At 39.0% G+C, this 72,089-nt stretch overlaps 4 protein-coding genes and 1 pseudogene across 5 annotated transcripts in view; all 5 read right to left on the reverse strand.

Moving 5' to 3' along the window:
• Positions 1-2,798: 2,798 nt before the first annotated feature.
• Positions 2,799-5,851, reverse strand: LOC104439053 (annotated as a pseudogene).
• A 34,968-nt stretch (positions 5,852-40,819) lies between these two features.
• Positions 40,820-42,218, reverse strand: LOC104422148 (protein C2-DOMAIN ABA-RELATED 2). Its single transcript, XM_010034384.3, has 3 exons — positions 41,937-42,218; positions 41,379-41,474; positions 40,820-41,281 (listed from the first exon to the last, which is right to left on the reverse strand). Exons 1-3 carry the CDS (start codon positions 42,045-42,047, stop codon positions 40,985-40,987), a joined length of 504 nt encoding a protein of 167 aa, XP_010032686.2. The 5' UTR covers positions 42,048-42,218; the 3' UTR covers positions 40,820-40,984.
• Positions 42,219-46,666: 4,448 nt separating this feature from the next.
• Positions 46,667-47,536, reverse strand: LOC104422149 (protein C2-DOMAIN ABA-RELATED 4). The gene is made up of 2 exons (XM_010034385.3): positions 47,284-47,536; positions 46,667-47,169 (listed from the first exon to the last, which is right to left on the reverse strand). Exons 1-2 carry the CDS (start codon positions 47,392-47,394, stop codon positions 46,783-46,785), a joined length of 498 nt encoding a protein of 165 aa, XP_010032687.2. The 5' UTR covers positions 47,395-47,536; the 3' UTR covers positions 46,667-46,782.
• Positions 47,537-51,556: 4,020 nt separating this feature from the next.
• Positions 51,557-52,378, reverse strand: LOC104422150 (protein C2-DOMAIN ABA-RELATED 4). The gene is made up of 2 exons (XM_010034387.3): positions 52,125-52,378; positions 51,557-52,021 (listed from the first exon to the last, which is right to left on the reverse strand). Exons 1-2 carry the CDS (start codon positions 52,233-52,235, stop codon positions 51,635-51,637), a joined length of 498 nt encoding a protein of 165 aa, XP_010032689.2. The 5' UTR covers positions 52,236-52,378; the 3' UTR covers positions 51,557-51,634.
• An 18,809-nt stretch (positions 52,379-71,187) lies between these two features.
• The window catches only part of LOC104422152 (protein C2-DOMAIN ABA-RELATED 1), a 1,480-nt gene continuing 578 nt past the window's right edge, over positions 71,188-72,089 (reverse strand). For both annotated transcript variants that reach the window (XM_010034389.3, XM_010034388.3), the window contains 2 exons: positions 72,011-72,089; positions 71,188-71,682 (listed from right to left, as the gene is read on the reverse strand). The exon at positions 72,011-72,089 is cut by the window's right edge. In XM_010034389.3, coding sequence (XP_010032691.1) covers positions 71,293-71,682; positions 72,011-72,089 — 469 coding nt within the window. In that variant the 3' untranslated portion in view covers positions 71,188-71,292. The remainder of the gene's footprint in view (positions 71,683-72,010) is intronic.

The raw sequence follows: 72,089 nt of genomic DNA on the forward strand, positions 1-72,089 counted from the left end.
GTTTGTTGCAAATTGATGATGTACCGTTGCCTATGGATTTGGTGGAGTTAGATATACGAGATTTCGATGTTATTCTAGGGATGGATTGGTTATCAAAATATCATGCCACTGTCGATTGTTATTCAAAGAAAGTTATTTTTCGACCTCCAAATCAACCAAAATTCTCTTTTTTCGGAAGTTATGAAGGCACTTTTCCAAGGTTAATTTCAGCTATGTGAGCAAGAAAGCTTTTGAGAAATGGTTATTTATGGTTATTTGGCTTGTGTAAAAGATACAAGTAAGGAGTCGGTAAAGCTGAAAACCACGAAAAACGGGATGTACCTCCAGATCTACACGCGCCTTCGGGGAAAATTCGTGGGGACAGGTGGAAGCCCTCCAAGGCTCCAACGTTGAACGTTCACCGTAGACTTTTTGGCTTTTTAATTAGGGTTTTGTGTCGGCTTTTGCCTTGTCCCTTTCTTTTAGTTGGGAACAAAAAGCTTGGAGAAAATACTGATAAAACAAGCAACATGATGTTGACTTGGCTTGCCCCTCCCTTCACGCCACACGCTGTAGATTGGCTAACAACCGTGATTTCTATTTTGTGCTCTTGGTCTTCCCATGCCATCAATAAATCAGGATTAAATTATAATTTTAAATTTAGGATATGCGATTCAAAATTATAAAATATAATAAATCTATGATAAGATGAAATAAAGTTTATCAAGAATTTTACAAACCAATTCATTATTGAATGGTAGTATGGACGAAAAATGGGAACTATTCGTCAAGTTCGTTGAATTTTATTCATCTATAGAGTCACGAGTAAGTATTCAACACTTTTACTAATTGTTTATGGTGGTGTAAATTAGAAAATTAAGACAACAACACATAAGTAGGTCTAATCAAATATAGTTAATTTATCCATGATCACGTTATATGATATGGCAAGATTTTCTATTGCGCATACAATCAAGTAGTAATGACAACTTAATAGTGTCTAACGAAAGACTCTTTTCAAGCGTCTTCAACCATTTTCTTAGATTATCATCACCACTTGATTATTGAGATTTTTGCGTTGACATGATAGTCTAAATTACCGGAGTTTACATGCTTCAAAAACCTGGGGCTAACCATATATCCTATACGTAACACGTGTTTCTTGACTGTGTGGAAAGAGATGATCCCCAGTCCAACAAAAGGACAAAAAGAGTCGATCATGAAAGCAAAGACCTGTTTTAATCGAGTTAAGCCAAACATCCACGACATGACTTACTGTGTTTTGGTTATGTGTTTCTCCTCCCTCACTGCCCCATGGGGGCGGCATCATCAGTGTCATCCTTAGCTAGTAGGTTTTTACCGAGGATGACATCACTAAGGATGTCCAGAGGTATTTACGAATATCTAGAAATTGCTTTCTTATATTTAGGTTTTGCATTGAAATTGAGATTAGAGATTCCTAAGCATTTCTTCTCATGATTAAGTTTGGCTGTGAAATTTATCCCGATGCTGATGTTTTGAGAGGCATGAGGTTCTAATTCTTTCACGGATTAATATCATTGAAAATCTTAAACCAGTATCTCCATGAGACATTCACCTTAAATTTATTTCATTCCACAAAAAATCTTTAAGTGGGACCTCCATGATACATTTAATCCAAACTAATTTTGCCTAATAAAAATCCCGAATCGACTTTGTCGACCCAAATTTACATTTTGTTACACGTGGATTTCCCACATTGGTCTTGTCGATTTCCATGTCAAGACTGTCTTAATGTTGTTTGCCACATGAGATCCATCTTGCAATTGCAAATGACGTGTGTAGCATGTATGTATGCATATTAACAGGATATTGAATAAAATATTAGCCAATGGTAGATTTGAGTTAGGGTACTAATATGGATTCGTTTTTGTAAAGAAAAATTAGTTTAAGATAAATATGTTATCAGTTTCAATTTAGGAGTATTTGTGAAACATAATTTAGTTTGAAAATAAATGTGTCATAAGACATCAATTTGGAATTTTTAATGGTAATAACCCTTCCTTATTGCAAAATCCTTCCTTCCTTAACTCAAGTTGGCTCACTTTCGGAATTAATGCTGAGCAAGTCTGTCTAATAAAATCCTATGGACAAAGACATTCTTGGAGCGAAAAGGAATGTTTAGCAAAAAAAAAGAAGATAAAATTCAACAAAAATGTTAAAATTTAATAAAAGAGATGTGATTGGGTTGCAAAAATTGTTGCATATTATTAGACCTATCAAAGTAATAGATGGTTCAATGAAATATTGTCTTTATATCTCAGAGGCAATAATGGTGAGTCGGCAAGTCATTGTGACGAACTGTCTGCATTTTAGTTTAGTTGAGAGCATAATTCTGAAAAACTCAATTGTATCAAGAAAAGGGTCTTATTTCTTGGTTCCTTTTCTGTGAGCATCATATAATATCAATTATGAAAACTGTCTGAGTTAAGGAATTTATTTCCAAGCCATCAATGGATTTGCCAACTTTATTGAGATGCAAATGTAGCGAAAAATCAGACATTCAATGGCGATATTCATGAACAGCAACATCTTTCATTGCTGAAGTAGCTCTCTCCTTGGAAGTCTATCTATCTAGCTCAAATTGACATATCCATCTCTCATATTTTGTGCATTCTATAGGATACATTCAGAACCTAGTCTTAGGTATGGATGACTAATACATAGTTAGACAAATCGTTTGATGCTTGTCTCTCTGTAGGACAAGTTGGAAAAGTTTTGCAAAAGTTGGAAGACCAAAGCCCTACACTTGGCTTCTGCGACTGTTCTAGTGCTAACGTTCAGTAAGTGTTGCACTCAAGAACATGAAAATTGCTGCTTGGCATTTCCTCATGCTTGGAATTTTCGAGGAGTGGGACGACATCGAACTTGTGTTGGGATTTCTTCTCGACATTGTACAGCGGATCGCTACATTTGAGCAGCACTTGCAGTACCTCCTTCATTGTAGGCCTCGTGGAAGGCAGAGTAGCAGTGCAAAAGATCCCGAGCTTAAAAACATTGCTTATTTCATCTACGTTTGAGTCGTCCTTGATCTCCTCATCTAATGCGTCAGATATCGGGTTGCCATCTTGGATGTGACGCCATGCCCAATCAGCGAGGCACATGTCTTCGTCCCTGTCGTTAGCCTCCCTCCCAGTGGTTAGTTTCAAGAGAACCACCCCAAAGCTATAGACATCAATCTTCTCATTGACTCTTGTCGTATGAGCATACTCTGTTGTTCAACCAAAAAAGAGGCAAGACAAAACTAAATATTCCTGCTGGTAGGATATGTTGATAATGCTAGTACGAGTACCTAGAGGGGGGTGAATAGGTTTATGAAAATTTTCTTGCAGTTTGCGCAATACTTAAACAGATGAAGGATTAAAAAAAAATCGTAAGACTGAGTAAATGAAAGAGAGAATTAAACACGAGGTTTATAGTGGTTCGGCTTGATTCAAGCCTACGTCCACTCTTCTTTTTGCACCGACAGCCGATTGGCTGGATTTCACTATGAACAAAGAGATGTTACAATGTTGATCTTCCTTGATTTCTCGATGTAGATGATCTACTACACTCGCTCAAGGTATCACCAAGTACAACCACTCTCTCGTGTATACAATTTCGCCTCGAACTGTCTCGATCGACTAACAATCAAGGTTCTTCGACTCTGGAATTTATCTATCGATCACACACTTAGAACAACTAGAACGACTTTTTATACTCCTTTATGCCATCATAGCCGTTGGCACTTACCAAAGGAATTCCTCCAATCTACCCGTTGGACGGAATCAATTAAGAAAATCATCCGAGCTATTTAAGGAATCTCGATGATAGCCCATCAATCCTGTTCACCCATACAATCAGGATTTTGGTTTCAAGAATAGAACATTCCAAGAATGTTTCGTCGACCATCGATCTTCAATTGATCTTAGATAAGTATCAAAAGAATCCGAAATGATTATCCAACCAAGGGATCTATTCCGAGGATTGGATCAAATCCCCAACCATATACTTCGGCCGGATATCCTACGCCACTGATTAGAAAGACCTGTCGGTGAGAATAATCTTGAGTCTTGAGTCTTGAGTCTTGAGTCTTGAGATTACAAAGTCTTGAGACTTTAAACCAATGATATCAAGACTAGACTGATAGAAATGTTTTGTCAGCTTCAAAATCTTCTGGAAAGATTTCTCCAACATATGTAAAGTATGAAGAAGGCGAACTGGCATAGCTGAAATGAACCCATGTTAAGTAAATAGAAGAACCTGGTGCCAAATAGCCGAAAGAACCAGCAACAGCTGTCATGCTAGCAGCTTCTCCAGGCTTGGCCAACATCCTTGCAAGGCCGAAGTCAGCAATTTTTTGCGTTGAACTCTGAGTCTAAGAGAATGTTGCTCGATTTCACATCTCGGTGGATGATGGGTGATGAACAATCGTTATGCATATAGCAAAGTCCTTTAGCTGCTCCAAGCGCAATCTGCAACCTTTGGGCCAATCCAAGATCATATTGTTGGCGACACCTGGGATGGGCGACGATCCTTTCTTCTTGTGAAGCCAATGGTCCAAGCTGCTATTTTCCATGTACTCATACACTAGGAGTTTCGAGTTCTCGCAAGAAATACAGCATAACAATTTGACAATGTGCCGATGCTTGATGTTCCCAAGTATCTCCACTTCTGCTGCGAATTGCTTTTCCAGCTTCTCATTTAACTTTTGGTTATTCCAAATCCTTTTCACAGCGACGGCGTCACCAGAAGGATTCACAATAATGCGATATACTTTTCCTGATCCGCCACTTCCAATCACATTATGCTCCTTCAATCCTGACAGAATATTTGATTCCGTAAAATTCAAACTTTGGAATGAAGTCAGTTTTGGAGTCGAATCAAACCAATCCCTGTTCTTTCTGGAAGCTCTGATCGTGAATAGCACCACCAACAACACGCACATCGCTGCCGCAATGGCCAAGATCACGATCAAGGTGAGATTGGTCTTGCTCAACCTATGGGATTGGGCGTTGCAGAGATTGATCCTCATGAACGAATTGGATGCACAGAGCCCGGGGTTGTTCAGGAAACTGGTGTCATATGCGGCGTTCTCTAACTTGGCCGGGATTGGTCCCCTGAGGCGATTGGAGGATAAATTCAGACAGTTCAGATTCAGTTGGCCGATTTCAGGAGGAATCAAGCCGGACAGTTGGTTGTCAGACAGATCCAACTGCGTGAGTTCAGGTAGAAGACCGATTTCTGCTTGGAATCGGTCCTGAGATGTTATTGTGACTAAGATTCAGAGTGGTCAAGGATTTCCATGAAACGATGTCCGTGGGAAGAATCCCGGAGAGCTTCGTTCTGACCGAGCAAAAGCCTCGTCAGCCTAGGAAGCTCGGTCAATTCAGTCGGAACCGTGCCACTGAGGAGGTTATTACCGGCTCAAACACCGCCATGTTCCTCCACGAAGACACCGTGCTCGGAATCTTGCCGAAGAATTTGTTGTTGCTCATCTCGATCCGAGGAGGTTTGGGGACAGCTCTCGGGAAGCTTGCCAGTTAATCCATTACCACTTAAAATCAAAGCCGTCAAGTTCCGTGACATCCAGAGTCCTCCAGGCACATTGCCGGTGAATCCATTGTTGTGCAGCATCACATGGGACAAAGTACTGCAATTTCCAAGTGACTGGCAACTCCCTGTTGAGATTGTTGTCCATAGCGGCCAACCAGGAGAGCGTGCCGCCATGGCACAGTTGTTCTGGAAATGCACCGGTCAGTTGTTGTAGGCCACTTCGAATCTTCTGAGCGGGGAAAAAGTTGCCAAAGTCCGGGGGATCGTGCCGATAGATTGTTTTTGGACAGCCTGACATCAGACAAATTATGATAAGTTAAAATAGAAGCTCTATTGGCCAGGAGAATATCCATTTAGAGGGTCTATGCTTTGGTTCTTAGGAGGAACATTTGATTGAGCTAGGCTAGAAAAGTTATCTTTTCGATAAAGAGTTTGGGATTTGCAGTTTTAGTTAGAAACGAACAAAAGAGCTTAAGCATATGTATTATGAAGTTTGCAGGAAAGGAGACTGCTAATGAATAGACTGTAAAAAATTGACGCGATTGGTAAATTGTTTCCAAATGAAAAAATAGTGCTTTTATATGTTAAAGGTGATAATGCACTTAAAGTAAATGTGTTCCTAACTCTGCTTAATCGTCTCGCAATAGTGCCTTAACATGACCCAATTAGCTACCTAAGTTCACCATATAATAGAAATTGTTTCGCACTATCCATCGTAAGTAGATGTTCTTAATTCATGAACGCTCTTCCCTTCTTGCTTCATGTCCGTGGTATAGGTTAGATGGTTGTTTTAAAATCGCTGAACATTTCCTTTTCCCATTTTTGCAAATAAGGTGCACCAAAGAAATTAAAAGGGTCTGGATCTAATTAAATTAGGGCTCCATATACATCTTTAAAATCGTCGACAAATTACACTTAAAAAGATTCGATAGTTGAAGCTGCTCATGCTGATTTGCATTTTTGGCAATTTGCCATGATGATTTTATAAGCTCGAATGAACCACGCACCGACAATTTGACCGTATTGCTTCGAGAAAGATTAACAAGCACGCCGGTGGTTCACAAATTAAAACATTCGATTCTCGGCACGCACCGTCTACTTCGTGTGGGGCCACCAAGGAAAATAGTCCTAGAAAAATATTTGAGCCCCTTACCGACGTGTCAACCTGATATCTCTTGGTCGAGCGGGGCCACCAAGGAAAGTGCTTCTGAAAAAATATCTGAGCCCCTTTACAGCCTGGTACCCTTGGCGGGGTGAGGCCGCAATGAAAGTGCTCCTGGAAAATATTTGAGCTACTTTAATTTAAATGTTATTCTTTCATTAGAACGAAAAAGTAGATTGCGTCTGGTGTAACACCGAAGAGAAAATTATGATGCTTAAAATGTCGGGCCGTCATCGTCAATCGGACTGTCACTTGTACAGTGTTAGTGGGCTTGATAAGGCCAACGATTTCTATGGAGCAGGATCCTAAAAATCATGCGCCAGTGCATCCTGAAGGCCTGGTCCGTCCCATTAAGTCCTCATCTTGCCATCAGTTGGAGGCCCTATTGATGAGTTGTTGAACCATTTTTTGTCTTATTCGAGTGGATTTTTTTACCCTTTCGACTAACTTCATTGAATTCAATTTCATGTCTCGGCTTGAAGTTTCGCTACATATGCCCCTCCTCAGCATCCAGTCGCTCGACCTGCTTGCTCACATGCATCCCATATGAGCTGCATCGGCATGAACTCTTGTAATTTCTTCTCAAAAGATTGTGAGTCAAATGTCGTATGATTCATTGTCTGATGCAAGGAAGCAATTCGATTTGCTTCTTTCCTTCAAGGGATAAAGAAGTGCTCCAGTCATGAGTTCCATTTAGTTTGATGATGACTGAGACTTGGCTAGATCTACCTAGTTGTATCATCTCACGTTTTTCACTGCTCCCCCGCACATATTCTCAACTCGAAGTTTAATATTTAGAACCGATATCGGCTTTTTCCTAAGCCCACAGAGAGGAGTGGTGGCACACGGACTGACAAGAAGAGATAAAGGGTGCGTTTGGGAACCACTTTGGGGAAAGTTTTTAGGAAAATGCAAAACCTTTGACTTAAAGGTCTTTTCAAAATGCAAACCGTGTTTGATAAATTGTACTTTGAAAGCTCTCAGTAAAGTGCTTTTGGACAAAATAGTGTTTGGGGAATTACATTTGCAAAGGAGTTTTGTTGTAAAAAAAAATTATCAAAAGAAAAATTAAAAATAAATTGACCGGCAGGGCAAGCTGCCACCGGCGACTCCCCGCGACCCGATCTCGCCGGCGAGGTCACGCTGACTCCGGGGCGACTCCCTGATTCGGGTCGCGGAGGCAGGTTTGGTCGCCAGAGGTCGCGCGACTGCGCGTCGCCGGAGGTCGCGCGACCAGATCTGGCGCACAGGTCATGTGACCTTCGGGCGACCAGATTCGGCTGCGCGAGGTCGCGCGGAGGTCGTGACTGATCTCACGCCGGAGGTCGCACGACCGCCGGCGAGGTCGCTCAACCTCCGGCGACCGGATCTGGCCGCCGCGAGGTCGCCGACCCTCCGGCGACCGGATCTCGGTTGCACGAGATAGGTCACGAGCCAAGGTCGCGCGACCTCCGGCGACCGGGATTTGGGCCCCGCCGCGAGGACTCGCGACCTCTCGGCGAACTCCTCGCTGAAGTCGTCCGACCCCCGAGGCTCACGGCGTCCCGAGAAGATGAATAAAGAGCTGTCATGCAAGGGCACGCACCGGAAAACAAAAATTCGTGAGGACAATTTTGGAAAAAAAACAAATGAACAGCCGGACTCCCAAGATGAGAATGCTGAAAGCCCAAGGCGCCCCGAGGTCGCCTTGGCTTTCACCTTCTCAAGTACTTGCTTTCCCATTAAGGGACTTCAAAGCCGATTCCCAAACACCCATTTTTTGCCTCAAAGGGCTTTTTTGATGCCCAAAGCCCCTTCCAAAGTTACTCCCAAACGCACCCAAAGCCTCGGCTCGGGCCGGAGGTTCGACAGAGGAGATGGATCGATTCCTTGAACAAGGGACCAAAAGCGACCTTTTTCACCGCACGCAAATCATTCCGACCGAATAGAACCTGCAAAATTTTCCAAGGCTCGGTCGACGACGTAAAGTAGACTCAGACACGATCCTAAAATAGGCTAAAGAACAGCTCACAAGTCGCAACGTAGGAAGATGCTCGTTTTTTTTTTTTTTAATGCACTAATGGGGGATTATCCATCTCGCGGAGACGGAGTTTACGAAACCAAGCAAATCACCACCCGGATGCTTCGCTGTCTCGGCCCAATTGGGGCGGACTGGAGCGTGAAGAAAATGAAAAATCCTAAGATATGCCATGATCTATTAGCTCACATTTCACATGAACAGCTAGATCAAATGAGATTGACATGAGATCCATGTAGTCTAAAAAGTTCATTGAAATGGGTTATTATGAATAGAAAGTACCAAAAAAGTAAGAAAGGAAACAATTCGTCCAAATTTGCCCAGTTTGTACTTTTTTTGGGACCTAAAGGTCTAGGTCATGATTAACTCAATTTTGTCCTTTAATTGAATATTTTTATACAGTTTATGTACTAAATCGAACATATACTAAAAGGATAAAGACCACATTGAACAAATTAAAAGTCCAAAGGTGACATTGTACATTGAGTTAAAATTTAGGACTACATATAATAAATATAAGGAACACATTACATATTAGACCAAAATTCAAGAACTATTTATGTCATTATCCCTTGAAAATAATGAGCTTTCATCAAAGAATGATGGGGTCCTCACAAATTAAGCGAAGTCGAGGTTGGATGGCATGCCTAGGGAACCTTATCATAGCAAGCGTTATCTAGAAATGTCGAATTATTTACATAACTAATTTTAGACTAAATCAGCCTAATTAGGTGGACTCAAGTCGTGAGAAATTAGAAACCATTAGATACCCCTATCTACGCTAACCCACACTCCAAATGAGCAATTATATCATGAGATCCACAAAAACAAGTCCGGGACACATGGAATGTCAAAACTTGAAAGTATGGGATATTTATGCCAAAAGTTATGAAAATGACACTTAAATATCAAAATCATAGCAAAATGGATAAATTAAATGCTAACGGCGAGAAAATCCAGCCAAATGCCGACGCAGCGATTTTCTAGCAAGTCATGCAAAACGACATTGATTTGCACACTCACATGGCTAGACAAGTGCCAAATGACATCATTTTGTTGCTGACGTGAGTATATAATTAATATAAAAATTAATTAAATCTAATTTAAAACCAAAATTTTAAAAATAAAATAAAAAAAATATTTTTTTTTTAATAAAAAGAAGGAGGTTCGCCGGTGACTAAGGGTTGAGCCCTCACTGCCGGCTATCTTCCCACTATCACCATGAAGGTGGGGAGGGTCACCTGGGGTCGCCGAGCCCTGCTGGGGCCGGGCCGAACCCCAGCTGACGGCATGGGGAGGGCCTACAAGCCCTCTTCCAAATTTGGGGTGAGGGTCACAGGGCTAGGGCTCAACGACCTTGGCCAATCGGGCGGGAGGGTTTAGGAGCCCTCGCCCAAATTTGGGGCGAGGGTGGCGGCCTTCCTTAAATTCAGCGAGGGTCTCAACCGGGCCAAGGGTCATGGCCGTTAGCTAGTGAGCATCTGATGTCTAATAGTTGATGGTGGAGTCCAGAGGATGGGCGTCCGATTACCCTTGGCTTTGTCTATATAAAGGTTACTTCCGTAAGAAGTTAAAACAAGATTAGCGTTTTGAAAATCTCTTTTATATGCAATTCCTTAATGGCCTTATCAACACTTTCTCTTCTTCCTCGAACTCTAATATTAGTAAGGAGCTTAGGTTTGTACTGTTAGTTCAATACGATAAGTCGGTTCCACAAAAATAACCTTCATTCACCACTCTATGGATCTAGTGAATTAGAAAGTTTCCAAAACTTGAGAGCCTTATAAAATAGATTAATCATTTATGAAGATTAAGAGGTAGTTCCATTGAAAGGCTGAGAGAAGGGCCATGTGTTGTGAGATAGCATAAGCATCTCAGGAATCATTAGCTTATGTTGTAGCCCCATCATGGTATCAAAGACAGCTTCGTTTAGATCGGGCTAAGATTATAACTCTGTGAATTAAAATGTGTCTATACTAAGAGAAAGATCCATTTCATCATGACTGAATCTATGAAAAATACCACCCCTATATGTGTCAATGCCCTTGTTATTTAGACTCTCCAATTCCATTATGTAAATCGAATTCCTCTAAGATTGATTATTTTTTATCAGGTTTTCTACCTCAATGAAGATGAGAAGATTACCACTTCTCAACTTTCTCTTGAAATCCTTATTCCCCCTTTGACAAGCCTACTTCCTTCTCTCCCATCAAATCATCAAAAAAATGATCCACCACACTCCAAAGGAAGTTAAAAAAATTCAGGGAACCAATACCCCTTTTTTAATATTATCAAAAACCAATACCTCATTTCAATCTGTTAAATTATGTCTCAAATTTAAGCCTGTCAATTAAACATGGCCCATAACATGCACATAAATGAGGTCCAAGTTGGACTCTTGTGAAATCTTAGAGTTGGTTATTTTTTCCTGCCAACGTTAATTCTATCTGCTTTCGTAGAAGAAAGAAGTATAAGGGTTCTAACATTAATTTATTTAACTCTGACAAACTGGTCATGGGTTTCATTTAAGTTTGGGCGTAGAAGAGAGACTTGCTCTTCAGTCACAAATCATGCGAGAGACATGTTTCTATTGAAAATAAATGAGATGGTATATTTTTTTACGAGGTGGCAGTGGAGACGACAACTCCCGTCAGACGCCTTAGACATTTAGACCATGACATTTATTGAAGAGGGTCACCGGCAATGATGGAGACACCTTGCTTTGCTACTATGAAAGGAGTATAGCTCTCAGAAGACACGAAGAGGAAAGCCATTAACGATAAAAGGAAAAGTCCAAATCATTACTTTATTGGAGGGGTCTCTTGGTCCTTTTGTTATCTTCTGCTTTCTTCTATTTATCCAACCAGAAGGGACTCCCCTCTTTGGCGGATCGGGAGATTTGTGCAGAAAACACCGTGGACATAAGGTGTAATTTTTAAATTAAAAAAAAAAATACTCGAGTGTGAGAGATTATTATCATGTAATTCTTTGATCAATTAGTAAATTATTTATAGTTGGCTCTCTCTAGGATTGAATCATATAAATCTCTTGTATCTTTTATTATTTTTTTGATTAATTAGTGAATTAATCGGGAGATTTGTGCTGAAAACACCATGGACATAAAATTTTAAAATTAAAAAAAAAATACTTGAGCATATAAGAGATTGTTATCGTGTAATTCTTTGATTAATTAGTGAATTATTTGCAGTTTGCTCTCTTTATAAACTTAGATATCGATATTCCAATCGAATCATAGAAATCTCTCATATCTTTTATTATTCCTCTTTTTATATCTCTCTTGATTTCTGTCACTCATGATATTAAGATTCCGGCAGCTTCCACGTTAAAATATTTCAACAATTGGAATTCGAGCTAAGGTTTTCCAATTATGTTTGGAGAGAAAGTAGAAATTGAGAAATCTAACGAAAGGAATAACTTTGGGTTGTGGAGCACTAATATACGTGTGCTATTAATAACCCAAGGTTTAGCCAAGGCGTTGGATGGCAATGATAAGTTGTCGAAAGCAATGAAACATACCAATCAAAACGAGCAAATGGAGAGGGTGAAGATATAATCTTGTTGAACCTATAGGGTGAGGTGTTAATAGAGGTGGCTAAAGAGAAGCATGTTGCATATTTATGGGTAAAACTTCAAGCCCTCTATGTAACAAAGGGTTTGAATAATCGCCAATATTTGTTGAAGATGATTGTTCAGTTCCAATATGCTGAAGATACATCTATCAGAGTCCACTTAAATGAATTTAACAAACTGATGATGGATCTAAAGAATGTTAGTGAGATCCCAACCGATGAAATAGGCATGACATTGTTAGTGTATCCACCAAAGTTATGGGAGCATTTTACCAACTCACTATTATAAGGGCATACTACGATTACCGCAAAAGAAGTAAATTTTGTGTTGTTCTCTAAAGAGTGATAGAGAGAGTTGTGTGATGACAATCTAGAGTACGATGTAACGCAAGAGCCGATGATTTGAGGTAGAGATACACATTGGAGGCCTGGCAATAGAGGTAAAAGCATATCAAAGTCGCAACACAGAAAGTCCAAGGGCCGCGTGAAGTATTTTAAGTATTATAAGGATTATCTAAAGTTAAGAAATAAAGGTGGAGAGCAAGATTCCTCAAGTAGTGTGACAAATGTAGCCAAGGAGAGCATCAATGATGCCGAGGTTGTCCTTTGTGATTGGTTCGTCGGGAGATGAGCAGGTGCTAGATTTCGCATGTTCTCATCACATGACTCCTCATAGGAATTGGCTCCCTACTTACTATACTACAAACAGTGATAAGAGTTCTTATGGGGAATGACACAGCTTGCTTGGTTGTCTGAAGTTTGAATTTGAATGTATGAGCATAGAGTGCACACTAATAGACATGAGGCATGTACCAAAACTCAAGAAGATGAGTAGGTACTAGATTATGTGAGTTCCTATCACATGACTCCTCATAGGAACTAACTCACTACTTACAATACTACAAATGGTAGTTGAGTTCTTATGGGGAACAACACAGCTTGTTCGTTTGTGGGAATGGAGATAGTCTAAATTCGGATGTACAATGGCATAAAGCACACATTGATAGATGTGAGGCATGTAATGGAGTTCAAGAAGAACCTTATTTCTCTACGGATACTTGATGACATTGGTGCAAGTAAACCACTGGGGGTGGAGTGTTAAAGATTTCTTGAGATACCATAACAATGATGAATGGAAAAAAAAAAAGGTGATTTTCTTTCATTTACTGGAAAAAAAAAATCATGATAGATTTTGGTGAAGTTTCATCAAGTGAGTCAAACAAAGTTGACTCAATTATAGCATATGCAGTTGTAGCACATGAATGAGATATGTGTGACAATGCTGAGTGAGAAGGGGGTTGTTGAAAGGTCATAAGACAAGGAAATTGGACCTATGAGAGTAAAACATCTTTGAGAAGTAGCATAGGATAAAATTCAGTACAACTAATCATTCAACTAAGCAACCAATTCAAAAGTCTAGGGTCGTCTCTACCGTTTTATTTTAAAGGAGGTGCCCAATATACGTTGACATTCATTGACATTTTTTTTTCAAAAAAAAAGGTGCGGGTATGCTTCCTAAAGCACAAATTTGAGATGCTCAATCAGTTTAAGAAATTTAAGAAATTGATTAAAAAGTAGTCAAGTAGATAGATCAAGTACCTAAGCAATGGCATGGATTTCTATGGTAATGATTTTACCAAATTTTGTTAGAAAAGAGATTGTGAGACACCGTACAATTCCCGAGACATCACGGTAGAATGGCGTTGTCGAACGGAAGAGCAGAACTCTACTTGAGCATGCTTGGTGCATGCTTTCACATGCAAGACAAACAAGTAATTTTGGGACAAAGTGATAAACATGATCTATTACCAAGTTAATTAATCTCTATCATCTACTATCCAGTCAGAGACTCCTAAGGAAGCATGGTTGAGGAAACCTATTAACTGAATTACAAATATTCAAATTTCCTTCATATGCCATACAAGTGATGGTGCTTGAGCAGAGGTTGAAGAAGTGCATATTTATAGGTTATGCACAAGAGGTGAAAGGCTACTGATTGTGGTGCACAGATTCCATATCACTTGGTTTCTAGTAATTAGAGACATTATCTTCATTGAAATTGCTATGCTTCAAAAGATGAATTTTGAGACTTAACTAGCAAAGCAAATGGATCATGATGTCAGTAATGAGGTGGAGTTTCAAGTGGAGCCTCTAGAGACCTTAGAGGTAATTGAGACTAAGACTGCAAGTCGATTATACAAAACAACTAATAGAGCCACATCATAGTATAGCCATGAGCAGACAGAGAATGTAATTTAAGCCACTGGAACATTACGATTATGTAATTTAAGCCACTGGAACATTACGATTATTCTTATATTACTTTTGTATTGAATGTAGGTGATGAGGTAGAAACAAATGAGCCTTTGTTTAACTCTGAGGTGACGATTGGTGTTGAGTCATCTTAGTGGCTAGAAGCTTTGAGTAAAGAGATTGAATCACTCTATCAGAATCAGACATGTGAATTCATCAAACTACCCAAAAGATAGAAGATTGTCAAGTACAAATTAATCTACAAATGAAAGGAGGGAAATCTCGTTGTCAATGTAGTGAAATATAAGGCAAGACTTGTTGCAAAGAGGTATACTTAGCAAGAGGGCATTAACTAAAATAATGTGTTCTCTCTTTTGTAAGACATATCTCTATTCGTGTATTACTTGGCTCGTTTGCTAGGCAATATCTCGAGTTTGAGCAACTAGATATGATTCCTCTTAATTTCTCCAATAGTGGCTCCAACAAGTATATATGTACCTCCACTTTAGTGCTATTCACTTTGCACTTAACTTTCATGGTCATAAAGGTCTCTTGGTAACAATCTGGGTAGCACAATCTTGAGCGCACGCACATCCCTCGGTGGTCAATAAAATTGCGACGTTCCCAAGACGCGTCACCAACCCAATCAAATATGCACATGCGGAAAGGAATTAACTAATCCCCTGACAGACATGAGATAGAAAAACAGGACAACCATATAAAACAAACCACACTTTTTATAAACAAACTAGTTTATACACAGAGGCCAACTCTAAGGTCTAAGTACAGGAGGTCCATGCTCCTGACCCTTCCGCTTAAAGCTTCGGGTTCTTCACACTAGGGACTTGAAAATGGTAACCCACGATGGGATGAGATACAAATCTCAGCGAGTTCACGCCCTAAACCCCGATTAGGAAGATAATACACCTAGAGGCAGCCTACACACACAACTAATGAGACTCACCTCGCCTCAGTTCCTTCTTGCACATTAGTACAGTTCGTAAAACATATGCATATAATCAATGCACTCATCAATTGGAACATCTCACTATCAAAACAATCAAACATAGGAGTCCCGATTATAAGGCAAAATCATTATGACACGTCCCATACCGTGCCACACGATTTCATCCATAATCAAGTGCAGGTAACTCATATTGGTGGTTCAATCCACACTCGATATTCACTCTCAATATTCAAACTCAACATCCCCACTCAATATTTCGACTCCACGTTCCAACTCAATACTCAATACCAAACTCAAGGTTCTAGAGGTGCCCCAACCCCACGAAGTTCCAATATTGTGTGGTACTTAGTCCTTGATCACAATCAGCAATAGCTCAAGGTACTAGAGGTGGTAACCACGAAATCACACTGTCGTGTAGCACTTAGTTCTCGACTATCATAAGCAATAACTCAAGGTACTAGAGATGGCTTCCACGAAGTCACACTATCGTGTAGCACTTAGTTCTTGGCCACGAAAAGCCCTAGTACAAGGTTCTAGAGGTAACTCACATGAAATCTCACTATCGTGTAGCACTTAGTTATTGACTATGCATGATGATACTGCAAGGCTTCTAAAGGTGGCTCCCATGTGATTCAAGTCCCCATGTAGCACTTAGACCTTGACTACAAATAAGCACCGATACAAGGTACTAGAGGTGGCTTACACGAAGTTTCATTATCGTATAGTACTTAGTTCTTTACCGGCTCACAACCCATTGGATTTCCTCAACACAATATATGTCACCTCATCTTTTGATAGTCAGCTTGCCATGACTATAAACCATAACACGACCATTCAATCACGGCCAAGGGCATTGTGCTTTGCACTTAAATGTCTCAATTAAGATAACGAACTTAGCCTATTTTTTTGCATATTAAAAACACTCGGTAAAATAATCGTGTGTGGGTACACGATCAGCTTGAACCAAAAAATTGATTCCTTCCTTTTAAAAATCTCACTATTTTATATAATACTTAAAATTCATTTTCGGTGTCAAAACCCGACACCTGGTATTTTTTAATTAAATACCAAAATTTCATAATTTTGAATTGATTAATCAAAAATCACAAACACCACTCAATTGCACAATTTAACAATCAATTGCCTAAACTAAGCATACCATTGCAATTAGCACAAAATTCCGGTCACCGGCTATCTCGTATAATTTCCGGAAAATAATAAATAATTAAATAAATTACAAAATAATTAAATAATGCAAATTAAATCAATAAATGCATACTTAGGCTAAAATTTGCTAATCTAACGACATATTGGACTAATTAATTTATCATAACCATTCTAACTACAATGCCACATAATAAACTATCTAACTGCAATTTCTAACCACCCAATTCACTAATTTAACTAACCTAAATTAACTAAACAAGCTAATAACTACACTAATCTAATCTTAATTTAATCTAAACACCCCTTAAGCGTCATTAACCTCCTAAGCAAGGTTTAGTGAGCAAACTCACCGGTTTAGTGGGCCAGTGAGTCCACAGCGATGGTGATGTGGAGGCGAGCGATAAACAAGCCTGCGAGGACACCAAACGAGGTTTGGACGAGCCCAGAAAAGCCTCACAAAGCCCACAGCCCACTGTGGGAGTTTGGTTCTAGTCTTGGGCCGAGAGAGCTGGACCGAAGCTTGGCTTGGCTGGAAATAGCGAGGGGGCAGACCACGTGGCTATAGCGGGACCAAGCAGTGGTTCTGGCGGTTGGACGGCGACGGTGGCGCGACCTTGATAGCTAGATAGAGGCACGAGCTACTTGGGATGGTCGCTTGGGCTCGCAAACAGTGGGCACACGAGCAGAGGACGACACGGGCTTCGGTGCGCAACGGGCAGACGAGCCATGGTCGGACGGCGAGTAGGGACGATCGACAGCAAGGGGGGTTTGCTAGCTGGTTCTCTCTGGATTTTTGAGCTCTCAACAACTTCAACAATGGATAAAGCAGCCAAGGGAAGGAGAAGCAGATAGCTGCTAAAGAGGGGGACCCAATTGGCCTCCAAAGTCCACCAAAAATATCCATTTCACTCATTAACCTTGCCCCCACCACCCATGCTGTCATCCTAAGCCATTTTCCTTCATCCAAGCTTCCTTAGCAAGACAAGAGAGGGCTGAAATGTTGCACACCCCAAGGACCTACGAATTTGGACATTTCTCTCTTCAATTTCACTTCAATTTCAACTCAAATCAATCCAAATTGAAGCCCAAAAATTCAGCCAAGGTACCCACATCATATTCCATATTTTTCCTTGCAAATTAGTCCAACTTAAATGCCAAAAGTGCAACAAAAAACGATCATCTAATTTTCCTAGTCCAAAACGCCTAAATTTGATTTTTCGATGAAAACTCGGGTTTGCAGAAAAATCTTTAGAAGATGAGTCAATGTTTCTAAAATAAATCGTGATATAAAAGAACTTTCAATTTCTGAAATCGGGTTCAAATTCATGATTAATTTCAACCGGATGCGATTTTAGCATGACCTAACCTACTGGGTAGCTTTTAGGAATTTTTAGCGCAATTGACCCATGGCCGATTATTTTCGAACCACGTTATATATCTTCGACACATTGGCGACTCTCGGTTATCGTGAAAATCTCGAGGTTTCAAATACAAACACAAGGTACCAAAACGATAGAACAATCGATCTAGTGCCAATCGACAAGAATTTTGCAATTAGATGGAATCACCCACAATTAATCACATGGTTCTATCGGATCGACCTATCTCCGGTCTCTAATCAATTTTTAACTGTGCCATAGTGACCCTTGCAAATTAGCATGGTCGAGCACTCGATTCCTGGTCAAATTCTCAAGTCGATCACGTTTATATTCCTTAACGGCTTCACCTGATAGGCTAGTTATCTCATGAGTGGCTAACTCAAAGAAAAGAACTATAAGCGCGTCGATGAAAATGTCATTTCATTTAGTCGAAAGCATGGTTTGAAAATCAGAATGTCACAACCAACATGCATGTATTAGAACAATCGAAACCACTTGCAATGCCAGGACAATATTTGTAACACTATTTTCGAACCTTTATATGGCTCTTTCAAACCTCGCTTAGGCAATGCTTTGAAAGTCCAGTTACAAATCATTCTAGCTCCCTAAACTCCCGACTTTGTTATGCAACCCTTTATCATTAGATGGTGTACAAAGTCCTAAATCATGCCCTTGATTGGCTCTTTCGAGAGCAGAAGATGCTCCTTTGATCTCTGTAGATAATAATCAAACAACTTCATGCATTCATATTCTGAGGTAGATCTCTCCTTTATAGTCGATTAAGCTTCTCTTAGACACGTGAATGATTAACTTTGTATGAGAAGCTTCACTAGAATATCCTGAGAATTCAGTCTGTAGAATCTAAATTCACTAAGAAGAAAGAGTACAACGTGGTCATTAAATTTGACTATTCAAAGGAAAAAGGATGAATTCTTCCATTTCTCCCACCATTTTGATGATGCAGCTATGCATCCCACAAGATGAAGTTGAAGGAGAAAGACTTGAAATAGAGTCTTTCAATTTTGAAGTACATCCTCTTGTCTACTTCAAAAACCCACATACAGGTAATTGCCATTAGGATGTAAACAAGCAATGCAAACATTATCTAGCTTTTTTAGAAGACGAAGATGTAAGGCCTTTTGAAAATGAAGAAGAAATTCTTCTCATGTGAATAGGAATTCTTTGAAATAATTATTTAAAGGTAAACCTGAAGTTTTCTAAAAACAATAAGTTCTTACATCTAAGTTATAAAAGGAAAAAGAAAAGTTTAGATGTTAACAAGACTTTCCTACATCTAAGTTGCCAAAAGAAAAGTACAAATTAAAGAGAAAAATTACATGTTTAAAAGTGTTGCATGGTGCATTTTTATTATATTTCGTATAGAGATTATTGTGCATATTTTATTGAGTCTCTAATTGATATGCATATACTATATAAAAATTGTTATGGCAGATGTGGAAACTAAAATCGAATTGAAATTGAGAAGAATAAAAAAAAACACCTAATTTACATAGAAACCTACAGGGGGCAGGAGAAGTAAAATCCATTAATTTCAAGGATTACAAAAGGTAATTTTGAAAAACTAGGACTTTTTCTATCACAACTTCTTGACCTAATAACTTGAGAAAAATAATATTTATATTGTCCCCAAGCCCATAAAAAAAAAAATCAAGACATACTCAATAAATTTCGACCTTGGCTTGAATTCTACATAAGTAACAAATAATCTTCTACTCCTATTAGAGTAAAACTTAGTTGAAGCAAACATTAACCAAAATCAAGCAATACTTGAATTTGGCAATAGGCAAAGGTTTCATTAACATATCAGCTGGATTGTTTTCTGTGTCAATCTTCAAGACATTAATATTGTGACATCCTGATTTTCAGGTTCTGTTTTCGATTGAATAAGTTGGGCTTTTTATCGACGCACCTCTAGTTCTTTTCTCTGAGTTTGCCACTCACGAGATAACTAAAATGTAGCAAGACGAGTACTTATTAGTTTGGTATTTTTATGCCAAAACAATCTAACACCTTCTCGATGTAGCTTTTCTAGGAGAGATATAATTTTTCTCTTTTTTGATCTCACTAAATTTCGATGCTTAGAATTTTCTTCACTGCACCTAAATCCTTCATCTCAAATTCAATGCTCAACTATGCCTTCAAATTCTATATATCAAGTTTATCTTTTGCTACAATCAACATATCATCAATATATAATAACAGACAAATAAAAAAGTCACTTGAAAGTTTGCGCAAATATACATAGCTATCATATTTGTTCCTATAGTAGCCAATTTGCACCATAAACGAACCAAACCTTTTGTTCTATTGTCTAGGTGATTGCTTCAAACCATATTTAGACTTTTTTAATAGACAAACATGACCTTCCTTACCTTCCAATTGAAAATCCTCTAGTTGACCCATATAGATTTTCCTTTCAAGTTGTCGCGACCAATTTTTTTCGAGTGTGAACCACCTAGGGTTTGGCTAATGGATTGTTAAGCCTAAACTTAACTTGGGCTCTCCCAAGCCCATACCAATTCGCGACTTAGGTTTAAGTTCTTAACATGCAATTGATTTTTAATTAGGAGTCGCCACTAATCTATTTTTGGTGGGTCGATTAGAAACCCAAGTAAAATAATGGGAGAATTATTTTACTCCTACGAACCCAGACTATGGGTACGGGGACTTGGTTACGCTAAAATTCTCTAACGCCCTTTCGGTACCTTTCTTTTTATTTTAATAATTGTTTGGCAAGCAGTTTGGATTGATTTTAAATCTATTTTCCTAACATGTGAGGTGACCATGCAGTGCACAAACCACCAATTTAACACTCAAGAAAGCAAATGAATAAATTGCAGGACTTACCTCAAAGCAACGAAAGCATCTCGTGTTGTTAGTTTAGAATTCACATCGGCGGTCCTAAATATGATTTCTAATTAACACGCAATTTTTCTTTTTGTTTTCATTTAATTAATGAGAATCATGCTTTATGCAATGCATGTCACTAATTTAACATGAAATGATACGACATGACTTAGCTATATGACCTAAGCGATATGACATAAATAAGCATGTAATCTATCCCGAAGCATGAGATGGATTTATTCTAAAAAATGATTTTTTTTTTTGTATTTTCCATGAGATTCGAAATTAAATAAATGCAACACTTAAATATGCAATCCAAATTAATCTAATGACCTAATTCTAATGACGGGCAATTTCTAATTAAATGCATCTAACAAAAATGCTAAATGACATGCATCTCAATTAATCGAACCCTAATGACGTGCATACGACAATTTTTCTTTCCTAAAAGAATGCATTTTTTATCCTAAAAATAAAGACAAATCAACCTATGGCATGTTTTTTATGAAATTCGAAATTAGGTGAAATGTGAAAATTACCTAATTAGATTAAGATCCTATTTAATTTGTATTAGGAATTAGGTTGAGCCAAATCCTAATTTAAACTAAAATGTTATCTTAACCTAGATAATCCTAAAATGCAATCTATTTAATAAAATACCTAAACCTATAGTAAATTAAGAAATTTTCTAAATTAACTTAAGTGCAATTTCTATCCTAATATGCAATGACGTGCAAAATGTACCTTAATTCTACATGAATTATGCATGATGATTTTTATGTTTTTCCTTTTTTTCCTTTTTTTTTAATTTCAAAATTAATAATTGCCAAATAATTAAACATGCAATCCAAATTAAAAGAACTAGCAACCTAAATGAATTGATTTGATTTTTTTATTTTTGAAAATTCGAAATAAAATACCTATTATGAGCATGCAAACCCTAAAACGATGAATATTCTAAACAAACCTAATCTAACTCAGATTTTTCGGATTTTCCTTTCTTTTACAAAAATAAGACCGATTCAACCAACATGACGACAAATTGATATTCACAAATTGGCGAACCATATCTCGCGCATGAGATCGGGTTGGTCAATTTTAGATAAAATCCGCGAATCGGATCTCAAGCATGAGATCGGGTGGCGATTTTTCGTGCGATTGCGAGTCGTATTTCGAGCGTGAAATCGGTCATCAATCATATGCACGTCATGACGGCCATTCGAACTCATGATCACATTATTCAAGAATTTAATCAATAATTCGAGCAAGGCCACAAAATATATGAATAAGATGAAATTATTACCTTGTTCAAACACTCGCTTGTCAAAATTGGGCAAACTCAACACGATGAAGAGGTGGTGGGGACTCTCGGTTACGACTAGCTCGTGGTGGGATTGACCAGTGTGGCAGCGGCAGAACTTGCTAATGGATGACTCGATTAACTGCTTCGTGCTAATGAGTAGACATTGGTCAGAACCTCCACAGAGAGTTGCTGACGTTAATGTGGTGCGGTGGCGTAAGGAACAACCGCAATTTCTTGAAGGAAAACCCGTCCTACGACCCCAAAGAAAATTTTCCTTGATCTTCTTGCTTTGACCAATAACAAGCTTTGCTGACTCCAGATTTTTGACCGTGGACTTCAAGGCAGTGAGAGGTGCGGCTTGGACGGTTAATGATATTCGGCCAGGCGCGTCGCGGGCAGATACGGCTGCGGTGAGGCTCGGCTCAGTGGCTTCATGGATCATGGGTGATGGCTTGACCTTAGGGACGTCGCTGGGGGTGGCAACAACTGCAGGCTTGATGGCGAGACCTCGGACGTGACTGAAAAAACCTGCAAGAAAGTGAAGCAAAATTGGCAGAGCAAGGGCTGCGAGCGCTGGGATCATCAGAAACCAGCAAATAAGGAACAAACGACTGGACGGCAACTTGATTTGGGGCTGAGGCTTGTCGGGTTAATTGATCTCGCTTGACTTTCTTTTCGGATGGTGTGCTTTCTTCAATGCATGACTCCTCTCCACGTTTCCTCCTTTGACATTCTCTAGTGCGTCCTCTTCAATGTGCACGTCCTCATGTATGATCTTCCCTTGCCCAGATTTTCCTTCAAATAAAACAATCAATATTGGAGAAAATAAGTAAGAGAATCTGCGCTTGCCAATGGCACCCCTGGTCGTTGACGGATAGCCTTTTGGAAGGCTATAGTGGCTGGTGCAGGATGGTCTCGAGCACAGGGAGTCGCGGACCGGCACGGCGGCGACTTCGTCGGACTGGTGGAGCGCCGTCGGGTTGCAGCGACTGGTGAGGTGGCAAGGATCGGCGCGGCTTCAGCAAGCGTCGGCGAGGGATAGCATCGGGTCGTCGGGCAGAGGCTGCAGCAAGGTGGTGCGACGCTGGGTGGGCGTCGGATCTGGAGCGGTGGAAGCAGCTCGGGTAGTCGCTCGGGTGAAGGCAACGAGCTTGGCGGCGAGATCGGCGTTCAGAGCTCCAGATCGGATGGTGGCAACGCAGGCGAGGGCGGCGCGGTGAACGACTCGGATCTATTGGCGTCGGGGTACTACTGCACGGCGGTGGCTTCGTCAGATCGTTGAGCAACGGTGCGAGGAGGCTCGGGCGGAGATGGCCGGCGGCAGGGGCGTCGCTCAGACGTATGGTGGCTCGAGGAGCTGTGAGTGCCGGCGATTGCTTGGTCGCCGCAAGTTGCAACAGAGCTGGGCGGAGGCTTCCGGCGTTAGTGGATCAGGCAGTTAGGGACTTTGGCGAAGGAGTCCCCCGAAGAAGACGACTGCAGCTTCCTTTTTCTCTTTCTTTGTTTTTTTTTTTCTCCCCTGCCGCCTCTCTCACGTCTCCCTCACTCTGCCTTCGTACCCTCTCTCTCTTTCACTTTTTCTCTGCTTTTTCACTGTTGCTGTCCCTTCTCACTTTTTCAGCAAAAGCAAGCCCCTTTGACTCTCACAAAACCCTAAAAAAGATGGAGAATTTTCTCTTTTCGGCTTCTCTTTCCTTTGGCCGAGCAAGATGAAGAAAACCCCAATATGGCCGTATGTATAAATCTGTGTGGCCTCCTCCAAACAAATTGCACGCGAGGTATTATATAGGTCTAAAAAATGTATCTCTACGGTATATATTTTTTCCTTTTTTGTTCGCGCATGATACCCTAAATATATCATTGAAATATATCCACCTTGTGCAATATTAAAAACTTTTGTATTTTTCACATATTCTATCCAAAATTTTCCTTTTTGCTCGAAAATACATCATTTGGTGTATCTTTAACTAAATGTGTAAAGAATCGAACGAAATATGTGAAAAATTTTGCACTTTCGCCGTCGGTCCAATAAAATAAACAAAAATGTTCCTAAACTATATGCCATGTGATTTTATTTTTTAGGGATAAAATTAACTCCTAATTTTTAAATGTCTAAATGGGTTGCCAAAATTTAGGTGTCAACAGCTGCCCCTCTTTGAAGGTGAGCTCGTAGAGTTGCCTTCAAAGACAAATTGAACCTAAATTTTGACCTTGCACATGTAGTGAATGATTTTTTGTTGGAACGTGAATTCCATTTTTTAATGCAATTTATATGATGCATGGAAATACGATGCAAATGATAGATGAACCTACACGGAATAACTTACCTTTAAGGATGATAGAGTAATTCAAGGTAGTGGGTGTTACCTGTCCGGGACCCGTACCATTCTACGGTCGCCTAGAATAGTAACATGACTTTGTGAAGGAACTGCTTTCCCGGGACCCGTACCATTCTACGGTCGCCTAGTATGGCGAAAGGAGCTGCTTTCTTAGGACCCGTACCATTCTACGGTCGCCCAATACGGCGAAATGTTTTGTAGGAACTGCTTGCCCAGGACCCGTACCATTCTACGGTCGCCTAGTACAGCAGAAAAGTTTTGTAAGGAATTGCTTTCCCAGGACCCATACCATTCTACGGTCGCCCAGTACGATAGAAAGGGTTTGTCTAGGACCCGTCCATTTTACTTCTCCGCCTAAACGGGGATTCATTTTCAGGACCCGTACCATTCTACGGTCGCTGAATAAGGAATAGGTGTTGTCAAGGACCCGTACCATTCTACGGTCGCCTCAACGAAGAAAATTATTTTCTAGGACCCGTACCATTCTACGGTCGCTGAATGAGAGAATTGCTTTTCGGGACCCATTACCATTCTACGGTCGTACTGTAGAGCAATAAATGTTGTCTAGGACCCGTACCATTCTACGGTCGTCTAGACTAAGGTTTTGCTTGGCTAGGACCCGAACCATTCTTCGGTCGCCCAGCCTTGCGACGAAAATCATCCGATCGGGACCCGAACCATTCTTCGGTCGCCTTAATCAGATTGAATCTGGAGGGAAAATCTTTGGGGGACAACTCAATTGAGTGTTGGTGTAAAGGACTCTGGGCTACGAAAGCACGCCATGTCGATAAAACTGGACAGCTTGACCAAGTCAAGTGTCGATGCACTTGAGAGAGGATACCTTGCGATGACAAGTATTTTAGAGTATGATAGAGATATACTCACTGATGATATCTCGATTCTTGGGGATATGTCTTTTGGAATTTGGATATCTGTGGAGGTCTTTCACCTCATGGTGGAGGTTTCTCATTTCCTAATATCATGAAACATTCTGAAAGGAACTTGAATTACCCGTCAGACATGATTTAGAGCGAAAACTTATACGCATTCATCAAAGAGATAGACGATCCGAGCTACTCTAGAATGCACATTTCAAAGTTCAATGAGATTTTCATCAACTCAATCGAGGTTCATGCATAACGACCTTTGCATCACCCAAATTTCCACTTTAGAGAATTATCATTCAAGACAATCTTCACTCATGACATGGATTTCCTAAGAATACCAAATGAGAGACCTTCAGTTAGAAAGGACTTTCACTCACTCTCATTTAGAGACTATTTTATGAGAATCACTCCATCTCACTGTCATCATACTAACAAGGGTCCGAGTTTTCTCGTAAGCGGTACGACCTTACCAATCTGAGAGGTCTTTAATAGGGACCGTAATGTGGGCTCGGTCAACGGCTTAACAAAGGGACTCTTTGAGTCAAGGCAATTGAAAGAACAATTTTGTAATCATCTCTGGGTTTACAAGTCAAGAACCCTGCAAAATGAGAAAGAAATAATCTTGCTCGCACTTCTTCGAGCGATGCTTATAAACATATGAACTCCTACGTTAATTTAAGTGCCATAATCTGAAGAGACTTTGTGAGGGACGTAACGTAGGCTGGGTTCATGGGTTGAGAAATGAAAGGATCATTAGGCTCAAAATGTGTGTGAATGGTGAGAGTTGGTGATCATCTTGGCATTGCCACCAGTTTTCTTTTTCAGTATTGGGGATTGTCTTCATGAAATGCCCCATTGATTGTAAAAACTCAACTTTTGAGTTCTTTGAGTATTGCTTCATCAGGATTCAATTCTTGCAATTGACAGTCACCTTATCTTGACTCTCTTTTTTCATCTATGGGCATTGGCCTTGCTTTTACCAGGCATACTGCTTTTCATGCCCCAAGTTCTTATTCTTCTTTTTTTTTTTTTCACTTTTTTTTTCATAGGCATTGGCCTTGCTTTTACCAGGCACACTGCTTTTTCATGCCCCTTAATTCTATTTTGATTTCAATTTTCGCGCACAATGCATGCATCAAGTAATTACACTCGAACTTTCAAGGGTCTTCATATGCCTTTTGCCTTGCCCCAGTGTGGGGGATAATCACCAACTGGGTTTAAAAGAAATAAAATTGCAGGCTCAAGTGGGCTATACAAAGGATATAAGTATGTAGCATAGAGAAAGAAATGCTCTTCGTCATCCTAAGGCACTTAAATCACCATATGAATTCAATGTAATAACACGACTTAAAAATTGATGCAAGTGAAAGCAAGAAAATTTCAATCCATTTTCTTCACTTTATGGTGCTGTCTTACCCTCCAATTTGCCCCAATCTGGGGTGGTTCTTGACAGGGATAACTTTAAAAAAAATCTTCACAAGTGTATAAGGCTCAAAAGGGTTAAGCAATGGATCATATGTAGTGTTTGGGATAGAGAAATGAATTGCCTCTCATCATTTCGGTTATCGTACCTTTTGCAAGAAAACTCTTTACCTTGCGGATATGGAATTTCCTACACTCATCTCACAAGTGTATCAAGTGTATAAGTATGGGACTGTGTATAGGATAGGGCTTGCCTTTCATCATCCCGATACGTCTCATTCGGCATTCTTAAGCATTTATGTCACTCCATTGAGTTGTCTATCTTGATAAATCTCCACATGAAATTGGTGAATTAAATAGGTAAAATCACTATGAAAATTCTCTTTTTAAAAGAGTTCAACAACTTTAAGCATGAAAAGCTTTTGTGGCTTCAAACAAACAGTTTACCATACTCAAAAATTCTCTCATAAGTATGAAAACATGATTGCAAGCATTCATTTAATGAAATGTCCAACGAAGGGACTGTCTCAGCAATGGGTGTCCTTGGATTGCCCCTATCAAAAGGGAACAAACATACAAATTGATCAATCAAGGATGAAAATCCAATATTTGATTTGATGAAATCTTGCTTTTGCCCTTGCACAAAACAACGTGCATGAATAGGATACTATGCAACATCAAAGTAAATTCAAATTGCACAACCATTTTGGCTAGGATCGAGATTTTGTCTCAGTCATGTCACTACTAGAATCTGTAGTGCCCCCAATTTGTCATCTGCAAGGAAAGAACAAAGCGTCATCTCCCAAAATTATTTATGTTCAAAGACGAGATGTACCTCTTTCACCAAAGATGGATGATCCTCTTTAACTTGCCCCTCATTTAATGGCGAGAATGAAAATTCCGTCAAGCATGGAAATGGAACACACTTTGTTTGGCCCTTCAAGATGGATATTTCAAGTAGTATCGAGATGTGACCGACATTAACTCTTTAGAAACTTGTTGAGTAACAATTGAACCAATTGCAACTTGATGTGCCTTTTTCATATGCTTTATTATCGGGTCAAGAAAGTAATGCTCTGAAACATGAAGTAAATGAGTCAGAAAATTAAACAAGGCTAATCTAATGCATGCTTTTTGGAAATGGCTTGAAAAATAATCTCTTTTTTTTTTTGGTTCTTTTGGATTTTTTTTTTTTTTTGATGAGGAAGCATGAAGAAGCCCAGTCCTCGAAATTCTCCTTGGATGATATTTTTTTCATTGTTGGATATCGTCACGGGCTGGTTTGGAGTACCCCATCATGACGGCCCTCAAAAATTGGAAATAAAATTGTAATTTCATTGAATAGAATCAAATGAATTACATTATTGAAATGGAAATTATGATTCCTAACCCTTAAAAAAAAAAAAAAAAAAAGTCAAAAACAATTTCTCGAAAGCGAAAACAATTCCTAAAATGCAATAAAAATTCCTGCGTGGGGGGAATGTGCAACTGAACATGCCCATAATTAAATAAGGAAAGCGATCTATTTAAGACCATGAATCATGTGCGCTTGAGTTCTTCACCCTCCTTGATCTTGTGATGCGAACCCTCCAGGTTAGAGATTCTTCCTTCTAGATAAGTCACTAGTCTCTATGTCATGGCAGCCCTTTTGTTTGATGAGAAAAGCTACAGTAGCAGTCAATTCATCGACTTGACTTTGGTGGTGTGCAATTCGCTTGTTCATATTGTCAATGATACGGTCCAGTACATTGTTTCGATCTGCCATTTTAGCTTTCGACCGTGTACGGATGGGTGAGCGGGAGTGCCCCATAATCACCTAAAGGAAATAAACGGGAACATGTAAGCATGAGGTGTAAATGGAGAGTCAATCCATGACAATGATCTAATCGATTTTTCCATTTTCTTTTTCATTTATTCATGAAAAGTTCTTACAAGAACGGCATTTCCTAAAAATGGACTAGGAAAATAAAGCTAGACGCCCTAACAAGACCAAATTTCCTAAACATGAATTGAAAACAAATTCTCCTAAGTTTTTTGGCAAATGATTCATTGCATAGCAATTTCCTTATTTCATTTCTAATTGACAAATGAATTAGATCAAACGACTAACCTAGATTGTCATGGACCGACCCAAGAGTATGACAAAATAAATTGCATGGTATAGGGAAAGAAGACTTACTTCACCAAGGAGAATCAATGGCAATCACATAGACATGCGGATGATAAGTGGCTCGATTTCTACTCTATAAGGCTTATCAAGGTGGAGCCACAAGGATGATCGGACTAGCCACAAGCTTGTGGACTATGTCGGGTCCTCATGACTCCGGCTTGGTCAAAGAGCCGACCCGGGTCGCGAGCATGCGGACCGAGGTGGTACTCTTGACACCATGAAAGAAACCGGGATTGAGATGGACGGCTCGCACCGCGATCATGCGGTCGGAGTGGCAAACATCTCAATACCATCCTAGATGATCCTAATGCGGCCCAGGTCCGGCAGCAGGCTGTGTGTGCAATAGTGTAGTGCTAGATGCAAGGCATGCACAACATTTTATATCAAGCAACACTAAATATATGAAAATAAACCATACATTCCTACACATCCCTACAAAACAAAGGTTAGCAAACACTTCCCCTTATACCTCCCATCCTGCAAAAACATCTAACACCTTAAATGTTAGGGACGTACCTGGAATCCTCGCTGCCAAACAAAAACATTTTTCAAAAGAAAAGAAAAATTGGCCTAAGTCCACTAAGAGTTTTAACTCAAGTCCCCAGCGGAGTCGCCAAGCTGTCGCGACCAATTTTTTTCGAGTGTGAACCACCTAGGGTTTGGCTAATGGATTGTTAAGCCTAAACTTAACTTGGGCTCTCCCAAGCCCATACCAATTCGCGACTTAGGTTTAAGTTCTTAACATGCAATTGATTTTTAATTAGGAGTCGCCACTAATCTATTTTTGGTGGGTCGATTAGAAACCCAAGTAAAATAATGGGAGAATTATTTTACTCCTACGAACCGAGACTATGGGTACGGGGACTTGGTTACGCTAAAATTCTCTAACGCCCTTTCGGTACCTTTCTTTTATTTTAATAATTGTTTGGCAAGCAGTTTGGATTGATTTTAAATCTATTTTCCTAACATGTGAGGTGACCATGCAATGCACAAACCACCAATTTAACACTCAAGAAAGCAAATGAATAAATTGCAGGACTTACCTCAAAGCAACGAAAGCATCTGTGTTGTTAGTTTAGAATTCACATCAGCAGTCCTAAATATGATTTCTAATTAACACGCAATTTTTCTTTTTTGTTTTCATTTAATTAATGAGAATCATGCTTTATGCAATGCATGTCACTAATTTAACATGAAATGATACGACATGACTTAGCTATATGACCTAAGCGATATGACATAAATAAGCATGTAATCTATCCTGAAGCATGAGATGGATTTATTCTAAAAAATGATTTTTTTTTTGTATTTTCCATGAGATTCGAAATTAAATAAATGCAACACTTAAATATGCAATCCAAATTAATCTAATGACCTAATTCTAATGACGGGCAATTTCTAATTAAATGCATCTAACAAAAATGCTAAATGACATGCATCTCAATTAATCGAACCCTAATGACGTGCATACGACAATTTTTCTTTTTCCTAAAAGAATGCATTTTTTATCCTAAAAAATAAAGACAAATCAACCTATGGCATGTTTTTTATGAAATTCGAAATTAGGTGAAATGTGAAAATTACCTAATTAGATTAAGATCCTATTTAATTTGTATTAGGAATTAGGTTGAGCCAAATCCTAATTTAAACTAAAATGTTATCTTAACCTAGATAATCCTAAAATGCAATCTATTTAATAAAATACCTAAACCTATAGTAAATTAAGAAATTTTCTAAATTAACTTAAGTGCAATTTCTATCCTAATATGCAATGACGTGCAAAATGTACCTTAATTCTACATGAATTATGCATGATGATTTTTTTATGTTTTTCCTTTTTTCCTTTTTTTTTAATTTCAAAATTAATAATTGCCAAATAATTAAACATGCAATCCAAATTAAAAGAACTAGCAACCTAAATGAATTGATTTGATTTTTTTATTTTTTGAAAATTCGAAATAAAATACCTATTATGAGCATGCAAACCCTAAAACGATGAATATTCTAAACAAACCTAATCTAACTCAGATTTTTTCGGATTTTTCCTTTCTTTTACAAAAATAAGACTGATTCAACCAACATGACGACAAATTGATATTCACAAATTGGCGAACCATATCTCGCGCATGAGATCGGGTTGGTCAATTTTAGATAAAACCGCGAATCGGATCTCAAGCATGAGATCGAATTGGCGATTTTTTCGTGCGATTGCGAGTCGTATTTCGAGCGTGAAATCAGACTGTCAATCATATGCACGTCATGACGGCCATTCGAACTCATGATCACATTATTCAAGAATTTAATCAATAATTCGAGCAAGGCCACAAAATATATGAATAAGATGAAATTATTACCTTGTTCAAACACTCGCTTGTCAAAATTGGGCAAACTCAACACGATGAAGAGGTGGTGGGGACTCTCGGTTACGACTAGCTCGTGGTGGGATTGACCAGTGTGGCAGCGGCAGAACTTGCTAATGGATGACTCGATTAACTGCTTCGTGCTAATGAGTAGACATTGGTCAGAACCTCCACAGAGAGTTGCTGACGTTAATGTGGTGCGGTGGCGTAAGGAACAACCGCAATTTCTTGAAGGAAAACCCGTCCTACGACCCCAAAGAAAATTTTCCTTGATCTTCTTGCTTTGACCAATAACAAGCTTTGCTGACTCCAGATTTTTGACCGTGGACTTCAAGGCAGTGAGAGGTGCGGCTTGGACGGTTAATGATATTCGGCCAGGCGCGTCGCGGGCAGATACGGCTGCGGTGAGGCTCGGCTCAGTGGCTTCATGGATCATGGGTGATGGCTTGACCTTAGGGACGTCGCTGGGGGTGGCAACAACTGCAGGCTTGATGGCGAGACCTCGGACGTGACTGAAAAAACCTGCAAGAAAGTGAAGCAAAATTGGCAGAGCAAGGGCTGCGAGCGCTGGGATCATCAGAAACCAGCAAATAAGGAACAAACGACTGGACGGCAACTTGATTTGGGGCTGAGGCTTGTCGGGTTAATTGATCTCGCTTGACTTTCTTTTCGGATGGTGTGCTTTCTTCAATGCATGACTCCTCTCCACGTTTCCTCCTTTGACATTCTCTAGTGCGTCCTCTTCAATGTGCACGTCCTCATGTATGATCTTCCCTTGCCCAGATTTTCCTTCAAATAAAACAATCAATATTGGAGAAAATAAGTAAGAGAATCTGCGCTTGCCAATGGCACCCCTGGTCGTTGACGGATAGCCTTTTGGAAGGCTATAGTGGCTGGTGCAGGATGGTCTCGAGCACAGGGAGTCGCGGACCGGCACGGCGGCGACTTCGTCGGACTGGTGGAGCGCCGTCGGGTTGCAGCGACTGGTGAGGTGGCAAGGATCGGCGCGGCTTCAGCAAGCGTCGGCGAGGGATAGCATCGGGTCGTCGGGCAGAGGCTGCAGCAAGGTGGTGCGACGCTGGGTGGGCGTCCGGATCTGGAGCGGTGGAAGCAGCTCGGGTAGTCGCTCGGGTGAAGGCAACGAGCTTGGCGGCGAGATCGGCGTTCAGAGCTCCAGATCGGATGGTGGCAACGCAGGCGAGGGCGGCGCGGTGAACGACTCGGATCTATTGGCGTCGGGGTACTACTGCACGGCGGTGGCTTCGTCAGATCGTTGAGCAACGGTGCGAGGAGGCTCGGAGCGGAGATGGCCGGCGGCAGGGGCGTCGCTCAGACGTATGGTGGCTCGAGGAGCTGTGAGTGCCGGCGATTGCTTGGTCGCCGCAAGTTGCAACAGAGCTGGGCGGAGGCTTCCGGCGTTAGTGGATCAGGCAGTTAGGGACTTTGGCGAAGGAGTCCCCGAAGAAGACGACTGCAGCTTCCTTTTTCTCTTTCTTTGTTTTTTTCTTTTCTCCCCTGCCGCCTCTCTCACGTCTCCCTCACTCTGCCTTCGTACCCTCTCTCTCTTTCACTTTTTCTCTGCTTTTTCACTGTTGCTGTCCCTTCTCACTTTTTCAGCAAAAGCAAGCCCCTTTGACTCTCACAAAACCCTAAAAAAGATGGAGAATTTTTCTCTTTTCGGCTTCTCTTTCCTTTGGCCGAGCAAGATGAAGAAAACCCCCAATATGGCCGTATGTATAAATCTGTGTGGCCTCCTCCAAACAAATTGCACGCGAGGTATTATATAGGTCTAAAAATGTATCTCTACGGTATATATTTTTCCTTTTTTGTTCGCGCATGATACCCCTAAATATATCATTGAAATATATCCACCTTGTTAATATTCCCTTTTGTATTTTTCACATATTCTATCCAAAATTTTCCTTTTTGCTCGAAAATACATCATTTGGTGTATACTGCCTAAATGTGTAAAGAATCTGAACGAAATATGTGAAAAATTTTGCACTCGCCGTCGGTCCAATAAAATAAACAAAAATGTTCCTAAACTATATGCCATGTGATTTTATTTTTTTAGGGATAAAATTAACTCCTAATTTTTTAAATGTCTAAATGGGTTGCCAAAATTTAGGTGTCAACACAAGTTTACCATGCAAGAAAGCTATTTTCATATTGAGTTGTTTCACCTCTAAATCATGTATAGCAATTAACACAAGCAAAACCTGAATAGAGCTGTGTTTAACAACAAGTGAGAACACACCATTAAAATCAACTCTCTTAATCTGACTATAGCCTTTAGCAATTAGACAAACTTTGAACTTGATGTTTTCAACTCCAAGAATACCTTCATTTCTTTTGAAAACTCATTTACAACCTACAATTTTCTTTTCTTTTGGTGACTTGACAAACTCCCAAGTTTAATTTGTTTCAAAAGATTCCATCCTTCGTTCATAGCAACTGACCACTTTGTTGAATTTTTTGAAGAGCCGGCTTCTTTGTAGGTTTTAGGTTCACTATACTCTATTGACTTTGCAATGGAAAGAGCATAAGCAACAAAATCTAAGAATCCATATTTCTGTGGAGGTTTCACCGTCCTTCTTGGTCTATCTCTGACAATAGAATACTATTCCTCTTCAGGTTTTTCAAACTCAATATTATTTGTAGATGACTAAATTGGTTGCAAAGAAATTATTTCAAGCTCTACTTTCTCTGCAACACTTTCCGAATTTTCATCACAAGATAAAAATGATTCTTTCTTAGGATGAAACATAGTAAACTCATCAAAAGTAATATCTTTGTTGATAATAATCTTAGATAAGTTAGCATACCAAAATCTATAACCTTTTACACCAAAAGCATAACCAAGAATGATGCATTTTTTTGCTCTAGGCTCTAATTTGCCTTCATTAACATGTGCATATGCTGAAAATCCAAATACTCGAAAAGAAGAATAATCAGCAGGTTTACCTGACCAAACCTCCTCAAGTGTGAGCACTCAATAGATGTGCAAGGAGAACGATTTATCAACCAAGCAGCTGTATTGACTGCTTTAGCCCAAAACTTTTTGCCTAAACTAGCGTTAGACAATAGACATCTAGTCTTTTCTAATAAGATTCTGCTCATGTGTTCTGCAATACCATTCTATTGTAGTGTATTCACTGTTGTATAATGCCTCATAATACCTTCAATTTTGCAAAACTCATTAAACTTACCTCCACAAAATTCCATCCCATTATATGTTCTCAACAACTTAATCTTCTTACCAGTTTGTTTCTCAATGAATGTTTTCCATTATTTAAGTGTAATGAAAAACATCACTTTTTTGTTTTAAAAAATAAACCTAAACCTTTCTTTAAAAATCATTAATGAAAGTGAGTAAATACTCAAACCAAGGCCTTTCAAAGGAACTTTCTTTGGCCCTGAAAATCAAAGTGAATATAATCCTAAGTGCCATTTGTTGTGTGAATTCATGTCTTGAAACTAATCACTTTCTATTTTCCAAATGCACAATGTTTACAGAAATCCAGTTTTTCAATTTTCTAATCACACAAAAAACCTCTCTTACTCAGCTCCTCCATTCCTCTTATACTCATATGGCCTAATCTTATATACCATAATTTAATATTGTTTGATTCTATCATAGTGGATGTGATTCCAATTGAACCAATAACTATAGTTCATTGCGATTGATACAAGGTGTCATTTTTCAATCCTTTCAACAATAAAAATGAACCTCTCGTAATCTTCATAACTCTACCTTTAGCTATAAACTTACAACCATTAGCATCAAGTGTACCCAAAGAAATGAGGTTTTCTTCCAATTAAGAATGTGTCTAACATTATCCAAAGTCTTGGTGATGCCGTCATACATCTTAATGTTGACATTCCCAATCCCAATTGCTTTTCATTTAGCATTGTTTCCCATTAGAATAATTCCACCATTAAATTCTTTGTACGTGAAGAACTAGTCACAATTAGGGCACATGTGATACGAACAACCTAAATTAAGAATCCAGCTATCACTGAATTTTTATTTTTATTTATCATCTACAACCAATAACCAATCTTCGTTTTCTTTTTTAAGCAACACCAACTTAAGTAGGGTTTTCGTTTCCCTGATTCTATCTGATCTAGTAGTTCTTATTGTTTTGTCAATTTGCATTTCTTTGATTTTGCTTATTCATATTTTTCACTTTGTTGTTTTTCTTTTAATGTTAGACAATTTATCTCGATATGCCCCTTAGACTTACAATAGTTGCAAATTAGATACCTATGGTTTGATTTTGATCTGAATCTGCCACCATTACTTCTCTCAACAGACTTTCCTCTAGCAACTAAATGAGCCCCGTGATCATTACTTCCTTCAAAAGTCAATTATGTATCTTGTTTTTGCTTATTTAAGAGACTAGTCTTGACATCTTCAACATCAATAGTTTCTTTACTAACAATCTTGGTTTCTCTAAAATTCTTATGAGAAGAAAGTAGTGAAACTAACAATAAGAGAGCTTGATTCTCATTTTCAACCTTAATATCAATACTTCTTAATTTAGAGATGATAGCATTGAATTCATAAATATGAGATTTAAAAGAAGCACCTTTAGCCATATGAAGAGTGAAGAGTCGTTATTTGAGCCTCAACCGATTGGTGAGAGGTGTTATCAAAAAATACTTTCCAATTTATTCCATAAACCTGTAACTATTTTATGATCTAGTATCTCCTACATAACAGCATTCATGAGGCACAACTGAATAGCAGACATGCCTCTTTCATCCAGCTTTTCTCACGTTTCATCTAACGTGCTTTCCAGTTTCTTCCCTTTTCCTAAACAGAGTTTTCTTAACCCTACTGTGTAAGAACAACCAACATATGAACTTGCCATAGATTGAAATTGCCGCTCCAATCAAACTTCCTAATATCAAATTTCGTTGTTGACCTTGAAGCCATAATCAGAAGATCAAGAAAACCCTAAGGCTCTAATACCAGTTTGTTATGGTAGATGCGGAAACTAAAATGAAATTGAAGTTGAGAATAATAAAAGAATATTGGATTTTCGTGGAAACCCTTGCAGGAAAAACCACAGGGGAGAAGAAGCAAAATCCACTATAGAATTTCAAGGATTACAAAAGATGGCTATAAAAAGCTAAAACTTTATATGTCTCAACTTCTTGAACTAATAACTTGAGAAAAATAATATTTATATTGTCCTCAAGCCCTAACATTGACCCAAGCCCATTAAAAGAAAATTAAAGACATACTCAACACAAACTCTATTTTTGTAAGATACATAGATCTATATGCTATACTTTGCAATATTAATACATAGTTAGATGAAAAAGTTATAGTCTGTGGTCGCAACTATCTTGGTAATTAATATGTAAATGTTCTTCTACTTGACTCTATTTTTGTAAGATATATACATATATATGCTATATTTTGCAATAATAATATATATTTAGATGAAAAGTTATAGTTTAGGATAATATTTAAATGTTCTCTTACTTATCTATAGATATATACTATTTAAAAATATCCATATAGGCTGAAAGTAATATTCCATGGTTGCGCCTATTTGATAATATGAACATTAGCAAATTAAAGAAGAACTACTAATTTTATTTTATTTTTTGGTTGAAAAAGAACTACTGACTAAAACAAGCAATTTATTGAAGAAAACTCAAAAATGTTTCTATGACATAATAGTTCATATATCGTCAATATATTGTGTTAGAGGATCTTTAAAAAAGTTAATAACATGACACCATCTATCTAACTAATAAATAACATCAAAGGTTCAATAAAAGAAATTCATCACTAAAGAATTATGGCCCATCCCTTACAAACAAATGAATGTTACAAATTCAATGAATAACTATACAAAATAAATAAATAAATAAATATACTGGAAGTTCTAAAATCTGTTGCTAAAATATAATTAAGTTTTAAAACTTTCAATAAGTACTATCAAATCCTAATCAAGTCTATTCATTAACTTCATTCAATTTCATTCATTGAAGAAGCTGACGTGACTTTTTATTATTTTTCGAAGTGATATGCACTAATGTCGTAGTCATGTTAGCCATTTTAGAACAAAATTAAGATAAAACAAATGGTTAATATCACGAAAAATCTCAAATTGGCACACAGGACAAATTTACCCAAAAATAATTTTTTTAATTACAAAAAGCCTTAAACTAGTGCATCTATAACAGATTTACTATTTATTAGTTTCCGCTAAATTATATTAATATCATGAAAACTATAAACTATTACACCTATGATAAAGGGAGGGTAAAACTTCAAACGGGTACGTCTATTAACTGCCACACACCATCCAATTCAATAATTCGACTATAAAATTTAACAGAAATTAATATAAGATAAATTTATCACATGTGTACAAATTTAAGGATTTTTGTTGGTCAAAAAATTAGTTTATGATATATTTGTCATAAGTGTACCAATTTAAGATTTTTCGTGACATTAAATTGTGTTTGGTCTGTCGGTGAGATTGAAACCCTAGATGTTAACTTGGAGGGTAGTCGATCGTGAATCCAACCACGAGACCCGATGGACGACTGTGGCAATGAGAGGTTAAGGTCATCTTGCATGGTCCAATGACTTGCTCGAACTCCATGAATCACGAAACCATGACCATCCAATTTGCAGATTCAATTTGATACTGAACTCTTTCCCTCTCGGTTGTTGGGTAAGGGATCTACAATCATACTCAGACAATGCCATGTTTGTTTCTAAAGAGACGCCATCAGTTTGACTCAACTAAAGTGTTCATTTTACATGTCATAGCCGTCTACCAAGTTAGATCGTCACATGAGCTTCTTTGGACATACAAGTCAACCGTGCTATTTTTGTCCTTGATTACAAGTTGGTACCTTTGTTTTGGGTCCTATTAAAAGTGTGCTTGCTTTTCTCCTGAAATGATTACTCGGTGTTTTTATTCTCCTTATATGTTTGAAAGGCGGGGCTAATTTTTCATGCAGCGTGTTTAATAAGTGGTAGGGGTGTGCAATCGGACCGGGTATACCCAGGAACTGGATTGGCCCACCCGGAAAACAGGGTTGGGAATTGGTTCCCGTTGAAACCAGTCCGGGAATCAATTCCCGTTGAAAACGGTCCGGGAATCGGTTCCCAAAATTCGGAACCAGTTTAAACCAATCCGAGAACCGGGTCAAATAGATTACCAACCCATAAACTGGTTCTCAAACCGGTTTTGTAAGTATAGGTCCAAAACCCTATTTTCCCCCCTTATTTCTATTTTTACTCTTGCAACCATACAACGTTTTTCCTCTTGACTCTCTCAAATACGCACGGCACTCCTCCTTCGTCGTTCCTCTTCCTCACTTGCTTCCCTCCCTCATCGGCTCCCTCTTGCACCGTTCGATGGACAGACGTTGTTCGTCACCGCCAAATTCTTGTGTATCACGTGGATTGACTCACCTAATTTCTCTTTTGTATGAAGATTTATGCTTGCATAAATGAGTAGCTTCATGTAGTAGTTGTGGGAATAAGACTAATATTAGACCCATGTTCATTGCTAATTATTTACCTTATGATTTTAATTATTATAATTAACCGTGTGGATCCTTAATTTTTCGTTTAGTCAAAAAATTCATGTATTTATCTATTATAAATGCTTAATGTTTCTATACAAATTAGGAGAATTACGTTATTTTCTTGCGTATTAATATAAAATTTGAAGTCGTATAAGATATTGGGAGATTGCAAAATAAGTTCCAATGTAAATAGAGTTGACCTTGGAACCAGACCAGAAAAACAGGATGGGTCGGGTATAGAGTCCAATACAAATAGAGTTGGGTACAGAGTCCAAAAAATGGGAACCAGTTATAATAGGGTCCAATACAGGGTCCAGGTCTAGACCCTACCCACCCTGGACCTGATCACCCCTAGTAAGTGGTCAATTCTTGGCTATTTCCCTTTTTTTGTTCTTCCGAGCAAAAAATAAAGAAATATGTTTGGTAATATTAACTAATTTTTCTACTCCTAGGAATAGATTTGGAATATAATCAAAAAGTATAAAATAAAAAAAAAAAGTTACTTTATTTCCAAAAATAATTCTAGAAAAAACATTTTCTTGCTTTTTCTCTTGTTTTTTTTTTCTTTTTTTTTTGCCTCCTCTAGCCGATCACCTGGCTTGATGATGGCCAGCGGGCGGCCAGACGCGAGCTCCAATGACCTTGTCGAAGCCTTGTGATGGCTGGGTGAGGTCATTTTCACTTTGGCTGGGCAGGGCTTGACCTCACCCAAATCTAGCAAGGTCCAACCTTGCTAGTGGTTGGGCGAGGATTAACCTCGCGCCGGTGGTTGGGCGAGGATTAACCTCGCTGGGGCCAACAAGGCTTCCCCAAGGCGGGCAAGGTTGTCAGCTAGAGGAGGAAAAAGAAGAGAAGGAAAAAAGAAAAATCTCACAAAATTATTAAAAAAATTAAAAGAAATTCTTAGTCACAAAAAAAAAAAAAAAAAGTGAGTGTCGTATTAAACGCGTTCCTATTCTTTTTTTTTATTTCAGGAATATAAATTTTATACAGTTACCAAATACATTCGAATGCTCGGAGACTCATTTAGGGTACAAAATCCGAAAAAAACCATTTCTAAGTAAAAATTATTTCGGAAAATAGAATAATTACCAAACACTGTTTTTTTTGTGTTGGATTCAGCCTTACAAATGAGTTTTAGGTATCTGGGCTATGGCCCCCGAGACCTGGACCACGGCACAAGGATAAAAATTACGGAAACCAGATGCAACACATACTACATAGGCCGTGGTCTTGAAAGGTCCAATCCATGGAGTCGCCAACGAATTGCCCATGTGTAAGGCAGCACCGGTGTCGCTTTCTCCAGCGAGCCACAGAGGTAGCACATCGGATGGTGACATGCGTGAACCGAAAGGAAAGCGAACAAAGCCTGTCGTGAACACAATGGGAGAGGGGTTCATAGTGGTGGCAAGGAGCTGGCCAGCCACGGAGGAATAAGAGGATGATGGCGGCAAGAGCCATGATGGGCGGAGGTCCGAGGAGGGAACACTAAGTTGTCCGTGTTTTCAGGCTAAGTTATCGTATGCAAATGTTTAGTAAAGTGCTACGTTTTGATAATTAGGCATGATTCTCACTAATGCCCGCATTAGAGGGTGCGGGCCTGTCTCAAGAAGAAGAAATGATCTCTGAACTCCTTGGGCTATGTATTGTCCGCACCGCACCTTACTCAGTTGAACACCTTCAGTTCATTAATGTCCTTTTAGAGCGACTCGGCCACTGAGTGGGTTAGCAAGCGTTCTAACGAGTCAAGAATTACTTATTGCAGTCTTACATCTCTGTATCAACAGTTTCAAATTCTATAAAATTGTAGGTCTAAGAGAGAGGAATTATATTCTAAAATGACTAACGACATGTTTTCTTTTTCGAATTGAGAAACCTGAGTATTTCATTCAGCAGAAAAAGGAAAACGAGAAAGAAAACACTAGATCAAGAAGCTTGTCCTATGAATGTACATACGAGAGAGAGAGAGAGAGAACTTTCACAATTCCCTGGAAGGATTAACAGGAACCCACTGCAATTGGAGTTGGATCTCTCCGCACTCCACGTTGCGGAGCCTGAGGAACATGTGCTGCACCACTTTGCCGTTGCTCACTATGATGCAGCTCTCCTCGGCCAGGCAATTTTGCCGGTTCGGCAGGACTCTCTTGACCACAGTCCCATCTTCGAGGCCTTGCAAGTCCGCCGCCATCCTCACGGCTTCCAGGAGTGGCCTGATATCAAACTCCGCGTCCCCCATTTTGTCATCGAGGCTGAATCTGTCCCTGTCATACACGGCCTGCAGTGAATGGAAACAGTCATTACAAAGAATCAGAAATCCTCGATATGCATCTCTGTCGCTTCACTAATTTGATGCAGTTGCAGTAGTCACTTACGAGCTTCACAGGCAGATCTGGATCAGCAACAGAGAGAGTCAAGTTTTCGTTCCACTCGGGATTGAGATTCTTCCTCACAACACGAGTCCTCAGTTTCTGCAAGACATAGACAACAGGGTTATCAGTTCAAGCCAACGAAACTGAGGGCCTCGGGCTTTGATCTTAGTTACCGCACCATGATTTCATCCATGTCGACAAGAAAAGCAGTAATAAATCAGATCGAATCGAGCATTAATTGAAGGCATGGTAGATTTCCTCTGGCTTTGATAAGAATTGGATTAGTTTCAGCTTTCTAGCCATGGACTATTGATTCTTTTTCGGGCAAGAACACAACTGCAGTCATCCTTTCATCTATGACAACAACTATCACGATTCGTGCTCAAGATCGCCGTGTCTATTCAAAACAACCACAACAAGCACCACTGTACTAACCACGGGCTCGATCTGACTAACATCTGAAAATCAGCATTATCATAAGCCAAAGAACACACCCAGAAAAGAGATTTTGCTGAAACAGCGGGCGAAAAGAACAAAGAAAAGAGCACGAAAATCCAGTACCTGCTTGCCCATCCTGACAACGACGTAAGGATCGCTGCTTCTGACGTCTCTCACGGCGAGGTTGATTCCTCTGCTGATGTGAATCTTGAGGAGGCCCAGCGTATCATCCATTAGATCCCGGAAGGCCGAATGATTCTGGGGTCCAATGGGTCTTGAAATCAGTCGGGTGTTCTTGCCGGACGGCGGAAGACGGGTGCTGCTGTGGATCTGCTGTCGATGCTCCCGCTGATGCCAAGACTTTAACGCCGCTAGTCTGGCTTTGATTGATGGGCTCTTTTATAACCCCCCATTAGAGGGATAAATCGTCTTTTCTACAATTTTTTCCTATAAATTGTGGTTGGATGTGAAAGGGGGAAAAAAGGGTCACGCGCGCTCAGCATTATTATTGGACGGACGCGTCGGGTGAGCTGGCCCTCAGAATGAATTTTTGTGGTCCTATACATCCTAAGTTAGGGAAGTCTTCTTGGACCCTTGGAATCACATGCGTGTTAAACACATTTGCTGCAGACTACTTTTGGAATCTGATCATCTATTATTTTTCGAACAAAAAAATACTATTGAACAACAATCACAACATGAGATGGGTAGTAAATTAAGGAAAAATGATATAAATGATCAATAAACTTTAGATAAATGTGTAATGTGGTTCTTAAATTTTTAATTTGTTCAATATAATCCTTAAATTTTTTTGTATATATTCAATTTAAGCCCTAAACTATATTGACATTTTCGATACTATTCTTACATTTGAATTAATGAAAAGATTATATTGAATATTTTCAAATAATTTATGGACTAAATTGAACATATATTGAAAGTTTAAATATCAGATTAAATAATTCAAAAGTTCGAAAAACACAATACATTTTGGGGAATAAATTAAAATTTTAAAGAATCATATTTTATATTGAATCAAAATTAGGGCATACTTTATATCATTATCTCTAAATTAAACTCTGTCTTATAAAATGGTAGGAGATGATTTTAGGAATCATTCTGAAAAATAGATTGTTACAGCTTGCCAGTTTCCGGGACAATTCCGGGTCTAACATTGGAATCTCCGCGGGTTGGCTGACCAATTTTTGCTGCAAGATTGTTTGTTTCCTCGTTTTCTGCTACTTTCTGTTTTGTCTTTTATGTCCTGCTCCGCTGCATCACCCGACGGATCGTCTCCACGCGGACGGCCCGTAGGTTTCTAGTCTCACCACTGGATGTTTTCGTTCGATACCATAAATTATTGTGCCGCCTGCAGCCAGGACGCTCAATAATCATGTTGAGATGGGTTTGTTAAACCGAATCTTGTGGAAAGAAAAGTAATTATAAATAAATTGCTTTCCTATTTAAATTAGAAATTATTTACTTATTAGGGGCCAATCATTTTTCACGTGAGGGTTTGAATTTCTTAAGAAAAGATTATCCATAAAATTTTGAACCTTCTGTTTTTTTATTAATTTAGTCCTAAATTTTTCGATTTTCCTATCCGAAACATTTTGATAATTTGTTCTTTTAGTTAATACAGCCAATTTTAAACAAAGATACCTAACATGAACGCCAGTAATGTCACATAAGACGGTCGGTACTAATGCTGATAATGACCATTTGTGTCAAAACCCGACAAGCATCTTCACGTGAATGGCCCATAGGTTTCTAGAGGCACTTCCAAATGTTCCATACAACACCATTGACCATTGTGCCGCTGCTGTCAAGACACTCAATAATCATGTTGAGATGGGTTTGTTAAACCAAATCTTGTAGAAAGGAAAATAAAATACAAATAAATTACTTTCCTATTTAAATTAGAAATTATTTATTTAGAGGCCAATCATATTCACGGAGGGTTTAAATTTCTTGGAGAGAAATTGTCTGGAAAGTCCTAAACATATTATACTTTTATCAATTCAGTTCTAAACTTTTCAATTTTCCTAATTGAATCCTAGATATTTTGATAATTTGTTAATTTAGTCCATCCGGTCAATTTTAATAGGAGATAATTGACTTAGACCCGATAATGTCATATAAGACGATCGGCACTAACGCCGGTAGTTACCATTTGTGCAACACCCAACGAGGCATCTTCACGCAAACAGCTCATGGGTCTCTAGAAGCGCTTTTGGAAGTTCCACACTGTTAATCAATGTGCCGCTTGAGCCAAAACACTCAATACTCATTTTTAGGGTTTGGTTTTTTTTTTTTAAATGTTTTCAAAATTTTATTTTTCAACTTTCAAGATTTGGACAATGGAAACTAAATTGATTTACAGAAAAATATTTTTCTTTGACCAAAAAATATAAGTTTAAATTGGAGGAATATAACTTCCCTTTTTGATAAGAAAGAAAATCAATTTCCCTATATCACCATTTAAAGGAAATAGAACCATTTTTCCATGAAAATGAATTTTGGAAGATATTTTTTTATCATAAAATTTTCAGCGAAACAAATCTATTCTTAGTAGTCATTCGACAAGCTTCGCAAAATGGATATTTCATGAGCTGCGAAGGTGAATTAGTTTGTGGCATGATGCGTTCATTGGACGTCTGGAAAAGACGATTTGAAAGTGCTGGAGCGGTCGCGTCGACAATCAATGGGCTATTGGGTACAGAATGTTGAAAAGTCAAAATCTCCCGTTTGGATCAAGCTGTTAAATGTGGATTCGCAGTTAATCACTCTTGTTGGCTAAGCTGTATCGCAGTTACCCTTACAATGCTACTTCTGAAGGTTCTTATTAATGTCTTTTGCAAAACCCTGTGCTGAGATTGATCCCCAATCAGCGCCTTCTGTTCGGTGCTTGGAATGCAACCATTTATCTTTTTCTTTGGAGGGAAAAGAATTTTGGTGCTTCATGACAGCTGTACTCCTCAAGCAAAAAAAGTGTCATGTGAGAAGTCTTTGCAGCCCATTAGACTTTGTCTGAATTGGTTTTTTTCTGTTTTGTACTGGCATGTAAAAATATAGTATTTCGGTCGCCCCATCTCAGCCGTTGAATTCTCAATTTCATCCCTCAATGTATCTCATCTTGCCTCCATATCCAGCAGCTGATTTTCCCCTTTCTTTATCAAAAGATTCATCAGGGGGATCTCTCGTTTTTCTGTAGTAGTCCCTTCTCTATCTGTCTTATGGCTTTAGAAAGCTTTATGTTTGCTCCAATCTGCCAAAGCCTAGCAAAAAATACTCTCCAGCTTCTTCCTCAAACCCTCTTCAGTTCTTCCTCCCAAAACCCACTTTTCTTTCACTACTTTTAAGCACTCTCATCCTCCAGTTCAAAAGAGCCTTGAATTTTAATTTGCTCTTCCTTTTAGGACGAGTAGCACTAAAAAAAAGTGAATAGGGGATATGATCAGAAGAAGGGGTAGGTAGTGCATAAGCCTCCGCATCTGGATAAGTTGCTTAATCATGGAATAAAAACTCTATCCAACCTTTTCTTTTGTTTTTTCTTTTTCTACAAAATCATCCCCTTCCCTTTTGTTACACTAGGTAAATGCACATCCTTACTCTCAATATCCAACGGCAAACATTTATTTAGTAGATCTCGTAAAGCAACCATTCCATAACTTCTAGCTTGTCTAGCTCTAATCTTCTCCGAATGATAAGTGGAAACTTCACTGAAATCCCCCAAATAAATCCAGGGTAAAGGGTTCACAGTACTCCATGTGCAAGACTTCACTTGATCCCATACCCTTATTCTTTCCTGAAAGGCTGCAGGAGCATGCATAAAGGTCATTCGCATGCCATCTCTAGTTTAGTCAATTCACATATCTCATGAAACAAAATTACCCGTGACCATTTCAAAAACAAAGATACTAAAGCATTCCACCAGATAGCCTTACCACCCCCCAAACCCACAAGATCTCTGACAAACAGGTGCTGATACTGAAGCCAACATTTCTATCCAAAACATGCCTTTGATTTTCAGTCTCTATTAAGAAGATTATTGAAGGCTTTTCTTGAGTCACCTAGGCTCGAAGGGTCTGAATTCCAATACAATAAACATTATCCGGTCCCTTGGTGGTGTATTAGGGACAACCATCAAAGCCCAATCTTTCATCTCAGTGGATAAATTCATGGGAGTTTCTATCAGTTGAGATTCCTCAACCAAGCATGACTTTGAAGACTTCATTCCATAAGGTTCATATCGACCTACTTCTTCCTGAACCTTAGCTTTGCTTGCAGATTGTTTTAGTTTTGGTAATACTTCCAACCACTGGTTCAGTTTCTCATCGCACAGAAGGAGCTGATTTCCCTCTTACGTCACTAGAAGGGGCGGTATACTTCATCTTATCACCAAAAGCACACTGACGCATGCGTGTTTTCCAATCAGGGAGGGGTTCTGGGTTCCCATAATGTACAATTTACATTGTATAAATAGGGATTCAGGTATAACCTTTTCTTCCTCATTTATCACAGCTTCCTTGGAGTGAAAATTTTTCCAAAATTGGCTCAAATCAGCAATCTCAACTCTCAACCACTGCTGAAAGCAACTTTCATTACTCTTCCCTGCCTTAGATTCATCAAAGATAATCTCTTCGCAGTATCCCACGTAATGACCTGTTATCCACATGAGTAATAAAAATGTGGAAGCCTTTCAGAGCTTCCTCATGGTGCTCTGAAAGGCAACTCTGGAAGGCGTTGATCATTACTTTCGTTAATTCATGGAAAGAAAATAAAAAAACCAGTAATTGCTACCATTGGTGAAGTGACCTGGAAATGATACATTGAAAGTTGAAAGTGTCTCATCTTACATGCCCAATAAGTTAAATAAAGAATCAAAGAATTATTAGGAACTCATTCAGAGCTTTCTTTGTACATTGAGTTGAATTTGCAATTATCAAAATTGACAGACCTAGTCCTCCTACAGGCCCCTGGAACCGGGAATGTCTATCCATTCAAGTTGTAGCTCAACCTCGCCACGCTCCACATTGCGGAGCCGGAGCACCATGTCCTGCACTACTTTGCCATTGCGCCACACAATAGAGCTCTCCTCTGCCAAGCAGTTGTCCCGGCCTGGCTTCACTCTGGTGATCACGGTTCCGCTCGGGACGTCATCCAATCTCATCCTCAACGCGTCAAGAAAGGGTACGATGTGGATCTGAGCATCCCCCATCTTGTCGTCAAGGCTGAATTTGTCCTTGTCGTAGACCATCAATTTTATGGAAAGGCTCGGGTCGGCGATTGCGAGAGTCAGCTCGTCATTCCATTCCGGGTTCAGGTTCCTCTTGACCACCCGAGTTTTTAATTTCTGCAAGAAGCATCAAGAATTTAATTGGGTCAGTTCAGCTGAAAGCAAAATATATGACTTTAAACAACTTAATTTAAGAGAAGCAGAAATTGCGGAGGGGGGACATTGACATACATGTTTGCCCATTCTGATGACAACATAAGGATCACTGCTTCGGACGTCTCGGATCGCAAGATTAACTCCTCTGAGGACGTGAATTCTCAAAAGTCCCAAAAGATGTTCCATTTTTATGAGACAGATTTACTTTTGTCCTCAGATAAGAAAGAGTGAAATTAATTGCTGAAGTTGGACGGAGGCGGTGCTGCGGGGGCGAAAACTACGTGCTTCTGATATCTTTTTCTGGACGAGAAAGAATGCGAACTGGGAATTTGCTCGGTTGTCTGATGCCAATGCCCAATGTCCGGTCTGGTCTTTTAATACTGAAAGGTTTGAGGCACAAAGAGAATGATTGCCGCGTCATATGCATCTTGGTTTGACTTTGACAACTTGACCGGGCCATGTCATCAATTCAATAATGAGAACACGCACTTTGGACTGCTTCAATTTGCTCCTTCTTCTGTACAGTGAAGAGTTCGGTCAATGAGGCAAGAAGACCGAGCTCAACAAGTTGTGATGGCGATGGTTCACCTCCGCCCAAAGGCAGGCGATTACGGGCTATGCATTGGCTGCTTTCGATGTTAAAATTGGTAGTGTGTGGGGTCTTGTCCAGACGCCGACGAGATGGTCAAAGGTGAGAGCGAGGGGGACGATGTGACCCTGTCCATAATCCTTGAGCCCGTAGTTTTTTGTTCCGGGACGGCTTTGTCCGGGTCTGCTCATCCCTGAAAGGTCGAACATTCCGGCGATAGCATCTAGACCGATCTCTGGGATGCTTTAATATGTCTTTATATATATAACAATATTGTAAGATTTTAGATAAACTATATAAAAACTGGCCAATTATATTCAAATTCAGAAAATAATTACCCATTCTTACCACTCTATTTTTTTGTCTACCAAATACATGATATGAGTGCTACATTTACTTCGTGGTAAATTACAAGGGAGAAAGTGCGACCTTTAGAAAAGCAATTTCGAATGGGAGACAAAGCCCCGATTGAGTAATAGATAAGACCAGATTTATTCTGGTTAGCATATTGTGTGATTACTTATAATATTTCTTTTGGGGCCTCGGCCACCGCGAGAGGGGATCAGGTTGGTTTGAATGGTATCATAGTAGGCCCACCTTCAATAGATTTATGATTTGTAGATGGCTAGGCTTATAAGCCCATTGGCATCCGATAAAGATAGGAATGATTGCTAAAGTGAAACGGCTTGAAGAAGGCACTGCTCCTGGAAGGATTCTAGGATAGTGTAGGGGTAGAAAGAGAACAAACCACATATCGATTATAGAGAATATGGTTAGATGATGCAACAACATTAATCCTTTAAGTAAGGGAGTTTGCAATAGTCCAAAAACCTCCATAATCTTACATTGATGAGAGAGACCATGTTAAGTGATTTATTAGTGAATATCTATCCCAAATAATGGTCATTTTGTGTGGTTATTCAAAACACTTCTTTTAGATTGGCTATGATCCACTGAGGCCAAATCCCTAAAGAGACCTCATATTTGTGATATTGTCCATAAAAATCTAGATATGAACCGATTTGAACAACGCCATCCTTCGACAATTGAATCGTCAACAACAACGACCTCTATCTAGGGCAACGAGTTAGATGGCGGTGAGAGCTTCGCTGCCCAAAGAGAGACAATTCGAAGATAGTCCCCTCATTGGCCCTGGCACTGGGTAGTGAAGCAGCAAAGGGTCGCCGTTGACAACACTGGCAAATGCGGCAGTTATGCAGTTGGTAGGGCCAAATCGAAATCCATTTGAGTGAAAGCATGATAAATCTACCCTCTCACATGAGCAAAATCAAGGCAAATTTGCCATGCTCCAATCCAACGATCGACCCTGCCAAGGTTTAGATGGGGCCACTAACAAGACACAAGATCCTATGGTCGATATTGACAAGCTTAGATCTAATGGCTAATTGTTGACACCCAAAAGATGACTTGTCTAGCGCAAGCACATGAGCATCACATGAGACTGGATGGTCATGTGAATACCATGTGGGTATTGATACAAGTGAGCTAATTTATTGATAAGTACGGGGATCGATATATTGATTGATAGTGGTACCCATTGATGCCATAAATTCAATTATTGAAATAATGCAGTGAATTATAGATAGTTGGTAAAATGAATATTAGTAATATTTGTTGAAAGAATGTCAATAAATTGTTATGAAATTTAAGATTGATAAGACCAAAGGCACACAATTTGGGAGAAAACAATTACCATTCAAAAACCAAGTCATCCGATGAATCAATTGAGACTAGCTATTTTGGAGAGAATAGTTATTGTCTTAGGACAAGTCGTCCAATGGGTAGGTTGAAGTTAGAAACACACACATATAAAAGGTATTTACTACCTATAAGAAAGATTGCCGAGCATACACTGATCACAAGGGACCACGTCATAGAGCAATTTGTACGTGTGAAATTTAGAAACTTGGAGATAACTAGCAGGATTGCAACTGCTGGGAATTGTCAAAAAGCAGTACCATTAACCATTATAAATACTGTCAATTGCCCACCAGGAACCCTTACGCACAAATCAAACAAAATGTTATCTTTCAATTATTACTCCTATATTGTACTTTAAATTTCCTTAGTTGTAGCTTCCTGATTCATATCATCATTTAAATTCCAATATTTTACTTTTATGTTCTAAAGCTATGTCTTTCAACATAGTTTGTCTACATCATGTTATGTCATCAAATCTGTAATTTCTAGATCTTGCCATCAATTATATTCCAACTCGGTTGGGAATTGTACAGTGTTGTTTAAATCAAAGAAATCGATCTCCTTCATACGAGATATCCTCTATTTTGAGTTAGTAGAGGACCTTGGTTTCCTTAAGTAAAAGTTGAAGAACTATTTTCAGTGAAAGATATTTTGCTGTGGGAATAATTTTGGCAAAACATCAACAAAGGTGTTGATTTTGCGGGCATAAAGTCACGGGAGGGTAGACTCGCCTAGCAGATCGACATCCGGATTAGATGTCAATATTTGTTTTAAAACTATTCTGTTAAAGTTAGTGTTAAGATAACGATATGCCGTCACAGTTTAGACTAGAAAAGTCTTCAAGAATTTATATAGAAAGTTTTTCCAGGACCGACGAAAAGTATTTCGAACTTAATACTATTATATTCTCATTATCCCTCTTTGTTCGTAAGCATCTATGTCATTCCCTACATTTTATTATGCTGTGATAAGTTTATCCTGTTGACCAGAACAATTTGACCGACATTCGTACCGTTAAGGAAACATGGTTTTCTAGAATATCTCCGTCTCAATTGCAACGTGGAGAAAGAACTAATGGAGTTCCTCCCAATAGTAAGGTTGAAATCTATCCTCCATATTCCAAACGTGAACTCCATTGGAGTTTCCATCAGTTGAGATTCGTCAACCAAGCACCCCTTTGGAGTCTCCATTCCATAAGGTTCATATGGACCTTGGTTTTGCTTGCAGAATGTGTTCAGTCTTGGTGATTTTTCCAAACATTGGTTCAGATCCTCATCACGACAAAGAACTGATTTCGGTCTTGCATGACTAAAGGAGCGGGTTGCTTTATCTCGTCCCCAAGAGCACACTGACCCATGTCTGTTTCCTAATCAGGGATGGGTTCTGGGTTCCCGTAAGGGACAATTTGCATTGTATGAATGGAGGATGCAGGTATGACCTCTTCTTCCTCATTTACCACGGCTTCCTTGGAGTGAAAAATCTTCCAAAATGGTCTTAAATGTGCAATCTCAACTCTCAACCACTTCCGAAAGCGACTTCCATTTCTCTTCCCTGCTTCATATTCATCAGAGACAATCTCTTCGCGGCATCCCACGTGATGACCTATTTTTCCGACATGAGCAATAGAAATGCAGAAGCCTTTCAGTCTTTCCTCATGGTGCTCTGAAAGGCATTGATGTTGATACTGGGGTTTGACATCAATCTCCTAAATAGGATACGATGGCATTCGCGAAGTTGTGACAGCTCCAGGTATTCTTTTCATGTCCTCATTTAACCGTAGTTTCCCTAATTTTTTTACACAGGGCTGCGACTTTGTCGCTTGAAATTGGCTTCGTCACCCACTAAGATCAGCCCACAGGGAGGGTACAGAGAAAGCTCTACTAAAGAGAGAATCATTGCTTTCGTTAATTCATGGAAAGAATTTAAAAAAAAAAACAGTAATTGCTACCAAATTGGTGTAGTGACCTGGAAATGATATATTGAAACTTGAAAAAGTCTCATCTTACATCCTGTATAAGTTAAATAAAGAATCGAAGAATGATTAGGAACTCATCCAGAGCTTTCTCTGTACATTGAGTTGAACTCGCAGTGATAAATTTGACAGACCAAGTCCTCCTAAAGACCTCTGGAACCGGGAATGTCTATCCATTCAAGTTGGAGCTCAATCTCGCCGTGCTCCACATTGCGGAGCCGGAGCACCATGTCCTGCACCACTTTGCCATCGCGCCACACAATACAGCTCTCCTCTGCCAAGCAGTTGTCCCGGCCTGGCTTTACTCTGGTGATCACAGTTCCACTTGGGACATCATCCAATCTCATCCTCAATGTGTCAAGAAAGGGTGCGATGTGGATCTCAGCGTCCCCCATCTTGTCGTCGAGGCTGAAATTGTCCTTGTCGTATACCATCAATTTTATGGAAAGGCTCGGGTCGGCGATCGAGAGAGTCAGATCATCGTTCCACTCCGGGTTCAGGTTCCTCTTGACCACTCGAGTTTTCAATTTCTGCAAGAAGCATTTGGGTCAGTTCAGCTGGAAGCAACATATAAGACTTCAAACTACTTAAGTTAAGAGAAGCAGTAATTGCAGAGTGGGCAGATTGACATACATGTTTGCCCATTCTGATGACAGCATAAGGATCACTGCTTCGAATGTCTCGGATCGCAAGGTTAACTCCTCTTAGGACGTGAATTCTCAAAAGTCCCAAAAGATGTTCCATATTTTATGAGACGGATTTGCTATTGCCCTTAGATAAGAGAGAATGAAATAAATTGCTGACGTTGGAAGGAGAAGGTGCTGCGGGGGCGAAAACTATGTGCTTCCGATTTCTCCTTCTGGATGAGTTGCAAACTGGGAATTTGCTCTGCTGTCTGATGCCAATGCCCAATGTCCGGTCTGGTCTTTTTATAATGAAAGGTTTAAGGCGCGAAGAGAAATGATTGCCTCGTCGAATGATCCTGGGTTTGACTTTGAAAAGTTGACCGGCCATGTAATCTATTCAATAATGATTAGGCGCAGTTTGAACCGCTTCAGTTGGCTCCTTCTTTCGTACAGTGAAAAATTCGGTCTGTTAGGCAAGAACTCAGCAAGTTGTGATGGTAATGGTTCACCTATACACGCAAAGGCAGGCGATTCCGGGCGATCTATGCGCATTCGGGTCCTAGCTGGCTGCTTGGAATGCCAAAATTGGTGGTGTGTGGGGTCGTGTCCCGACGCTGACGAGACGGTCAAAGGTGAGAGTCAGAGGGACAATGTGACCACGTCCATGATCCCTGAGCCCGAAGATTTCTGTTCTGGGACGGCATTGTCCGAGTCTGCGCATCCTTGAAAGGTCGAACATTCCGGCAATAACATCTGGACTGATCTCTGGGATGCTTCGAGGAAGAAAGTACTTGGCTGCTATCCGATACAATTGGCCTCCCTCGTAAGTCATAGCAGCTCATTGGAATGGATTCTATCTATTTATTGGATTTAGTCCGATCGATCTAGAGGGCATACTTTTCTACATCGGCACAGTGCAATCGATATTTCACTATTAGAGCGCTATCAACAAAACTAAAACCCAAGACCATAATAGAAAAGCAAACTCGATTGTCATTTAAGCCGTTACTTGTTGATGCGAAGAGTCAAGGGGGGCAAACTATTTTTGGGAATAGTAAATTTATGTAGCTTTGCGGAGATGGGTTTACGGCTACATGTATATCTAGCTTTATACAAATTGTTATGGACCTCTAGATTGTAAAATGTAAAACCTTGGACTTTCCAGCTTTGGACAATGCCAATCAATTATAGTTCAATCAAACATTCTTTCCACAGAGAGAGAGAGAGAGAGAGAGTTTTAGTTAAATCGAACTATGGATTCTAGTCTTAGAGGATCTAGGTCTCGTTTGCTTAGTCGGAACGAAATTTGAATTACATTTTGTTCATTTTAGAATAGCTAAGAGAATAAGAATAAGACCACACATCAAATAGGGAGAATTTGGTTGGGAGACACCGAAGAGGTTAGTTCTTTTAATGGGAGAGTTTATACGAATTCGTAATTCCATATCGGATAAGAGAGGTCTTATTAAATGGTTTATAAGCGATATGTATCCCAAATAAATGTCATTTTTTGTGGTTAGTTAGAGTATTTTTTTAGGGCAGTTACAATCCACGGGGACCAAACCTCTAAATTATATTTCACGATGTTCCATACAAATTTAGAGCTTAGCAAATTTCAACAATGATAATGCTAGTACAAACACTTAGAGGGGGTGAATAAGTGTTTAAAAGAAACTTTGATAAATAAAATAAATTTCAAACAAAATCTGAGTATCGAATAAAATCTGATAAATAAGTCAACAGACTTCTGATAAATATTTAGAATCAGATCAGAGATGGAACTAATTTTTATAATATCAAAAAGAATGCAATAGATCTAAATAAAGAGAGTTAAAGAAAGAGAAGATTGCGCACAAAATTTATAGTGGTTTGGCTTAGATCAAGCCTATATCCACTCTCCCACGCTGATAGCCTTCTAGCTGAAATTCACTATAGCATCAACAAAGAAGTACAATTTTTGAGTGCAAACACTCAGTGGAAGATCCATTTTTACTCACTATGTTTTTTTTTGTGATTTTTTCTTTTGAATACAATTTATAAGGACCGCCGATGAAGAACAAGTAATTGGAAAGATTTTAGACTTTGGAATTTCAATTTTCACGTCTCTACTTCAAATAGACTGAATGACCTCCTTAAATATTCTACATGCCTCACTAGCTATTGGCATTTTCCAAAGGAATTTTTTTCAATTAATCCATTGAACAAAATCGACTAAAGGGATCTTATAGCAATTTGAAGATTGAGATGAAAGTCAATTAATTCTGATTACTCATACAATCAAAATCTAGGTTTTCAAAGTAGATGCTTCCCAAAAAGGAACATGTCTTCAAGATTGATTTCATCAATTTATGATTGATTCCATCAACGTATTTACAGAAGGTACATGAGATTCTGCGACAGAGAGCTAGATGTTGTAAAATAAATTTCTAATGCTTCATTCTAAATCTTTATCGCAATATCAATAAATTTAAATCTGATTTCATCTTCGTTCTGGACATAGTTTCAGTCTGGATTGTGTTAGTGTGGGAAATACTTCTGGAATAAATAGACTTTGTCAAGAGTCTGCGATATAACTTTAGAAGTATTATGTTCTTCAAAATAAGAATAAGAACTAGAAAGTTTTGTCAACTTTAAAACTTGGTAGGAGTTTTCTCAACAATCCCCCCATTTTTTTATGGTGACAAAACTTTCATGCAAATTTAAGCATAATATAAATGTTATCCTGCAAAATAATACTTTAGCAACACAAGATAATAGATAGAGATAATAGATAGTAAGCATTAAACGAATAACATTTTTTAAAGTCTGGTCCACACAATAAAATTTGCATAAAAACACACCACGCCAATAAAGCATAGAAAACACAAACTGCAAACACAACCAGCATGTCAAAACTTCAAATATGCAAAAGTCTCCCCCTTTTTGTCAACAGAAAAAAAGGAGAAAAACAAACAAACACAAAGAAAATAGAAAAGAGATTGGGGGTTCCTTAGAACACGAACAAGTCGAAAATCCTCCAAAGCATGCATGGTCTCCTCAATCTTGGTCAAACACTGATGAAAGATAGTCTCAACCTTAGCCAAATTTTGAGTGGCCTATTGATTCATGTTTTGAACTTTGTTATCAAGAGACTATACATTTCCAGACAAAGATTCTAAGGTAGTACCGAGAGTAGCATGCAACTTTTGGATTTCAAACTCCATCCCATATTATTCTGCCTTAATCTTCAGAATGAGTTTCACTGTCCAAGGATAGTTTGACTCTGGTTCGATTTGGAAACTAGCCTCTGCAAGTTGAATTGGAGGGGTATCCAAAATTGAAAGATTATTGACCTGAACATTTGAGGTACCTTGCTCTCCCTGAACATTATCCTCTTCGTCCTGACCTCCAGGAGATTCTTTAGGAAAATGAGATGCATAAATGTCCTTTGCATCTAGAGGAGATCGACCGACACCATCACTTATAGCTAATTCTACAATCTAGTCATGAAAATGAGTTTTCTCACCCATTCCCCCTATCTCAATGGCTTCAGTCTGTAGAAGAACTCTTTCTCCTTTCTACATTCCTTTTCTTCCAGCATCGGTTTGTTGACTAGTTTCCTTGTTCTTCTCTCCAGCATCTCCTTCATTAAGTTTCCTTGTATCATCTCATTCTTTATCAAAATGCTCCTGCTCCTTATTCAGAATTGCATCTCCCTCTCCTTCATCTGAGTCATCCTCCTCACTTTCTTTTTCTCTAGTGTCCTCTCCTTCACTTTCCTCGTTTGGATCTTTCTCACTCTCGTTTTCTTCTTCTTCTTTTTCTTCAAAATCAACTATACCAGCAACAGGGTCTTTCATGGCAATATTTGCCACAATACCAGAAATAGTCTCATCTTCATCATCTACATCTTCTTCATCTTGTAGAAGAAGAATAGATCTTTTCATTTTTGGAATACGCGAGATGACGCTCTTTCCTTTCCGTTTTTTTTTTTTTCAGCTGTAGATCCTTCTTCATAAATTTTAGAGCTCCAAAGATATCCTTTAATCTCATTTTTAAGATCATTTTGAGTCCAATTTGCATTGAAAGGATGGTTATGGAGCAAAAGCTAGAGTGCGGTTGAATCTAAAAGTGTTTGAAAAATCTAGTCACCAAAGCTACATAAGGAAGTTGACATTTCTCCTTTATTACAGTTCCGTACATGTGCAGTAAAATGATATAAGGAAGTAAGAAAGCAACTTCGGTGCAGATAGCCACATCATTTTTGCTTCAAATTTCTAAACATCAGTCTTGGAGGTAGCTTTGGATCTTATGCAATTGGTGACAATCTTGTGGAGCAAAATGTTAGAGGCAGACATCCTGGAATAAGTAAAACTTCCCCTAGGGATTTTGTCCTTTACAAGAAACTAGATGACATCTTCATTTGAGAAATTTTTGAACAAAAATCCACTCCATTCTGTAACACCCTAGGTCTCCAATGTACACATATTGTCCGTTTTGAACACTAAGTCCTCACGTTTTGTTCCTCTCAAGGCAGCCGATACTACCTCAAGAAAATGCGTATGTACAGTTAGAGGGCCCATTGCCTTATAAGCTAGCCCAAGACTTCCTCCCTAGGCGATGTGAGACAAGAGAGGGACTCATTCCTTGCGCACGTCCGGGGACCATGGTGCGGACGCACCGCCATCCCTCCTCCCCGCACACCGCCGCTCAGGTCGTCACACTCTCCTCGCCTGCGTACTGCCAAGGCGATCTTAGTCTGTCCCTTCATACTGCCTCGGGTCTGGGTTGTTTGTAACACCCTGGGTCTCTACTGTACATATATTGTCCGCTTTGGACCTTCGGGCCTCACGGCTTTAAAACGTGTTACACAGGTTAGAGAACCCAAGCCTTGTAAACTAGCCCAGGACTTCCCCTAAGCAATGTGGAACAGAAGACGTGCCCCCTCCCTGCGCACGTCCAGGGACCGAGGCATGGACACACGGCCGTCCCTCCTCCCCGCACATCACCGCCTGGGCCGTCACCCTCTCCCCCCCTTGGGAGCATAGCGCACTCGCTGTGACCCCACACATAGTTAGGAGTCGGCTCTGATACCAGAGTGTGACAGCCCGAGCAGCGGTGCGCAGAGAGGAGGGATGGTGGTGCGTCCGCACCTCGGTCCCCAGACGTGCACAATGAAGAGGTCTCTCTCTTGTCCTACATCGCCTAGGAAAGGAGTCTTGGGCTAGCTTATAAGACAATGGGCCCTCTAACTATACATACGTGTTTTCTTGGGGTAGTATGGGCTGTCCTGAGAGGAACAAAACCATGAGGACTTAGTATCCAAAGCGGACAATATGTGTACAGTGGAGACCCAGGGTATTACACATTCTACTTCCAAAATATCAACCAACAGATCAATATCAACATCAAAAACTTTTTCATTCACAATAAATTGAATATGAGTAGGATCCAAGACTAATAAGTTTGAATAAAAATAAGCAATTCGTTCAGGATAAGCATCAAATGACTCCACACAAAACCTATTTATTTGAAGTTTGGCAAATTTCTCTCACAAGTTTATCTTGATGGAATCTAGAAAATCAAAGTCTACCGTTCGAGAGTTGATGACTCCTCTATTTAGCATCTACGTATAGACCTTCTTATGTTCTTTCGATCGAAACAACTTTCCTTTAGTTTTAGCAATTTCTGCAGCAACACCCATTTTAGGTTGGAAATTCTTGAACATTCCCTCATCATCATCTTCCTTTTCTTCCTTCAGTCTCACCAGTGTTCCAAAATGAGGATTAGTAGGAAAGATGGTAAATTCCTCTTCTACTCTCCCAGACTTTACTAGCCCTAATTTTTCCATGGCTCTCAAGAACAAAGTTTCGTTCCCATACGCATTTTCTTTCAAGAACGAAGTTATAAAATCCATGGGACTTCCTCCTTTTTTCATAAACTCATAATGCTTAAGAAGAACTTTAGGCTTTCTTACCGAAAGAGGAGTCGCATCTTGAGTAGCCTCTTCCTCCACAAATCATCAATTCGTGCTTCTTCGTGATTCAACTCCAATTAGATCAAAGTGTGTCTGAGTATTAGGCACAAATCGAGGCCCACGATTGGCAATGTGAGAGGGCCTCCTCTGAGAAGACATCAAAACAAACTTGGAGGATTTTGACGACATGTTCGCGAGTGATCGAGACAAAGATTTGTAGAGAAAGTGAGAATGAATCAAGAGAAGCAGAAGTTTGAGAGAGATTAGGGTTTGTGAAGATTCTAGTGATCGGGAACAATAAACTAAATACTTATTTAAAGAATACGAGCCAGGGCAAACAAACAGGCACAAAAGGAAAAAAAAAACTCCATTTTAAAAAATTTCAAAAAAGTAACTGCAAATAATTTTTGAAATATTAATTCTGAAAAATCAGTAGCAATATAACAATTTCCAAAAATATAAAAGGCAAGTAGTAATTCGAATAAAATATTCATACTTGTTCAAGAAGGAAAGAAACTTAAATGCTAAAATTTGAAACACAACTCTATGAGTTTATAAGAGCTTTTAGAATGATGTCTCTGCCAAAAAGTTGAACTGATGAATCTGCTTTTATATAGACTTTAACTGAATGCATGGGTAATATTCAACCTTGCACGAATGAACTCGAATGATCCTTTCTTCAGTAGCTTGGTGAAAATGTTTACCAGTTGATTCTTCGAATCAATGAATTGAATATTGATTTCACCATTTTGTACATGGTCTCTTATAAAGTGACAACGCATTTCAATATGATTTACTCTTGAATGGAGAATGGGATTTTTGGTAATGTTGATCGCACTAGTGTTGTCACATCTTATTTTAGTGTATGGTTCTTCTATTCCAAAGTCTTTTAGTTGTTGCCTAATCAAAAGAATTTGTAACAGCAACTTCCAAGAGCCACATACTCTACTTCTGCCGTTGAGAATGTCACAGTGTTCTGCCTCTTAGAGAACCAGGACACTAACATTTGTCCCAAAAGTTGGCATGTACCAGATGTATTTTTCTTGTCAACTTTACAACCAGTTAGATCAACATCTGAGTATCTAAGTAGGGTAAAGTCTCCTCTTTTTGGATACCGCATACCTAATTTTGGATTTATTGCAATATACTTAGTAATACATTTGATAGCATTGAGATGTGATTCTCTAGGATCAGCTTGGAATCTAGCACATATGCACACACTGAATAAAATATCTAGTCTAGAAGTAATAAGATAGAGAAGAAAACCGATCATGCTTATGTATGTCTTTTGGTTTACTTTATTTCCATCTTCATCCCTGTCGAGATTGGAAGAACTGGACATAAGAGCCTTAGTCTTCTTACAGTTTTCCATCCCAAACTTCTTAATAACATCTCTAGCATATTTCTCTTGATAGATGAAGGTTGCTTCCTTTGATTGTCTGACTTATAAACCTAGAAAAAATGTTAAGTCACCCATAATGATCATTTCGAATTTTTCCTTCATAGACTTTGAAAATTTCTTACACGGACTTTCATTAGAAGAGCCAAAAATGATATCATCTACATTTAAAAAAGTAGAAAGTTTTTTTCTTCCCTTTTGATAAACAGAGTTAGGTCAACCATTCATTTCTTGAAACTATTATTTACCAAAAACTTACTCAGCCTTTCTTATCAAGCTCGAGGTGCTTGTTTCAAACTGTACAAGACTTTCTTCAGTTTGTAGACAAAGTCTGGTTTTCTGGGATCTTCAAATCCTAGTGATTATTTCACATAGACTTCTTCTTAGATGAAATCATTTAGAAATGCATTTTGACATCCATTTGAAATAATCTAAAATTATGGAAACATGCATATACAAGTAACAATCTTATAACTTCTAATTTGGCTACAGGTGCATATGACTCATCATAGTCTATTCATTCCCCTTGCGTATAACCTTTTGCAACAAGTCTTGCTTTGCTTCTGGTCACTTTACACTTTTATTTATCTTGTTCTTGAACATCCACTTAGTTCCAATTATAGATTTTCCTTTTGGTTTTGGAACTAACTCCCAGACATCATTGATTTTGAATTGTCTGAATTCTTCTTACATTACTTCTATCCAACTTTCATCAATTAAAGTTTCTTCTACTCCCTTTGGTTCTATCTCAAAAATAAGAGCTAGAACACTTGAGTCTCCCCTTACTTTGGATCTGGTACGAATACATTTTTCTATATTGCCTATAATGAGATCTTTAGGATGGTTTGATTTGTGCTTCAAGTTATTGTTGAATTTGTCATTATCTACAAGAGTTTGCTGAACCTTTGTTTCCTTTGAATCTTCTGACTTTTCTTCAACTTGACTTTGTTTACCATAAGGCAGAGTTTGCTCAAGGGATTCAGACTTCATTAAGTATGAAACTAGCTCAGACTCTTCAAGTTAAGTTTGGTCTTATTGGTTCTAGACAGTTTTTTGAAATTTGACATTTATTGATTCTTCGACAATTTGTGTATTCTTATTAAATACCCTGTAAGCTTTGCTTGAAGTAGAATAATCAATAAATATCCCTGCATTCGATTTTTCTTCAAACTTACCCGGCCGATCATTTCCATTTTTCAAAATAAACCACTTGCAACCAAACACATAATAATAAGAAATATTTGGTTTTTTCCCTTTGTAAACTTCATAGGGGATTTTCTTTAAGATGGGCCTTAGAAAAATTCTGTTAATAATATAACAAGCAATGGAAATTACTTTCGCCCAAAAGCAAGAAAAGACTCTATTTTCAATTAATAGAGTTTTGGCTATCTCTTGCAAAAACCGATTTTTCCTTTCTACAACTCCATTTTGTTCTGGAGTGTAAGGAAATGAAAAAACATGTTGAAAACCATTTTCATCACAATTGTTTACAAAGTCTTGATTTTCAAATTCTCCCCCATGATCAATCTTGATACTCGAAATGGCAAAACCTTTTTCATTTTGAAATTTTTTAGCAAACTTTGAAAAATATGAGAATGTTTATGCTTTATTTGCCAAAAAAAAAAAACCCAAGTAAATCTTGAGTAGTCGTCTACAAATACCAAACAGTATTTCTTACCAACAATACTTTGAGTTCTAGTTTATCCGAAAAGATCCATGTGAAGAAGCTGCAAGATGTGATTAGTGGAGACATGATTTATAGATTTAAATGAGCTTCTGACCTGTTTTCCCAAGATGCATGGAGTATACAATTCAGACTTCTAGTACATCATTTTGGAGAGACCGCGGACCAGAAATTTGCTTCATCTTGAATTGAGATAAGACATTGAAAACTCTCGAGACTTATGTCCAAAAGATAAATGTTGTCATGCCTTCAACCAGCGAAGGTTTGAGAGAAATCTTGACTAACTCTAGAACAAATATTTTCTTGAAAGTTGATTCTGAACCCTGTATAACATAGTTGACTTATGCTTAGAAGATTGTAGTTCAAGTCTTTCACTAGAGAAATATTATTGATGATCAAACTGTCAATCCCCACTATTCCATGTTCAATATTTTTTTCTTTGCTGTCCCACTAAAAGAAACATTTCTTCCTCTTTGTCTTTCTAATTTTATGAAACCTCTTGAATCTCCAGTCATTTTCCTAGAACAACAACTATCCAAGTACCATTTACTTTTCCTCTTAATAGTAACCTACAATCAAAAAGAGATCTTAAACTTTTTTTTGTACCCAAATTTTCTTGGGTCCTCAGGAGTTAGTTATAATAAAAAAAAAAATTGCAAAATCCTTCTTAACAGATCTCTAAACTTTAGGATATTCATTTTCAAAATATTCTGAGCCATTACATTTAGAACATTTAAGAGCACTCCAACTAACAGGTTTTATAAGAACTCTTTGAAAGTAATTTTTGTAAGCAAATTTAGAAGATCTGTGTCTAAGTCTCTCCTTATTTTTTGGAAAATCAATCAAAAGAACACTTTCTTTATTCAGACACAAACCAGATTTGTTATAATAAGGTATTTGAGTTGGAAGAATTTGTTCTAAAATTTTTCAACCTTTGGAGAACTTTATTGAAATATATGAAATTTCCTTTTTCAAATTTTCATTTTCTTTTGAAAGAGAATCAGAACTTACCTTTAAATCATCAAAATTATTTTTCAAACTCTCAAACTTTTCTTTCCAAGGATTATCTTGTTGTCTGAGTTTTGAATTTTCATTCTTTAATTCGAAGATCCTCTTAGGAGAAGATTTGAGGTTTAAGCTAAGCTTATTTATATACTTAGAAACTTTAATAGGAATTTCTAAATAACTTACCTCGATTTCCTTGTTGGATTCTGAGTCTGTGTCTGAATCAGATTCTGATTCTAAGTCTGATTCATAATGAGTCATCAGACAGATATTCGCAAACTCCTCTTCACTTTCCTCGCATTCTATGTCACTCTAAATTTCTACTTTTAGAGTTTTTTTGTATTTTTCTTACTTACTTTTTTTTCTTTTTCAGCAAGGGACAATTAGGCTTGGTGTGTCCTTTCTTCTTACACTCAAAACATATCTTATCCTTACTAGATTCAACATCTTTCATTGATCATTTCTGGAAATTTTGCTTGTTTTGTTTTTTCCATTTCAATCTTCTTCATTTCCTATTCAGAGTTCTGAATTTCTTTATCATGAGGGCAAGCTCCTCATCGTCCATGTGATCTCGTCTATGTCTATATCATCAGAATCAGCATTAGACTTAAATGCAATTGACTTCTTATCTTTTGGATTCTTTTCGTCATTGCTCCGTTCCACTCCGCATAATTGAAGTGTGCCTATTAGCTTATCAATAGAGAGGGGCATAATTCTTTGTGTCTCCTGGATTGATGTTTTCACATGGTTCTAGTCCTTTGAAAGTCCTCGCAGAAGTTTGTTGACCTTCATTGGAGCAAAAATTGGTTGTCCTTTATATGCCAACCCATTTACAATTTTTGTAAATCGACTGAGCATATCTTCAATAGACTCTCCATGCTTCATCTTGAAGGATTCATATTGACCAAGCAAGATATTTATTTTTATCTCTTTTACACGATATGTTTCTTCGGAGGTGACATGAAGTCTATCTTTAACTCCTTTAGCTGTTTCACATAAAGAAATTCGGTTGTATTCAGCAGGAGACAAAGCACAATATAAAGTATAGATAGCATTTGTATCAAAAGCTTGTCTCTTGGTAATTTATGCTTGATTGATTTCCTCGGCATTATTGTCCAAGACTTATTTTCCCTTATCAGATGCAAAAGTTGCTTTTGGATTAATTTCTTTTTCCACGATATCCCATTCCAGAGGATCTCTGAATCTCAAGAATGCCTTCATTTTATTTTTCCACACACTATATTCTTTTCCATCAAAATAAAGTGGTCTAGTGTTGCTCTACCCTTTCATGAGTCCTGGTGCTAAACAACCAGCTATAGAAGAACTTTAACTCAAAAAAAAAAAAAAAAAAAAAAAGATGAGCACAGGGCTTTGATACCAATTGATAACGCTAGTACAAACATAAAGATGGGGTAAATAGGTGTTTAAAAGAAATTTTGATAAATAAAATAAATTTTGAACAAAGTCTGAGTATTGAACAAAGTATGATAAATAAGTCACCGGACTTATGATGAATGTTCGAATCGATAAGAAATGGAACTAATTTTTGCGATATCTAAAGGAATGCAATAGATTTAAATAAAAAGAGTTAAAATAGGAGAATATTGCACACGAAATTTATAGCGGTTCGATTTAGATCAAGTCTACATCCACTCTCCCATACTGACAGCCTTCTAGCTGAAATTCATTATAACATCAACAGAAAAGTACAATTTTTTAGTGCAAACACTTAGTAGAAGATCCATTCTCACTCACTAAGTCGTTATTTTTGTAATTTTCTCTCTTGAATACAATTTATAAGGACTGTCGTTGAAAAGAAAATAGTTGGAAAGATTTCAAACTTTGAAATTTCAATTTTCTCGTCTCCACTTCAAATAAACTAAATGACCTCCTTAAATACTCCTCCACGCCTCACTAGCCGTAGGCATTTTTCAAATGAATTTCTTCCAAGCAATCCGTTGGACAGAATCGACTAAGGGGATCTTATATCTGTTTAAAAATTGAGATGAAAATCCGTTAGTTATGATCACCTATACAGTCAAAAGCTAGGTTTCCATAAGTAGATGCTTCCCAAAAAGGAACTTGACTTCAAGATTGATGAATCAATTTGTGATTAATTTCATCAACGTATTTATAGAAGGTAAGTGGGATTCTTCGCCAGAGAGTTAGATGTTGTAGAATAAATTCATAATGCGTCCATTCTGAATCCTAGTCGGAAGATCAATAAATCTGAGTCTTATTTCATCTTCATTCTGAACACGGTTTCAATCTAGATTGCGTCAAAGTGGGAAATACTTTTGGAATGAATAGATGTTGGTAAGAGTTGCAATATAACTCCAGAAGTATTATGTTCTTCAAAATGAAAATAAGAACTAGAAAGTTTTGTAAATTTCAAAACTTGGTATGAGTTTTCTCATCAAATAGTATCATCCATCAATAATTGAGTTGTCAATGCGACAAGTTCTATCAAGCACAACGATTTCGACAATCACGAAAGCTTCGATGTCAAAGAGAGACGACTCCAACATAGACCTCTCATTTGGTAGTGGATCGGCAAAGGTCGCCTTCTGGTCATTGACGACAGTGGCAAATAAAGCAACAATAATGTAGTTGGTAAGGAGAGGTGGAAATATATTTGAGTAAACGCAAGGTGAGTCTACCCTCGCGCAAACAAAGTCAAGGCAAATTTTTTGCGTTCAATTTAACGATAGATGTTTACAAGTTTTACATCAGATCATTAATGGGAAAATTGTTAAAAAAGTCCTAAACATTTTGCATTTGTGCAAATTTAGTCCTAAATCTTTTTTTGGTGCCAATTCAGTCATTTCCAGCCAATTTTGACCGGATTTTGCTGACTGAATGCCGACCGGCTAACGTGGCCTGATCAGTGCTGATGTGGACAACTTTTAATAATATTTTAATATTTTTGAATTTATTTTTCTTTTTTCTTTTTTTTCTTTTCTTCTTTTTTTTCTTTTTCTTTTTTCCTTCTCCTCCTTCTTCCTCCAGCCGGTTGCTGGACCTCGGCAACCTTGCACTAGGCGGCAAGGCTCACCCACCCAGCACGAGGCTGCCCTCGAGGCCTGGGCAGTGAGGGCGAGCCTCGCCAACCCGACGAGGCCGTCCTCGCGACTTGAGCGGCCTCGAGCTGGCCTCGCGCCGAGCTAGTGAGGCTCGATCCTCACCAGATCCAACGAGGGCGAGTCTCGCCACCCAAGCCTCGAGGGCAACCTCGCGCCGAGCTAGCAAGGCTTTAGCAAGGTCAAGCCTCGCCGGCCATGGGCAAGGCTCACCCTCACCAGCCATGGGCGAGGCTCGCCCCTCGCCAAATCTAGCAAGGGTGAGCCTCGCGGCCACCGGCAAGGTGGCCGACGAGGTTGACCTCGACCTCGCCGGCCGTCGCCTCGGCCGGTTGCCGAGGTCCAGGCGATCGGCTGGAGGAAGAAGGAGGAGAAGGAAAAAGGAAAAAGAATAAAATTTTAAAAATATTAAAATATTATTAAAAGTTGTCCACGTCAACGCCAATCAGGTCACGTTAGCCGGCCGACGTTCAGTTAACAAAATCAGGCCAAAATTGGTCGAAATGACTGAATTGGCACAACGTAAAAATGTTTAAGACTTAATTGGCACAAAAAAAGGTTTATGACTTTTTAACACTTTTTCCTGATAAAAGGCATTGCATATGCTTGAATCACAGACATAACATCTAATCTAATAAATCTTCAAGCTTTTCATATAATAGATGTATCTATTTTTTGAAAAGCAAAACTTAAAGCATTTAAACCATTTTAAATTGATATCATCATATAGCATTCGATCTTTTTTTTTTTTTATCTTGATTCGCAAGATCAATCTTCTCGAAGTGCATTCTTCTTTGTCTCTTCTTTTTAGGTTTTAACATACATAAATATTAATAATGGCAAATGCAAAAATTTATATTCAAATTGCCAAACGGAAAATTGTGTTTGGTTTTATGAAATGTGTTCACACTAAGTAACTCCTAAGAGAAAAAAAAAAAAAAAAGGACAAATTGCATGACAATTTGATTTATACTAGTCAAGTAACCATTTCCTTCTTGGAAACAATATCAATACAATACTCCATTTGTTTTCCTAACCGCATATCAAATTAAATACATAAAATGATTAAATCATTGTTATTTATCTATCTTATTTGATCGGCTACGTTATTTTATTGATAAATAATTCATATTGCAAGTTTTCTTCCTTGCTTGACCCGGCAATAAGCCCAGTTAAGGATGAATACAAAACCTCATGGAGTCCTTTCAAGACAACAGGCAACAAATCCGTATGATCATTTACACATCATCTTTCGATGATTTTAATTGAAAGAATCAACCTAATCCCAGAACATCGTACTACAAAAACCCCAGAAGAGAAAAAGCAATTTGTTGTTAAATGGAGCGTCCTGGTGACATCTACAGAGTTTCCTACCATCAAACTGGACATTCATTGTTCAGGGATCTCATCCCGTTTCAGAATTCAAGGGAAAAGTATTTAAAAAGTCCTAAACCTTTTTTTTATGACAAAGGCAACGCCGTACACCGGCAGCGTAAACCTAAAGCGACCCGCAGGGACCCACCTCCTATGTGATGCATGTAAGTTGCGCAAATGACGAGGTGGGGAGTTGAACTCTGGCCTTGCGGGTGGCCAGCATGCAACTCCACCATCTCTACCACCAACGGGGAAGGTCCTAAACATTTTTTTGGTGCCAATTAAATCCTAAACATTTTTACGTTGTACCAATTCAGTCATTTCTGGCTAATTTTGGCTGGATTTTGCTAACTGGACGTCGGCTAGCTAATGTGGCCTGATCGACGCTGACATAGACAATTTTTAATAATATTTTAATATTTTTGAATTTTCTTTATTTTCTTTTTTTCTTTTCTTTTTTTTCCTTCTCCTCCTTCTTCCTCAAGCCGATTGTCGGACCTCGGGGACCGGCTAGAGGCAACCTTGACCTCGCCGGCCACCTCACCAATGGCCGCGAGGGTGGCCTCACCCATGGCCGGCGAGGCCGAGCCCTACCAACCCATGGCGAGGCTAGCTCGAGGCTGCCCGGGCCACGAGGGTGGCCTCGCGCTAGGCTGGCAAGGCTCGCCCTCACCGCCCGGGCCTTGAGGGCAGCCTCGCGATGGCCGAGCGAGGCTTGCCCTCCCGGATCCGGCAAGGTCAAGCCTCGCCGCCTAGTGTGAGGCCACCCTCACGGCCACCGGCGAGGTGGCCGATGAGGTCGAGGCCACCTTGTCTCGCCAGGCCGTCGCATCCGGGCTGGTCACCGAGGTCCGACGACCGGCTGGAGAAAGAAGGAGGAAAAGGAAAAAATAAAAATAAAAATTCAAAAATATTAAAATATTATTAAAAGTTGTTTACGTTAGTGCCAATCAGACCACATCAGCCAGCCGACATCTAGTTAGCAAAATCCGGCCAAAATTGATCGGAAATGACTGAATTGGCACAACGTAAAAAGGTTTAGAACTTAATTGGCATCCAAAAAAAAGTTTATGACTAAATTGACACAAATACAAAAGGTTTGGGACTTTTCTAACACTTTTACTGATCACTGACAACACACAAAATCCACCGGTCAACACTGACAACCTTGGATCTAAAGGTTGACAAAGGCGTCGGTAACTCTCCCATGCGTAAAGTCACAGGATGGTAGATGGGCCCAGCAGATCGACATCCGGATTAGATGTCGAGATGTGTTGGGAATGATATTTGCGGTTACAGTTCGAGACCACGAAAGTCTTAAGGCCTGTAGAATTGGCATAAGAAAGTCCTTCCAGCACCAAGAAAAAGTATTATTCAACCATAACACTATTATATTCTATCGTCATCATTCCTTTTCTTGGTAAGCGACAATGCCATTTCCGACATATTATCATTGCTGTGATAAGTTGATCTTGTTGAGCAAAACAATTTGATCTACATTCATGCCGTTAAGGAAACAACGTTTTCTAGAACGTCTTTCCCTCAATTGCACCAAGAAGAAAGAAATTATGGAGTTCCTTCCACTTGTAGGGTTAAAATGTATTTTTCACACTTCATTCTTGTTATTCATGTACGACGTCAACTACATAGATATATTGGGAAAATTATTAGAAAAGTTCTAAATCTAATATATTTATTTTAGTCCAGTAATAAATCTTTCAATTTAGGCCTAAACCCTTAAATAATTTTACCAATTTAGTTTGAACCTTTCAATTATGCCTATTCAATCATAAACTCAATTATCATTTAAGCTCTTACTTGTTGGGCACTAAGAGTCAAGGGGACCAAACCGTTGTCGGAAATAGTAAATTTATCTAGCTTTGTGGACATTGGTTTACGATTACAAGAATATTTTCTTCTTTTTTGTCTAATCCCTATCTTATATCTATTTTATATGTCACTAAGTGTGAATGCCCTATGTGTTATGCGAAGGTTGTAAGACCTTGCTCCCTCACTCATGCATCTCCCCACCTCTTATTTCCTAGATGAGGAGGGTGGCCACTTAGGCAAATATCCAATAGTTGATTACATATATATGTAGCTTTATACAAATTGTTGTGAATCTCTAGTATCTTCAGGAGCTACATAAACAAGATCGTAAAACCTCGGGATTTCTTGGCCAGGGACAATGCCAATAATCATGATTCAAATTGAACATTTCATTGCGGACCTAGAGCCCTTATTATTAGTAATCTACACATCTTTCACAGCCCTTTCAAATGAGAGAGTTTTAGTTAAATCGAACTATGGATCTAGTCTTAGAGGATCTAGGTCACGTTTGATTGGTTGGAATGAAATTTGAATTATGTCTATTCATCTAGAATAGCTACGGGAATAGGATTCTGTTAAACCACACATCAGATAGGGAGAATATGATTGGGAGACATAAGGACGTTACTTCTTGAAGTGGGATAGTTTATACGAATTTGTAATTTCTATATCAAATGAGAGAGGTCTAATTCAATGGTTTATAAGTGATATCTATCTCAAATAGATGTCACTTTGTGTGGTTAGTCGAAGTATTCTTTTACGGTAGTTACAATCCACAAGGACCAAACCCCTAAAAAAACCTCACATTTGACATATGTTCTATACAAATTTAGATCTGAGCAAATCTCAACAGCGCCATCTATCGATAATTGAGTGGTCAACTGCGACAAGTTCCGTCAACCACAACGAGTTGGAGAGTCACGAAAGCTTCGCTGCTCGAAGAGAGATAACTCCAAGATAGACCTCTCATTGGATAGTGGAGCGGCAAATGTCGCCTTTGAGTCGTTGATGACGGTGGCAAACACGCGGCAGTGATGCCGTTGGTAGGGAGGGATGGAAATATACTTGAGTAAACGCAAGGTGAATCTACCCTCACGTGAGGAAAATCAAGGCAATTTTGTTGTGCTCCAATTTAACGATCGATCGATGCCGACAAGTTTTCGATCAGGTTATTGACAAGACACGAGATCCAACGATTGGCATTGACAAGCTTGGATCTGAAGGCTCACAAAGGTGTCAGTAACTTTCCCATGCGTAAAGTCAAGGTAGGGTGGCCAAGCCCAGCGAATCAACATCCGGATTAGATGTCGAGATGTGTTGTGAGTAATATTTGTTTTTACAGTTTGAGACTAGAAAAGCCTTAAGCCTTCTAGAATTGGCAAATTGGCACAAGAAAATCCTTCCAGCCCCGAGAAAAACTAATTCAACCATAACACTATTATATTCCTTCATCATCATCCCTTTTCTTGGCAAGCGACTATGTCATTCCTAACATATTATCATGCTATGATAAATTCATGAACCATTTGTGTCATAAACCTTTTTTGTCATTCATGTATGACGCGGACTACGTGGTTACACCGGGAAAATTATCAAAAAAGTCCTAAATTTATTGCACTTGTATCAATTTAGTTATAAATCTTTTAATTATGTCAATTTTGACAATTTATCAATTTAGTTATTCAAGATTTGGCCAAAAATCGCCAACATGTGATCTAATTAGTGCCAGCCATTCTAAGCAGCTTAACTAGTGTGTTAACGTTGACAATTTTTAAACTTCTTTATTTTTTTTAATTTTTTCCTTTTTCTTATTTTCCTTTTTTTTCTGACCTTGGGCCAGCAAGAGCTAGTAAGCCTCACCCGATTTGGGCAAGAGTGTCACGGCCCTTGCCCGTTGGTTAGTCAGGGTCAAGGCCCTCGCTTGTTGCCAGCAACCTCATTGGCCTAGAGTTTGAAAAAAATAATAATAAGAAATTCATAAAAAAAATTAAAAAAAAATAGTTACAAATTATTGTCGTCATCACCACCCATGTGATGTAGTAAGACCAATGCTGATTAGACCACCACATCGGCAATTTCCAATTAAAACCGGCTCAATGGACTAAGTTAACAAATGGTCAAAAGGTTTATAACTGAATTGGCAAATTGTCAAAAGATCAAAGACTAAATTGACTAAATTGAAAGGTTTATAACTAAATTATCACCGGTGCAATAGGCTTAATATTTTTTTGGTAATTTTCCCTAGATATATTAGACATAATGATCCGTCTATATAAGATTTCTTTATTCGTCTCTAGAACATTATAAAGCGGACACCTTATTCACCGCGCTTACTCCCGTCCCTAATACTATTCTGCTTAGAGGCGAATTTGCGACGAATTTGCACTTGTGTCTGATTCTACTTCAGAGCTTCTCCCACGTGATTCCTGTTTGTGGATTTCATTCCAGAATTATCACGCGTCTAAAGCAAAGAACTCGTGGTTGATCGATCCCTCGAAGGAAACATACAGAGAACTCGTGGTTGCATCTCTGCGATTTTCTCTTTGTTTTCAGCACTCACCTTTCCTTTTCAAGATGTGATATACTTCAGATTAACAAGCAAGAAGAGCCTAAACCGTTCGGCTAATCGCTGAAATGACTCGCTGGCGTCGCTGCAAGACCGAGGCAGAAGCACAAGAACGATGCATACATCGGCTGTGCAAAAGCGAGAAAAGGAATCCGCTGATATAATAGTGAATAGGGTACGAAGAAAGAAAAACGAAAATTCATTCGATAATCAGAGTACAGTGAAGATCCATCCTCCGCTTATTTAGCAAGAGCATATGAACATAGAGGAGGTCCAGGCGACTACGACAAGCCCCTGGAACCAGGAACATCAATCCACTGAAGCTGCAGCTCGACTTCGCCTCGCTCCACGTTGCGGAGCCGGAGGACCATATCCTGGACCACTTTGCTGTCGCTCCACACGATACAGCTCTCCTCAGCCAAGCAGTTCTCCCGGCTGGGCGGCACTCTGGCGATCACGGTCCCGTTTGGGACTCCGTCCGTTGGCGCTCTCAGGGCTTCCAAGAACGGCCCGATGTGGAACTCTGCATCCCCCATCTTGTCGTCTAGGCTGAACGTGTCTTTGTCGTACACCAACACTTTCACGGGGAGGCCTGGGTCGGTGATCGAGAGAGTTAGATCGTCATTCCACTCCGGGTTCGTGTTCTGCTTGATTACCCTACTCTTCAGTTTCTGTGAGACACATCGAAACTTTGAATCAGACGAGCCAAAAGCAAAACCGAATCCTACTATATGTTTTCAGATAATCCGGATCAGCGCAAAGCCCTGGAGCCTATTTTGGTCCCCGGTGTTGATTCAATTGACCAAAACTAAACGATACTCGCAGAACCAGAAAGTATATAAAATCAACCCAAAGGGCAGGGTATGCTATACATGCCATGTCCCGAGATGCTCAAGTCTTGATCGGAGTAAAAAAAAAACCACGAAACAAGGAGACGGCTGCTCCAAGAAACGCACCATGGACCAAAACAAGAAGCAGGACATGGCGGGACAAGCTCACCTGTTTGCCCATTCTGATGACGACGTAAGGATCGCTGCTCCGGACATCTCGGATCGCAAGGTTCACCCCTCTGTGGACA

Source organism: Eucalyptus grandis, chromosome 10 (genome assembly GCF_016545825.1).
Source record: "Eucalyptus grandis isolate ANBG69807.140 chromosome 10, ASM1654582v1, whole genome shotgun sequence".
Lineage (NCBI taxonomy): Eukaryota > Viridiplantae > Streptophyta > Magnoliopsida > Myrtales > Myrtaceae > Eucalyptus > Eucalyptus grandis.

Bases quoted from the DNA above. Each gene is read 5' to 3' on its own strand.
- LOC104422150 (XM_010034387.3), bottom strand. From the start codon at position 52,235: ATGGAACATCTTTTGGGACTTTTGAGAATTCACGTCCTAAGAGGAGTT. The intron at 52,022-52,124 runs GTATGTCAATCT...TGCTTCTTGCAG, and splicing joins TCATCAGAATGGGCAAACAT to AAATTGAAAACTCGAGTGGT.
- LOC104422148 (XM_010034384.3), bottom strand. From the start codon at position 42,047: ATGGATGATACGCTGGGCCTCCTCAAGATTCACATCAGCAGAGGAATC. The intron at 41,475-41,936 runs GTACTGGATTTT...TATGTCTTGCAG, and splicing joins TTGTCAGGATGGGCAAGCAG to AAACTGAGGACTCGTGTTGT. The intron at 41,282-41,378 runs GTAAGTGACTAC...CATTCACTGCAG, and splicing joins CAGATCTGCCTGTGAAGCTC to GCCGTGTATGACAGGGACAG.
- LOC104422149 (XM_010034385.3), bottom strand. From the start codon at position 47,394: ATGGAACATCTTTTGGGACTTTTGAGAATTCACGTCCTCAGAGGAGTT. The intron at 47,170-47,283 runs GTATGTCAATGT...TGCTTCTTGCAG, and splicing joins TCATCAGAATGGGCAAACAT to AAATTAAAAACTCGGGTGGT.